The sequence below is a fragment of the Chlorocebus sabaeus genome, chromosome 14 (genome assembly GCF_047675955.1).
Source record: "Chlorocebus sabaeus isolate Y175 chromosome 14, mChlSab1.0.hap1, whole genome shotgun sequence".
Classification (NCBI taxonomy): domain Eukaryota; kingdom Metazoa; phylum Chordata; class Mammalia; order Primates; family Cercopithecidae; genus Chlorocebus; species Chlorocebus sabaeus.
Genome location: NC_132917.1, coordinates 64798852 through 64859799, shown reverse-complemented (window position 1 = coordinate 64859799; position 60948 = coordinate 64798852). Strand labels below are relative to the sequence as shown.

At 44.2% G+C, this 60948-nt stretch overlaps 1 protein-coding gene and 1 pseudogene across 1 annotated transcript; both read right to left on the bottom strand.

Annotated features, from left to right (window-relative positions):
- Nucleotides 1-710: 710 nt before the first annotated feature.
- SLC1A4 (solute carrier family 1 member 4) lies at nucleotides 711-33879 on the bottom strand. Its single transcript, XM_007970438.3, has 8 exons — nucleotides 33050-33879; nucleotides 21883-21925; nucleotides 19649-19711; nucleotides 13470-13636; nucleotides 7854-8087; nucleotides 6278-6472; nucleotides 5865-5999; nucleotides 711-3637 (listed from the first exon to the last, which is right to left on the bottom strand). Exons 1-8 carry the CDS (start codon nucleotides 33574-33576, stop codon nucleotides 3403-3405), a joined length of 1599 nt encoding a protein of 532 aa, XP_007968629.1. The 5' UTR covers nucleotides 33577-33879; the 3' UTR covers nucleotides 711-3402.
- On the bottom strand, nucleotides 28675-28791 carry LOC119627379 (U6 spliceosomal RNA; annotated as a pseudogene).
- Nucleotides 33880-60948: the final 27069 nt, after the last annotated feature.

The following is a 60948-nucleotide window of genomic DNA, read 5'->3' as shown; positions in this document are numbered from 1 at the left end:
CCATCAGGCCCCTGATTGGTGTGAACTCCTCATCCTTTGGGGCTTGCCCAGAAATGAAAACTGGTTCCTGTATTATATGAAGAGCTGGAAATGTTCAGGTCAGAGAGGGGATCTGTTTCTTCAGAGGCTTCCATTCTGTTTGCAGGATAATCCTATTATAAGAGGTATCTAGATTCCCTAATGTTGCTGGAATGTGGTGTCATTGAAAACAAGATTATATAAAAGCATGGGTTAGGTGTGGTGGTGCCATAGTAGAGGCATGGGCAACTGCTCTCTTTCAAGGACTTTCCCAGAATCCTAGGGCCTGGGGCAAATTCTTCCTGTTGTTCCTACTTGATGCTTGCCTTAGGGCAGATGCTCAGTTAAGGCTTGTTGACAGAGTTGTTCTGACAAGACATAACTTTATGGAAGTATGTAGCAAAACCACACACTTTTTGCGAGAGCCCTGCTGGTGTGGTCTGGGAAGCCCCTGAGCAGCTTGACACTTCCCAGTTGCAAGCTGGTGGCCGCAGAAGGATCAGGGACAGCAGCTCCAGCAGTAGCGCTGCCCCCTGAGCATGCCTGCCCTGCCTCAGGGGCTCGTGCCTGATGAAAGGAGCAAGGAAAACAAATCCCTTTAGTCACCCAAAGCCCATCTCCTAGAAGAGCAACAGCTCCTCCATCAGCAAGTGCCGCTTCAACACACAAGAAGGGAATAAAGGAACTGCAGATTCCGGTGGAAACACTGTATTCATTTCTGAGGACTGTGCTATGTTTTAAGGCAATTGTCACACATACAAAACAGTCAGATAAACAGTATCTGAACAGATTTTTGACAACATGTTAGAAAGAGAACAGCAGGGAAAACGTTTTCGGACGAGGAGATGTGAGATTTTCCCCAGTCAGGTAACCCTTGGTCTACCGACTCTGTGGACTGAAAACCAGGACGATACAAGGCACATTCTTTCTTCTCACCTCCAAGGGGAAGGGCCACCTGCACACTCCTCGAAAGCACCCTTCTCCAGACTGAGACACGCTTCTTACTGCAGGGCCAGGCCACGACACAGGATGGTCAGCCAGTGAGTCTTAAGTCCAGCTCTAATTTCATGCTTTATGGCTTTGTGAAATTCATCTTTAGAAATGGGAAAATCAAGATACCAAAGACGTTCAACTTGTAGTTAATAGTTAAGTTCACCTCTATCCAAACACAAACTTGCTTGGCTTGGAGCTAAAACTATATATACACATACACATATATACAACACATACACATAACACACATATGTGTGTATAGATATACGTGTGTGTGTGTATATATATATGAAAGAAGAAAAAAGATTTACTGAAGCCTGAAAAATAGTGAGTGTTCATTTGCCATTTGGAATCAAACAATGTGATTGTTTCCCTTGAAAACAGAAGAGTATCAGCAACATGCTCTACCCAGCGGAGAAAAGTTTCCAGTTTCCTCTGCATGGTTCCTGGTCCCTCCTGGCTTCACAGGAGACTGGAATGGCTTAGCTGGTTTAAAGAGAGCTGGGTTTTCCCCCTGGCTGGGTCAACTCTGTGTCCCATGGCTCTTCTTCACCCCTTCTGCTCAGGCTCATGTCCCCAGTTTTAAGAAGGGGGTGTGGCTCGATGGTCTCCATTCCATCTGCCCATTCTCATCTCAATGGTACACACATCCATAAGCGTGTGCCCCTGCTGTAGGGCCCAGGTGACACATAGCAACAGGGAAAACAAGGGAATGAAGGAGGCTGAACACTGGGGAGCGTTAATGGCCTGTTACAGGGTGGCAGAAACAGTGCCTGGGTCTGGGGTTCACAGCAAAATCAGGTGCCCAGAACCGTGGTGGAAGGTGGGGTCGCTAGTTCATGAAAACTTGAAGGACATTAGGAAGAGGCTGTGTCTGATGCTATCAAGTAACTACACATAGAACGAGGGCATGATAAAAGTCCTAACGCACATAGAGAACAAAGCCCTGCTCAGAAACGCTATCCTGACCAGCAGAAGGACTCCATGGAGAAAGCTGTCCCTTACATAAAAAAGAAGAGCATACTGGGTTAGCACTTGATATCCAAGACGTGAAATGGTCGTCTTCACAGATTAACAGTTTGCCTCACCAAATCCCTCTGAGGTAGGTAAGAGGCAGGTGACATTAGCCCCATTTTACAAATGGGGTAAAGTGAGGCCCCAGGACCTGTTACATCACGACTATGTGTCAACAGCCACAAACAGCAGGCTCTCAGATCTTCCCCCTCACTTAGCTTAGAACCATGTCAGCAGATAATTGGAAAAACATGGACCATTTTGCTGATAATTTTAAACTTGGATGTACTGGCAAGAAAGGGATCTATATTTTGAAGTCAGCCAAAGCCAGGGGACCTGGGAACCTGCAAATTGGGGTACCCCACTCCAATTAGTACATGGTTTTCTCTGGGGTGGTGGTCGTTTTGTATTTGCTGCAGTGCAGCATTTTACAGAGTGTCCAGTTGAATTCAAATAATAGATGAGAAATCAACAAGCATCCTGAATGTGATGACTACATCACACCTCCCCAGTGAAGGAGGCCCCTCTCTGGCCTGTTGCCAAATCACAGTGAATGGAGAAAAAGCTACAGTGTTGTCAGAGGCCCAGGCCTCCAGAAGGAAGCAGAAAAGTGCCCCAGGGTTGGGATGAGAACTGGGACAATTGTGTGTGAAACCTGTCCTGTCCTGATTAGATTAGAGAACGCTGTGCCCCTCTTCACCCCCTCTCCTTTTTCCTTTGACCTCAGAATCTAAGTTGTTTACCTAAGGCTGTGGACCAGAGACACCCACAGTGCTAACACCCACCTGGAATTTCTAACTTGACATTGTGGAGCACCTACAGTCTCCCAGAACCCAGGGATCAGAAGCTACCCACACCTCACTATAGCACAGACTCTTTAAACACCTGAGTCCCAGCTCAGCAAAGTCCAGCCATGGCTAAGAATTTGAGCATTTTTTCAATGACTACAACTCGAGGCAATGCAACAGATGACCATAAACTCCCTTGGTTTGCTCAGAAAACATCTGATGCAGAGCTGACCGGGGACAGTGAAATACATCTACATTTTTCCCAGGCATAACCACAGGACCCTGTGAGTCCACGATTTCTTGAGCCTGGCAGCTCAAGGGGTTGTTTCCAAACAGATCCCTGGTGTACACACAGTTGCACCTGGACGTGGATCAAGCCGAATGTCAGAGTGTCCTTGTCCTTGGTAACCAGTTCCGGCTGGGGAGCCCGATGCCAGTGCTGAGAGGTAAGCCTCAGGCCAGCAACTGGGCCAAAGCATTGCTTGGGAGAGTAAAAGTTGGCAAGGGCAGTGCCCTGTGTCCATGACTGGCGGCTGGGTGAACAGGGTGGGACATCACTGCTGGCAGGCAAGCCCAAAGCCCAGCCCCATCACAGAACCGACTCCTTGGATTCCAGTTCTGGGGCATTGGCCACGGGGCCAGCAGGGTTCTGATGTGTCACCAGGGGCGACGTCTCCTCCTCAGACTTGCAGTTGGGGATGGCTTCCACTTTCACCTCAGTCAGTTCCTGCTCGCCTTTCTTCGTGGCCTTCTGATTCAGGTGGTGGAGAATGCCCGCACCCAGGGCATCCCCTTCCACATTCACCACCGTGGTGGTCCGGTCCCTGACGGGAAAAGAAGAGGCAGCTATTACATCTACTGCTGGGGGATCGGGTCCTGTCACAGGCAGCCTGGATGCCGAGGGAAAGTCATGATTGTGAGCGGCCCTGTTGCTCCCTGAAGAGCATGCTTCTAAGGCATAGGCTTTACCTTGTTCTAAACTGATTTTCTTTAAACACTTTTTATTTTTATAGAAAGAATAAAAAAGAGCATAAAGAAGCAAACAAGCCACTCACCCCTAGTCCACAACTGAGTGAATCTGTGTGCACATTTTAATCTATTTCCTTCCGGTCACCTTTCTATATACGTATTTTATATGTATTAGATACCATCATTAAAAATCACACATAAGCCAGACACAGTGGCTCATGCCTGTAATCCCAGCAATTTAGGAGGCTGAGGTGGGAGGACTGTTTAAGACCAGGAGTTTGAGACCAGCCTGGGCAACATAGTGAGATCCTGTCTCTACAAAAAATAAACAAATTAGCTGGGCATGGTAGTGTGTGCCTATAATCCTAGCTATTCAGGAGGCTGAGGTGGGGGGATTGCTTGAGTCCAGGAGTTCAAAGCTTCAGTGAGCTATGATGACACCATCGCACTCAGCCTGGACTACAGAGTAAGACCCTGTCTCTAATAAGTAAACAAATAAACATAATGGGATAATAGTGTAGATACAGTTTTGTGTCTAGCTTTTCTTCCACTGAATAATACACTGTGGGAGCTTCCCTTCTTTTTCTCATGTCAACGCTGCTTTACTGTGGATGTTAATCTTCATATGTGTTCCGCTCCCGTCGGCAAATATAAATACCACCTCAAAGAAAATATCACTGTCCTTTTTAGAAGCTAGCTTGTTGTGCTATAGATTAGCCAATACCTTTTCCCTGTCCCTGGAGCTCAGAGGAAGTATTGTGCACATTTTGAAGAGAGGGGAAATGTGATCTTCCCTGAGGGCACTGGGGAGCTGACTCCCTGCAGAGTGTGGTCCTGCTGTCTGCAGAATCAGAGGGGATGGGGTGGCTGGCGGGCTGTGTGACTTCAGGTCTCTGCTGGGCAGCTGGCCTGGTGCCCTATTTCCCTGTTCCTGGCCAAGCACCTCTTGGATGCCTCTTCTCCATGCACAGGAGGTGGCTGGGTGAGGAAGGAGAGGGGGCCTCTGTCAGCTCTGGTCCTGTCCAGCTGGCCAGCTCAGGCACCAAGTTCCCTCTGATGAGGTGTCTGGGCAATGCAGGTCTCTTTTGCAGATTTCACCCTCATTGCCCTGAGAAGCCCCTTCAAGTTGGAAAACTACCATTCCCCCCTACAGCAGGCCAGTCCACGAGCCCAGTGCCAGGCCCTGCCTGTGACGAACCTCTGGAGTGTCTCTCCTTGCTGACATTAATTGAATGTTTTACCACATGCTCATTATTCTGTGTGCTGTTCCTGTGCTAACTCGCTCAATCTTCCCCACAACCCTGGTGTGGCTGCTATGATCATTCCCATTTTACAGATGAGCAGACCAAAGCATACACAGTGGACATTACACAACTATAGATAGCAAAGCTGGGATTTCAATCCAGGCACCTGGGCTCCAGGGCTCTTTTTCTTACCCACAGGCTCTTCTGTCTCAACGTTAGTACCTCAGCCAACCTTCCCTATAAAACAGATATTGTTCATGCCTGCAAAAGGTATCACGTGACTCAAGGAATCCATGCACAGAAACTGTTTTGTGTCTTCACAGCGGCCCCAAAGATGTGGTCTGGATCACACCTTCGTCCCTGCCTCCTCCTCTGCTGAGCCTGAGCCCGAGCCCAGGTCACTCACATCGGCATGGTTCATCCTCTCTCCCCTCACAGAAATCGCTCCTTGGAATTTTCCTGGCCAGGGACAATCATTCCCAAAGGATCACTGCTCCATCGACTTAATTACTCCTATGCAGTCAACAACTCCGTAGACCCTCGTGTCCCCTGGGCCTGTGCTGAGGGCCTCAGCTGTGGACCCCTACTTTACTGGATGCTATAAGCAAGTTCTTGGTAATGACATCTCATGGTCATTCCTGGATGTTCACGGGCATGTGACTCTCATATTGTTTAATTTTTCCTAGCTCTAAATCTTGCTGTGCCAGCTCCACTGCAGGCTCCTTCAGAAGGCTGGAGTGTATCTGAAGTTTCTCTGCATGCCCCAGGCCCAGCAGTGTCAAGCTCCCAGGGAACTCAGTGCAGACTCGTTTTGGTGTTCTTGGAACTTGTTACTTACACAATCCAGTCCACAGCCAGGATCAGAGACAGGTCATGAGTAGGCAGCCCAATGGCCTCCAGGATAATGGCAATGGTGAGGACCCCTCCAGCTGGCACGCCTGCTGCTCCAACACTGGACGCTGTGGCGGTCACTCTAAGGGACAGCAGAGCAGGGCCAGCCTTTAACATAGAGCATGGAGTGGACACAGAGAAATGCAGACCATGCAGCTGCAATGTGACTGGAAACTAAAAATCATCCCACCATAGGCGCTGCTGGCTATGCCCTTAAGAGTCAACATACGCTCTTCAAGTAACGAATCCCCACTGTCCTCATTTTACTAGCGAGACACCAAGTCGTGGTGAGATTGGTTTTTCAAAGAAATCACAAGAAAAACCTTCAGTTTTGGACCAGGGAAAGAATGAGGAACTTACAGAATGGTGAAAATCTGTCCTGCGTTGAGCTCTACGTTGTTGAGTTGCGCAATGAACACCGCGGCCACACACTGGAAGATGGCTGCTCCGTCCATGTTGACGGTGGCCCCGATGGGGAGAATAAACCGGCTGATCCTCTTGTCCACACCATTGTTCTCTTCAATGCACTTCATCATCGAGGGAAGGGTCGCTGAGCTAGAAATGGGAAAAACAAACCACCAGACATGACAACAGTCCCCGGCAGGCTAACATGTGCCTTGTCTCAGGCCCCAGAACAGAACAATTAGCACCATCTTCGTTTCTGGCTTTCTTCTCATGAAATAAGGGGAAAAACAGAATCACTTTAAAACTTCTGTCACAACACGAGGCTTTGGCAACTCCCGAAATACTTAAAATATGACTGCCTTCATTTACCTGTTCTATTATTTACTTGGATTCACGTGTTCCAAGTTTCTTAAGTGCATGTTGCTTCCTGGTGTAAAATGTTCCCAAGAGAACAAACAACTATTTACATGTGCATCTCCTCTCTTGAGTGCTCCCCTCCCAAAAGTAAATGGTAAACTATCATTTTTTTTTTCTTTCAGGCCAAAAACCAGAAATGGCTCGGCGAGTTTGGAAAGAATAACTAAGTAGATAACCATAAGAACAGCACCTGCTCCCTCTAGCTGGCTCTGCAGGGTTAGTTGGTGCAGCTGAGAAAGAGGTTTTTTGTCTAGGCCAGAGGAACTTCCTTCCCTAATTTTTTTTTTTTTTTTTACTCCCACTTCCTTGTTACATAAATAGCCATCCAGATTGGGAGGAAATGAGCAGTAGAGGCAAAACTAAATGTGTGTATGAAATGACGTGCTGCCATCCTTTGAAAATTTTAACATATGTGGAAAAGCCAGTGTGTTTTTTTTTGAAGGTTTTCCGGTGAATGACAGGATGCATCTCTTATGCTAAATTAGATAATCCCACACTATTGTGGTCTCCTAGAGGGCTGAGCATGCATCCCTCACCACGGTGCCTCAAGACTCGTTTTCTAATTCATACATCCAGAAAGGGAGAATTGGGCAGGAACCCTTCTAGAAACTTCCCTGCAATGCATTTTGAGTTAGGTGGGCTGCCTTCTTTTACTCAGGCAAAGGTCTTCCTAATTAGGGTGAGGGAGCGGCAGCTGAGCTAACTAATGATCTGCTGACCTCTAAGGCATAAGAGGGAGAAGAGAATGAGGTCACTTCAGTAGAATAGTAAATGAAACAAAAACCCACCCCAGGGGAACACAGAAAAGCTGTGGGGCTGGTCATTTTAAGAAATCACGTGAGGCTCGGTGTGACTGTGCATGCCTGTAATCCCAGCTACTCGGGAGGCTGAGGTGGGAGGATCACTTGAGCCCAGGAGTTTGAGACCAACCTGGGCAATCATGGGAAGATATTGTCTCTTAAAAGAGAAATAAATAAATAAATAACAGAAGACCGATTTAGAGTTTTCCAGGAATTAAAGTATGTCAAGACACTGGTTGTGCATCTACCACTGGGCTCACCTGGTTCCATGTTAATATGGCTGAGAGCAGTGAAGAGACCCAAAACCCACTCACCTGGAGCAGGTAGCAAATGCTGTCGCAAATGGGGCCAGGAGGCCCAGGAGGAATCTGAATGGGTTTTTTCGTGTGAAAACAAAATAAATAAGTGGCAGAACAATTCCTCCGTGAATAACGTGGCCCAATATAGATGCGAAGATGTATTTCCCCAGGCTGGTCACCAGCATGATGATGTCTTTCATTTCCACAATCTTGCTTCCAACAAGGAACATGATGCCCACAGGTACGTACCTAGGGCACAAGCACAGGGTACTCATCAGTAGGGGATAAGGCTGGGGTGAGAGATGCAGGCCCTTCCTGATGCAGAAGACAGGGACTTTCAACCAGGCCATCTTCATCTCTCCCTAGAATAATCCCGAGGAACTGAAATGGTCAGGGTTATACCATTCCCATTTTACAGGCCGTGAGACTGGGTAAAATGAGGATGACCACTTATCAAGGGTAACGGAGTCAGGACCAGAACCCAGACATCTTTCCCCTTGGATACAGTAGGATGCTACCAGTCACAGGGATTCCCAGGAGGAAAGGCAAGGAAGCCTCCAGGATTGTGAGCCTGACTTTTGGCTTTGCTCAGGCTTGTTCTGAGAACTTAGAAACACAAAAGACTAACACCTGTTTCACAGAGTGGCTCTGATACAAAATTGAGCCAAAGCTAGGACTTCTGTGAAGTTTTAAAGTCTTTGTGGCTTAGACAACATGATTCCGTGGGAAAAAGTCATTAACAATGACACTCTGGGAACACGCCTGGAGCGTGAGAGTTTTTTAAAGGCAGGATAGGAAGGAATGGACTGTGGGAGCTACAAAGAACAAAAGTCAGTTGTTTTGAATTAATATAAATTCAGGAAGAACTTTCTAACTGCTGACTTTATTTGTAAATTTTAATTGTGTAGGTAATAATGTCACATAGTTCAAATTTCAAGGGGTACAAAAGAGTGAATAGAGTGAAATCTCCCTCTCATCTGTCTCCCAAGCACCCAGATTTCCCCTCCCTGGAGACAATGTCACTGGTTTCTTGAGTTTTCTTTCTAGAGATATTCTAAGCAGTAATTATTAATTAAAACCCCAATAGTAATACATGAATACATTCTCCTTTCAAAAAATTAAAACATAGATGACACCAAAATTCTCTTTAAGTACCATCCTCAATCAGGACCCTCCTCAAATAACCACTCCTACCTCCTATGCAATTAGATACATAGGTATGTATTTAGATCTGTGTGTTTATTTCTTTTTTACCCTATATTATATCTTTGAAATCTTTTCATATCAATACATAGAAATCTACCCCATTCATTTTTTATTGTGGTAAAATATACATAACATAAAATTTACCATCTTAACCATTTTTAAGTGTAGAGTTTAGCGGCATGAAGTTCATTCACATTCTTGTGCAACTATCATCACTATCCAAATCCAGAACTTTTCCATCATCCCAACTTTGAAATCATTAAACAAAATGGCCTATTTTCCCCTCCTCTCAGCTCCTGAGAATCACCGTTCTACTTCCTGTCTCTCTGAATTTGACTATTCTAGGTACACAAAGGTAGAATCATACAGTATTTGTCCTTTTGTGTCTGGGTTATTCCACTTAGTATGATGTCATTGGACTTCATCCACTTTGGAGCATGAGTTAGAATTGTACTCCTTTCTAAGGCTGAATAATATTCTATTGGATGTCTATATCTCATTTTGTTTATCCATTCATCCACTAATGGACACTTGGGTTGTTTCCACCTTTACCTCATTGTCTTTAAATATTGTCTTCAGAATGGAAATACCATAGGTTAGTTTGTCATCATCCTGTTGGGGGACGTTTAAGTTGTTCCCAGGTTTGTCATTACAAATGACACTGCAAACATGCTTCGTGGTGCCCACATGCCTTTGTTCTCTAGGTAGAGATGCTAAGAAGTGAACTGCTGAGTTATGGGATGTGTACATTTTAAATTTCAGTAGATACTGCCCTATTGTTCTCCAAAGTGGTTATTCCATATCACATTCCCACCAGCAGTCCAGGAGAATAATCTTTCCTCTGCAACAGTGGTTCTTATGCAGGGATGATTTTGTTTGGAAGACAGTTTGGTTGTCACAACTCTCGGGGCATGGTGCTAGTGGCATCAAGCAGGTGGGGGCCAGGATGGTGCTAAACATCCTACAGTCACGAGACAGCCTCCCACAAAGACTGATCAGCCCAAAATGTCAATAGTGTCATGGTTGAGAAACCTCACCCTCACTGTTATCAATGCCCGATAAAACCAAATTTTCATTTCCCTGTTTCTAATGAGGTTGAGCATCCCTTAAAATGTTTACTGGTCATCAGGTTTCACATACTTTGTCCATTTTCTGATAGTTCGTTCAGTGATTTTTCTTTTTCAGTAATCAGAACTCTTTTTTTCTATATATACAGTATGCAAATATATATATCAGTTTTTAGAAATGAATGTCTTGACTTTTAACTTTGTTCGAATTATCTTTTGCATGCAGACTTTTTATATTTTGATGTGGTCAAGTTTAGTAGCTTTTTATGGCTTTTGCTTTTTATATCTTGTTTAGGAAGACTTTTCCTGCCTCTATATTTTCTTCTAATATTTTCAGAAGACTCCTCTCTTTCTTTCGTTCTTTTCTTCCTTCCTCCCTGGTTAGTTTAATCCAGGAGTTAGCAGTGTGAGTTTTTGTAAATAAAGTTTTATTGGAACATAGTCATGCTCTTTCATTTACGAATTGTGAATAGGTACTTCTCTCCTACAGTGGCAGAGTTGGGTAGTTGCAATAGAGAACATGTGGCTTGCAAAGTTGGCTGACTCTGGATTTAATACATCTGAAAGTTATTTCTGTGAATAGTGTAGGGTAGACAGGTACTAGGGTTTTGGAGTGGGTAATTAGTAAAGGAAAGACTTCATGAAGAAAGTGGTAATACTGACAATGTCTCCCACACTTGGTTGAGATCCCTTAACTAGTTAAGGCATTTTAAACTTCAATTCTGTGTAATACACATTTCTGAGCAACAGGTCTGTCGCTCTCTTGCTGCAGTTAGACATTCAGCAGGATCTGCCTTACTGAATACCTGCTTATGTGACTGGTACATCAAATTGAAGGAAAGACTAAATTGGTTTCCAGATTAAAAGCAAATGTCCGGCCGGGTGCGGTGGCTCACGCCTGTAATCCTAGCACTTTGGGAGGCTGAGGTGGGCAGATCACCTGAGGTCGGGAGTTTGAGACCAGCCTGACCAACATGGAGAAACCCTGTGTCTACTAAAAATACAACATTAGCCAGGCATGGTGGCACATGCCTATAATCCCAGTTACTTGGGAGGCTGAGGCAGGAGAATCGCTTGAACCTGGGAGGCGGAGGTTGCGGTGAGCTGAGATTGTGCCATTGCACTGCAGCATGGGCAACAAGAGTGAAACTCCGTCTCAAAAACAAACAAAACAAAACAAAACAAAAACGAAACAAAAAGCAAATGTCCTAACATAGGAGTATCAGTGATATGGTTTGGATTTGTGTCCTCACCCAAATCTCATATCGAATTGTAATCCCTCGACTTCCCCTGTCTTTCTTCCTCCTGCTCTGGCCATGTGAAGACATGCCTGCTTCCCCTTCACCTTCTGCCACGCTTGTAAGTTTCCTGAGGCCTCCCCAGCCATACTTTCTGTATAGCCTGTGGAACTGTGAGCCAATTAAACCTCTCTTCTTTATAAATTACCCAGTTTCAGGTATTTCTTTATAGCAGTGTGAGAAAGGACTAATAGTTTCTATTTTTACTTTTAAATTTAATTTAATTGTTTATATTTTGTAGAGATAGGGCCTCACTTTGTTGCCCAGGCTGGTCTTAAACTCCTGAGATCAAGCAATACTCCAGCCTTGGCCTCCCAAAGTGCTGGGATTACAGGCATGAGCCACTGCGCCTGCCCCAATTTCTTTTTTTTAGTCTAAACTTTGGAAAATATTAATATTTTAGACTTAAAAAAAACCAAGAAAAGAACTTGACATCTAAACACATTTTCTTTTCTGAAAATGTCAGTTCTCTCCCTAGAACAACAATCGCATAAAATGGCATTGGCAATGGTAGAGTCAGGCTCTGGAATTTTCAGATTGAACAAGAGAAACATCACTGGTAGGGAGTCTAAACTTAGCCTCCCATTCCATTTCAAACTTCTCCTAAAATCAGTCCAGCTGTCACCCAGCACTATCTGACAGAGAGAAGTTCTGGGATCTTTAAGGGTTGAAAATAAGGAAAATGCTTTGTGCATGGAAGGAGAAACTAGTTTTTAACAATTAAGTAGAAGCAGCTGGGTGCAGTGGCTCACGCCTGTAATCCCAGCACTTTGGGAGGCCAAGGCAGGCGGATCGCCTGAGGTCAGGAGTTAGAGACCAGCCTGGCCAATATGGTGAAACCCTGTCTCTACTAAAAATACAAAAATTAGCCAGGCTTGGTGGTGGGTGCCTGTAATCCCAGCTACTTGGGAGGCTGATACAGGAGAATCACTTGAACCCGGGAGGCGGAGGTTGCAGTCAACCGAGATCACATCACTGCACTCCAGCCAAGCAACAGAGAGAGGCTCTGTCTCAAAAAAAAAAAAAAAAAAAAAAAAAAAAGTAGAAGCCACAGAGGTGTAGTTGGGTAAAACAGCAGGATAAAGCTTATGAGAGATTGATACTGGAATTGGTGTGATTTCTGAGAAGCTGCTTTGAGGGAGCTGGTCAAATTTTTACCTTTTAGCCAAGAATCAATCTAAGAATTGTTACTTAACAATCATGCTTTCATTGATATCACACAAAGAAACACTTACAAATTAAAAGCCTACATAAAAGGGCCAGGCGCAGTGGCTCACACCTGTAATCCCAGCACTTTGGGAGGCCAAGGCGGGTGGATCACCTGAGGTCAGGAGTTTGAGACCAGCTTGGCCAACATGGTGAAACCCTGTCTCTACTAAAAATAAAAAAAATTAGCTGGGTGTGGTGGCAGATGCCTGTAATCGCAGCTTTTCGGGAGGCTGAGCCAGGAGAATCGCCTGAACCCAGAAGGAGGAGGTTGCAGGGAGCCGAGATCGTGCCACTGCACTCCAGCCTGGGCAACAAGAGCAAAACTCTGTTTCAAAAAAAAAGCCTGCATAAAAGAAGAGCATTCCAACTTATATATGCGTGGGGTGAAGATGGACTTGTCCTCATCCTCCATGCTGTGAACTACCATAGTAAAGAGTCCCTTTGAAGCTTGAAGTCTATCATTTTCAGATAAGTGAACCTTATTTCACGCAACAGATAGCAAACTAATGGAATTCACTGCCCCACAAGATGACATGGGCAACCCACATTAACTGGCTGGTGGTAGGAACCCATAAACAGATCCCGGTGATGGAAACACCAAGGGGTCAGTGTGGACACTGAGGAAATGACTGGTAACTGTGGTGCATGCCTGGCTCTCTGAGATCCTGGACAAGAGGAGAAACTGTCTCCACTTCCATCATCCCCTGTACCAAGCCTGGCCTGTGGTGCATCAACCACATACACAGCATTGTGCCAGGTGGCCCCACATAGGCACCTAGAACAGCAAGGTGGACTCTTTTCTGGATGGCACGAGGAAGGAGAGAGAGAGTAGATGGCAGGGCAGCACTCACCACATAATCCAGGACACCAGCACCATCGTCGCCTCATTGAGGGAATTGAAGAAACGGATGAGGTCTTCTCCTTCGGAGCCTAGTTTCTTTAAGGCCACTCCTAACACCAGAGCAAACAGGACCAATCCTAAAATGTTCATCCCTTCGATCTCAGTGCCTATGGGGATCTGCAGGATCAAAGAGGATAGAACAAGTTTACAACAGATGAGTGAGAATTAAAGATGTATTTGCTTGGTGTCCCCACCAGACCGAAACACTGTGCCCAGAATGAGAAAAGGCTCATATTTTATTTAACTGTTAGCAACTCTGCAAATAAAGGGGTAGGAAACTTAAGGGGAGATGTAGTCTGAGGACACAGAAAGCCAAGAAGCAAAAATTTCATCTAGTTGTTAACTCTGAAAGCTGCTCAAAAATGGCACAGGTTAAAGTGGAAGGTAGTGGGCTCCCTGTCATGGGGATATATTCAAGTAGGGTTGGACAGCCACTTCACAGGGCTGCTTTTAAAAGAAGAGCTGGTTAGTCAAAGGTTCCTTCAGGCCGGGCGCGACGGCTCACACCTGTAACCCCAGCACTTTGGAAGGCCAAGGCCAGCGGATCACCTGAGGTCAGGAGTTCAAGACCAGCCTGGCCAACATGGTGAAACCCTGTCTCTGCTAAAAACACAGAAATTAGCTGGGCATGGTGGCGGGTGCCTATAATCCCAGCTACTTGGGAGGCTGAGGCAGGAGAATCACTTGAACCCAGGAGGCAGAGGTTGCAGTGAGCTGAGATCATGCCATTGTACTCCAGCCTGGGCGACAGAGCGAGCCACTGCCCCCTCGCCAAAAAAAATTTCCTTCAGATAACAAATCAGTGACTGTAACTTTCACTCCTAAATGTCCAGTTTTGTTGTGAGGCTCTTACAGTGACCTCATAGCTGATAAACTTCACAGAAGGTTTTCATGATCAACATGGACTTTTTCAGGGTAGTCTTTCCTAAATCACTGACTTAAAATGCATAGACATACTGTGTTCTTAATTTTTTCAGGCAATGCTGAATCTCCTTACTGCAAGCATATATTAGACAAACATTTTATCCCACCAACACACGTTATGAAATAATTGTTGATGTTCCCTAGCTCTTACAGCTTGAGCGTAAAGGCTGGACCCTAGCCCAAGTGTCTGGCAAATGATAGGTACTCAAAATCATCACAAATTTCTCTCTAAATACTTTTCTAATTTCCAAATTAACTGGAGACACCTAGGTGGCTGGTGTGATTCACATGAAATGTACCAAAAGTCATGGGTTCATATATATCATGAAAATTGTGATGGGGTAGCTTTTCATTTTCTTCCAATCTTCCTTCCTTCCTTCCTTCCTTCCTTCCTTCCTTCCTTCCTTCCTTCCTTCCTTCCTTCCTTCCTTCCTTCCTTCCTTCCTTCCCTCCCTCCCTCCCTCCCTCCCTCCCTTCCTTCGACAGAGTTTTGGTCTTGTCTCCCAGGCTGGAGTGCAATGGGGTGATCTCGGCTCAACACAACCTCCGCCTCCTGGGTTCAAGCGATTCTCCTGCCTCAGCCTCCCGAGTAGCTGGGATTATAGGCATGCGCCACCACGCCCAGCTAATTTTATATTTTTAGTAGAGAAGGGGTTTCTCCATGTTGGTCAGGCTGGTCTCGATCTCCTGACCTCAGGTGATTTGCCTGCCTCAGCCTTCCAAAGTGCTGGGTTTATAGGCGTGAGCCACCACGCCCGGCCTTTCTTCCAACTTTTCATTGTGAGGACAATGTTCACCGTATAGGGCGCTTTTGTTTATGTTGATAGATATCACTTATAGAGGAGCAGCAGTAATAGTAATTAGGAAGCACTGGCTTTGGAGCCTGACTTTTACTACTTCCTAGTTGTGGGAGTCTAGGTAAGTTATTTAACCTAGGTAAGTTACTTAACCTCTTCGTGACTCAGTTCCTCGTTTATAAAATGGAGATAGTAACAGTAGCTAATATGTAAAGCTGCTATGAAGAATAAATATGTTAATGTATGTAAAGTACTTAGGCTGTGTCTGGCAAATGAAAACCAACAAGAACTATTATTATATTAATGGAATATCTTGTAGATCATTCTAGGCTCACTCTATCTGGAGTGTCTTCCTCTTAAAATGTTATTTTAATTCCACAGACAATAAGACGACTGTTTTTGTTTATTTTTTTGGAGACAGGGTCATCCAGGCTGAAGTGCAGTAGTGCAAACACGGCTCACTGCAGCCTTGATCTCCAGGGTCTAAGCAATCCTCTTCCCTCAGCCTCCTGAGTAGCTGGGACCACGGCATGCGCCACCATGCCAGGCTAGGTTTATTTATTGATTTTGTAGAGATGGGATCTCCCTGTATTGCCCAAACCAGTCTCGAACTCCTGGGCTCAAGTGATTCTCCCAACTCAGTCTCCCAAAGTGTTATTATTACAGGTGTGAGCCACTGCACCTGGCCAAGACTTCTGACTATCACTACTGTCTCCCGGGACTTGATTTATTGAAGCTGGGTGCAGTGGGTACAGCTGAAAGCTGGGGGAGAGAGACGATTTGGGGAATTTAGTGCTGGCTCTGCTACTGACCTACTAGGATTCTATGAGCCGGATGGCTAACACCTGGTGTTGACCTTGGAGCTGTCAACTCACGCTTTTTGATAATGTCCCAAGTCCTAATTGGAATTGGTCAAGATTCAATGAAACCAGAGAATTCAACTATTATTTGAAAGTTGGTTTTAATATCACATGTTCTCATATATGGGAGCTAAAAATGTGGATCTCATGAAGACAAAGAGTAGATTGGTGGTTACTAGAGGCCAGGAAGGGTAGGGGGGAAAGGGGACAAAGAGAAGTTGATTAATGGATACAAATGTACAGGTCGATAGAAGAAATAGACCTAGTGTTTGATAGTTCAGTAGGGTGACTATATTTTACAATAATTTACTGTACATTTCAAAATAGCTAGAATAATTATAATATTTCTATCACAAAGAAAGGACAAATGTTTAAGGTGATGGACATCACAAGTACGCTGATTTGACCTTTACAAATTATATGACTGTATTACATTATCACATGTACCCCCAAACTATGCACATTTATTATGTAATTTCTTACATCAGTAAGAAAATTGTTTTAACAATTAAAAAAGAGAGCTGGTTTTAGCAGGTCTGCAATTCTAAGTTGTGGCATTTGAGGTCAGGCAGTTCCAGATTTCGAACCAACTCTCAGATTTGAGAACAATTATAATAATTTTTCCAATGAAATGACTCCCTTTCTGTAGAGGAGGCTGGTGGCAGGTGGGTTTGGAGCAAGGTATGCTGGCTGTAACACACCTGGGCAAACTTAGCATTGGGTGGGGCGAGGGGACTACAAACAACCAGAGTTGCATCCCGGGCAGTCTCGCTGGTGCACCTTTGCAGATTCTGTTCCTGCTGCCTATATCACTGTTCCCCCACATCTCCCCATAGCTCCTCCCTCACCTGATCAGAAGACCTCCCTGACCACTCTGCTAAAATAGTACCCATCAACACACACACACACACACACACACACACACACACACACACTTCCTGTCTATCTGCCCTGCTTTAATGTTCTTCTTGGTGCCTATCACTGGCTGACATATACTTATTTATTACATGATTCCCTCCACTAGAACATGAGCTTTGTAAGAGCAGGGTTTTGACTGTATTGAGCACTACCGGAGTCCAGCACCTGGGAAGGGCACCTGGCTGTTGCCAGTAAATCACTGTTTAATGAATTAATGATTCAACTAAAGCCTAGGAGGAGTGTGTCTGTGGCAAGTTATTACATGGGATCAAAGTGGGCATGGAAGATAGAGCCACGGGTCAGAGGCACCCTTCCAAGTGTCCTTGAGCCTCTGGGTCCTTGATTAATTTAGTTCTTTTTAGAGACAAAGTCTCCCTCTGTTGCTGTCTAGAGTACAGGAATCTTAAACTCCTTGGCCCAAGGGATCCTCCTACTTCAGCCTCCCAAGTAGCTGGTACTACAGGCACACACCACCATACCTGGCTAGTATAGAAAATATATTTTTTTAGATACGGGGTCCCACTATGTTGCCCAAGCTGGTCTCAAATTTCTGGCTTCAAGCAATCCTCCCAGCTCAGCCTTCTGAGTCATTGACATTACAAGTGTGAGTCACCATGCCTGGCTAGGTCCTTGACTTTTCATTCTGTCACCAACATCCCATCCTTGGGGACAAGGCCTACACCTGCTATGCCTTTATACAGTCTTCTTGCCACAGGGTTTAGGAAAGCCTGGAACCAGCGAGGACACACTGCTCCTCCTCCTTTCGTTCTTTTTTTCTTTTATTTATTTTTTTGAGACAGAGTCTTGCTCTGTCGCCCAGGCTGGAGTGCAGTGGCACCATCTCAGCTCACTGCAACCTCTGCCTCCTGGGTTCAAATGATTCTCCTGCCTCAGCATCCCAAGTAGCTGAGATTACAGGTGCCCACCACCATGCCTGGCTAATTTTTATAATTTTAGTAGAGATGGGGTGTCACCATGTTGGCCAGGCTGGTCTGGAACTCCTGACTTCAGGTGATCTGCCTGCCTTGGCCTCCCAAAGTGCACCCAGCCTCTTTCTTAAAGCCTGACTCCTTAAATGCCTGGGTGAAATTTACAGTGGAGGCAAGTGTATGTCAGCTGAGGTGGATGCTCACAGGTAACCAGTATTTCCACTGGAGAAGTCACAGCAGCCATATTTGCCAAAACTTAAAGTTATTGCAGAGACAATTAGTGTTCTAGCATTTACTCATCACTCTTGGTTTCTTTCTATTTATTTATTTAGACATAGTTTTGCTCTGTTGCCCAGGCTGGAGTGCAGTGGCACAATCGTGACTGACTGCAGCATCGACCTCCCAGGGTCAAGTGATCCTCCTACCTTGGCCTCCCAAGTAGCTGAGACTATGGACATGTGCCACCATGCCTGGCTAATTTTTATTTATTTTTTATTTTTTGTAGAGATGGGGTCTCACTATGTTGCCCAGACTGGTCATGAACTCCTGGGCTCAAGCAGTCCTCCTTTCTTGGCCTCCCAAAGTGCTGGGATTATAGGCATAAGCCACTGCACCCGGCCAATAATTAGTTTTTTTTTAAAAAAAACTGGCCAAAGTGGCCTTGATCAACCTTGGAAGACCATAATTTCAAGTAATTTGTAGTGGGGATATGAAATCCTACCTGATCAGGTTGTCCTAAGGCTCAAATGAAATAACGTTGGAAAGTGTCTGTGCCAAGAAGGTGGCATGCAGAAGTGAGCCACTTATCTGGAAAGCAGGCCTAGCTGATACCCACATCCCAATGAGCCCAGCTGTGGAATCCAGGGCCTGTCAGAACGGGCCCAGCTGGACTTCCAGCCACGTCCTCTGGCCAGACAGAGGGAAGTGACCTCCATTTTTTAAAATCAAGAACCACTGATTGGATTCACATTTATGAACGGGGGGATATCATTCACTAGGGGACTTTTGGAATGTGTGTGGGCACTTTGGTTGTGATAATGATTGTGGTGTCTTAGTGGGAAATAGTAGGCAGGGTACTAAGAATGCCAACTGTTCTGAAATGTTCAGGCAACAAAATGCAGACTTTCCTACATCCCCCAGGCCTCAGAGCATCCTATCAGACAGTCATATAGGGAGAAAAAGCTGTTTAAAATGCACTGAGCCACTTTGGGAGGCTGATCACGAGGTCAGGAGATCGAGACCATCCTGGCTAACATGGTGAAACCCCGTCTCTACTAAAAAATACAAAAAACTAGCCGGGCGAGGTGGCGGGCGCCTGTAGTCCCAGCTGCTCAGGGGGCTGAGGCAGGAGAATGAGTTGAGGCCAGGAGTTCAGTGCAGTGAGCCATGATCACACCACTGCACTCCAGCCTGGGCAACAGAGCGAGACCCTGTTTCAAACAAACAAACAATGAATAAATCAACAAACAAAATGTTTTACAGATCCTCTGAGGATTGCAGTGCTTTGAGAGCAACACGGTGTTTGGCCGTGTTGGTAAATAACCAAAGGAGCAAACCTAACCTGTTCGCTCCAAATAGCCCATTCAAACCCCAAAGTTTTCAGCCCAGCTGGGAAAAAGACACATCCTGTATGCTCCTTCAATTAAGAAATAAGATTTGCTTTAGACATATTTTTACAAGTGACCTTATAAAAAGCTTTACCTTTTCATGGGTTACATTTCCAGAGCTGCTGTTGTGGGTCACGCCTTTATAATCGGTTGCATACTGTGATCAAGAGGAAAAAAAAAAGTCCACTGTTAGTGCACAGGTGAAGACCGACCTAGAGGAACCAAGGGCACTGCTGTGCTCTCGCTACTTCTGTCACTAATCACACTGAGTGTCCTGGGCATTCCTCACTTGGCTGGCCTGACAAGAGCCTCTGAGAACTGTACAAAAGCTACATTAGGACCAAGCCAGCAGATACTTCAAGACATCTCTGGGTTGCTTAGTGTCCCACGGAAACAGGGAGAATTTGCTTATGTTCTTTGGGCAATGGTTTGGAGAAGAAAGGCTGCACAATTTTATGCTGATAGTTTGATATTTCCTTAGCCTTATATGATAACCTTGGCATTAACTCCATAATGCCAAAGTTCATTTTTCATTGTATCATTTTATTTTCATTCATTTATTTATGCCCCACTTTGTTCTAGAACTTATTTGAGCATGACTGCTTCTACTCTCTGTTTCTAATCTGGTTTGAGCCTCCACTCTTGAAAGTCAGGGACGTGAGGCAAGATGGCATCGTTTAGCTGAGTCTTCAGGGGGACTCAGTTAACAGAAGTGAGGCGTCTCTCTAGCTTTGGTCCCCTGGTTGATTTCACATGCTTCTGCACATAGGTGTCTCCCTGTGGCAGCATGTACTAACAAGTGGAATCTGTTAGGACAGTCCTTCCCGGACCCTTCGAAGGGCACCTGGTCCCTGAACTGTCAGGAGGAGGCAATTAGGAAGTATGACTCAAAGGCCTGCTTTCTGCCTGCTTTTGCTGGGCTCTGGTTTCTCTCAGCTTTATCAGTGTTACAGAAAAGCAGAGGTGCTCAAACAAACCCACCCACCTCCTCTGTGACAGGTACTTTAAAAAAGTCCCATACACCTATATTTTGTTCGTACCTCACATTATATATACAAGTCACTCCTGTGCTTATATGCAGATCAAAAAACAAAACAAAACAAAAATGAGAGGTTTAAGTCGAAACAGAAAAGTGTTTGCTTGTAAGATTAGACCATATAATCTAGGCCTTTATATTCCTTCTCTGTATAAAGAATTGTCACAGGGATGTTACTTGCAGCATTGCCAAAAAATAGAGGAAAACCAGAAACAACCTGAACATCCATCAGTGGGGAACCAGTAGAGGAGAATTATGTTATGCTCTTATAGTGGAATACTCTACGGCCATGGCATCATGCAGAAGGGTAGCTACCGACATGATAAAATATTCACAATATACTGCCTTTAAAAAACAGCAGGCTATGAAGCGACACGTGTAGTGTGTGTATATACTATGTATGCTTTTATTTAATTAATTAATTAATTTATTTATTTAGAGATAGAGTCTCACTCTGTTTCTAGTCTGGTTTGAGCCTCCACTCTTGAAAGCCAGGGACGTGAGGCAAGATGGCATCGTTTAGCTGTTGCCCAGGCTGGAGTACAGTGGTGTGATCTCAGCTCACTGCAACCTCCACTTCCCAGGTTCAAGCAATTCTCCTGTCTCAGCTTCCTGGGTGGCTGAGATTACAGGTGCATGCCACCACACCTGGCTGATTTTTGTGTCTTTCATGGAGATGGCTTTTCACCATGTTGGCCAGGCTGGTCTCGAACTCCTGACCTCAAGTGATCTGCCCGCCTTGGCCTCCCGAAGTGCTGGGATTACAGGCATGAGCCACCGCACCCGGACTGTATGCTTATTTTTAAAATGTATGTGTATACACTCATAGAAAATACACATCTGAAAGAGGTATACCAAAAGAATGGGTAGCTCTAGACAGTGTCTATGGATAATTTTTGTTTTCTTACACTTCTTTGTATTTTAATTTTTTTTTTGCAATGAGCACATATTATCTTCATAATCAGAAAAAAAGATAAAAGTGTATTTTTTTTAAAAAGTCTATAATATTTAAGACATCCCCAAAATGTGATTTGAGGGTATTTCTTAGGTGATGTAAAAAAATTTTGGAACCAGTGGGACATTTTGGAAAGTTTTGTTTGTTCAATCTTTATTTATTTATTTTGTTGTTGTTTTTTAACTCTAGGTACCCATTTATAAAAGCTTAGGCCAATCTTACCAAGTTTTGTTAACACCACCATCTCTCCCTGTTCTACCTTACCTAACTCTAATAGCAGTAATTTATATATTTCTTCCAACAAGGTTTCATATTTTAGCAAAGTATCAAGCCTTACCGTACGGAAAGCTGCAACCACAAGATTTGAGGGAAACAGGTTTCTGTTGGAAAAGAAAGCATTCTGTCAGTATTCTTTCAAAACAACTTTTTAGAGATGAGGTCCCTGTTGCCCAGGCTGGAGTGCAGTGGTGTGATTGCAGCTCACTGCAGACTTGAACTTTTGGGCTCAAGTGATCCTCCCCAAAGTGCTGGGACTACAGGCACGAGCCATGGTACCTGGCTTCATCAGTATTCTGAAAATTCAGTGTATAAAGTATCTGCTTTGAGATGTCCACTTCTAAAACCCTAACACGGTGTTCTCTCTCCACCCCCAGCTGACACTGCATCTTTTGCTTGATTTAAGCACCCTAACTGTGCCTGCAGTGCTGGGCCACAGTAGATACTTTGAAGCCACTGATTTTCATTTTCGTCTCTCTCATGGTACTCCTTGATATCTGAGCTTAACTGTGTCCAACCAAGTCTATAACTGCATTGCTTTCCTCTCACCTAGAGGTTAGGTACCATTGCAGTGGTTTGCAGTGTCAAGTGGTGCTGCCCACTAGTGAAATCCAAGCGCGTTTTTGTTGTTACAAAATTGAGGCATTCCTGAATTGGGGGGATTGTATGAGGAGAAATGCCAGGTCCCACACATTTGTCCTGTTCAGTGCAGTAGAGTCCTGTATAATGAATTGTCTCAAGGCCTTCCCATGTCCTTCATGACATACCTGTAGATAAGAACCTTATCTATAATTACTGAAGACTAAACTAATTCCAAAACAAGGTTCCTTTTTTCACAATTTGAACATACACTGAATTTTCCAGAAATGTAATGACTTGCAAATTATGGGATGATTTTTGTTTTGTTTTGTTCAGAATGTTTCCAAATGTTATTCGTCTTCCTGGAAAATCACACCCCCAGGGCAAACTGTAGAATCTGAGTCCCTAATTCCACACCCAGTGTCAAGTAACAGTCTGCATTTAGAATTATCTCATTAGCAGTGATTCTGAGTTCAGGAGCAAGCATTCAACCAGTTTATTTTAGAGCATGTATATATTGAAACACATTGTTTTATTATAATTATTTTCCTTTTGTTTTGTATATTACAGTTACATCATATTGATATTTTGAAATTATGTGGGCAGGGACATTTTATTTATGGATTTCATCTTAGAATTAAGGATATTATAAACATTTGTTATAAAAGGAGGGCAATCCACCTGATGGAGCCCAAAATCTGTTCATGCAAATAGTTTTACTGAGGGCTCTGTGTAGGATGCTGGTCTTGATATACAAGAAATTCTATTCCAGCTGACAGTCCATTTGTTCTCATTTCCTGCAAGAAGAGTAAGTCTAGAAGAGTAAAAGACTCTGGATCATTCTTAACAATTTGTGTCAAACTTATCCACTAATTCTTACTTGTATAAGAAGCTGGGTTGCTCACCCGGATCTCCAGGTAACTATTTGCAGTGCATTGGGTTTCAGAGGTAGGCAGGTCTGGCTGCAACCCAGCTGTGGCAGGCAGAGTCTAAGATGGCCTCCTGGTATTCACACCTTTGGGTAATCCCTTTAGTGTGGGTGGACCTATGACTTGCTTCTAATGAACAAATGCAGCAAAGGTGATGGGATGTCCCATCCATGATTTGGTTACATAAGGTTGTAGCTTCCATTGTGCTAGCTGACTCTTCTTATTGTCTTCTGCTTGCATGCTTTGATAAAGCAAGCTGCTATGTTGGAAAGGCCCATGAGACTAGAAACTGCAGGTGGTCTGCAGCCAAGAGCCAACTGAGGCTCCCAGTCCCAACTTCAAGGAACTGAGTTCTGCCAACAACAACATGACCATAGAGGTGAATCTCTCCCCAGGTGGACCTGTGGATAAGAACCTAGCCCTGACCAACACCTTAATTGCAGCCTTGTAAGAGACTCTGAAGCAGAGGACCCAACTAAACTGTGCCAAGATTCCTGACCCCAGAGAGACTGTAGGATAGTAAATATGTGAGATTTTAAGCTGTTTAAGCTGTTAAATGTGTAGTAGTTTGTTATGCAGCAATAAAGCAGCCAATAAAGTTAATAAGATGCAAAAATCACTGCATTAGAACACTTAGGGTGCTCTCGCAGGACGGCCAGCATATATAGCCTGCAAAACAGCATTTCCCAAACTTGTCCACAGAACCTGAATTGCTTTTAGTATACTTAGAGAATACCAGAGTACATGCTTGCATTTAAGCAGAAAAAATTAATCTTTAGCTGAATTAAGTTGTTGCAAAACTGTGACCAGAAGTTTGATTCTTATCACAGCTAGATTTACTTTTTAAAAAGTAGAAACAGACTGGCAACTTATATTGGCTAGTTTTCAGAGTATAGATGAATAACAACTTACATTTATTATTATTTCCATTACAAAGCAACTTTCTTACATATTTCAGTCTTGGGGGCTACGTTTGGCATCTCATTTCCATTTTCTGCCCTAGTCAGAAGCAGCAAGGGGCCCTGTGCCAACGTCTCTCTGTTCTGTATCCACCACACAACAATCCTCAGTTGTTGACAGACTGAGCTGCTCTAAGGTTCTCTCTCCATGAGGACCGGGAAGTTCAGAAAAGAGTTGGGTTAGAAGCCCTCCACTTTCCTCATGGGAAACAATTTCCCCGGCAAATACCTCACATCATTCAGGGATTAGCTGTTTCCTCAATTGGTGCAAGCACAGCCTTTCCCACAGCCTTGAAATGCATTCTCTTCTAAAGAGCACAACACTGTTTGTTTAATTCCGTCTATCTGTCCTGCCCAATCTCTTCTTACAAGCAATAACCCAGTACCATCTTACCCAGAACGGGCCCTGTCCTTAACCCAGAACATCTACACTTAACAGCCACTAGCACACCCACCTGTTTTCAGACTGTCTACAGTATCTAGTCTACAAAATCCAATGGGAACAGAGGGGTCCAGAAGCAAAAGAGCAACTTCTGTCCCCCAAAAATCAAGTTCCTCAGAAGAATGTGATGTGTTTTGACAGTTTCTGATAAAGTTAAACAGACACTTATCACAGGACTCACCAATTCCATTCCTAGTTTTTTTTTTTTTTTGCTTTTTTTTTTTTTGGAAACAGAGTCTCACTCCGTTGCCCAGGCTGGAGTGCAGTGGCAGATCTCGGCTCACTGCAGCCTCTGCCTCCCGGGTTCAAATGATTCTCTTGCCTCAGCCTCCCGAGTAGTTGGGACTACAGGTGTGCACCACCACGCCTGGCTAATCTTTTTTTTTTTTTTTCCTGAGATGGAGTCTCGCTCTGTTTCCCAGGCTGGAGTGCAGTGGTGTGATCTCGGCTCACTGCAAGCTCTGCCTCCCGGGTTCACACCATTCTCATGCCTCAGCCTCCCGAGTAGCTGGGACTAAAGCACCCGCCACCATGCCTGGCTAATTTTGTTTTTGTATTTTTAGTAGAGATGGGGTTTCACTGTGTTAGCTGGGATGGTCTCGATCTCCTAATCTCGTGATCTGCCCTCCTCGGCCTCCCAAAGTGCTGGGATTACAGGCATGAGCCACCGCGCCCAGTCAATTTTTGTATTTTTAATGCAGACAGGGTTTCACCATGTTGACCAGGCTGGTCTCAAACTCCTGACCTGAAGTGATCTGCCCGCCTTGGCCTCCCAAAGTGCTAGGATTATAGGCGCGAGCCACCATGCCTGGCCCACTGCTAGATATTTACCCAAGAAATATAAAAACATATGCCTGCAAAAAGGACCTGTATGCATAAAAGCATTATTCATAATAGTCAAAAACCCAAATGTCCATCAACAGATGAAGGGATACACAGATTATGAAATATTCATACAACGAAATACCACTTGGCAATAAAAGGAATCCAAGTGATATACGCAACAACATGGATAATCTCAGCAACTCTGTGCTGAGCAAAACAAGACTGATAAAGAAGAGTATATACTGAATAATTCTGTTGATATAAAACTCTAGAAAAAGCCAAACTAATTTATAGTGATAAAAAGCAGGTCAGTTGCCCGAGGCCAGGGGTGGAGAATGGGGATTGCTGAGAAGAGTTATAGGTGATGGAAAAGTTCAGTATCTTGATTGTGGTGGTGGTCACATGAGTTATCCATTTGTTAAAACTCATGGAACTGTACATTTAAAGTGGGTGCATTTATTGTATATAAATCATGCCTTGAAATTGTTTAAAAACTTAACATAAAAATATGGTAATAACTGATAGAGATTTTCCAACTAAAAAATACATACATTCAATGGGTGGGCTGAACTTTTTTTTAGATTATACAGCTCATTTCTCAGATAACAGTCTCTGGGAAGGACTCTCCTGGTGGCAGTGAGCTGAAGCACGATAGAAAGCATCTTCCTTCACTTTCATCATCTGCTTGCCACAGACCAGGAGCAGGAGCAGTGCCCTCCTGCTGTCACCAAGGGCAAGGAGACAAGGCTGCCAGAGTAAAGCAACATGTTTCTCTGTCCTCTGCTTTCCCTCTCTCCTTTGGCTTTCAGACACGGATGCTGCGGTAAACTCTGGCTCTTACTCTTGAGCTCTCTTCTAATCCAGGATCAGTTGCCTCTCCCGCAAACAATTTTTCTTCCCAGAGCTCTGTCTTCAGGCACTTTCCCAACTCCTCACATTCACACAGTAGCTTCATGGGCTTTTGAAATCAGAGACATGGAGCTGGAAGGGATTTTAGAGGTGATCCAGTTCTATCCCCTCATTTAGCACATAGAGACACCAATGCCCAGTCACTGAGCATCTCCCATTTCTGCTCCATCTAGGCCAGCACCATCCAACTGAAATGTCTGCATTTGTGCAGTCCAACATGGCAGCCTTGCGGCTATAGAGCACTTGAAATGTGGCCAGTGCTACCAAGGCACTGATTTTTAAGTTTTATTTACACTTGACGTAATTTTAAGTAGCCACATGTGGCTAGTGTCTATTGTATTAGATAGCCCAGATGTACAGTACTGAAATCCAGAGTTCAGAAGTCAGGAGGACCAAATGGTCATCCTGGGTTCACCTCTGCACATCACCCACTTTCAGTGGGTTTAGGATGCTTCTAAGCACTGAGCTCCTCATCTTATTCAAGTTTGCAAATATTTCCTTTTTCCATTGTTTGATCCTGAGAGATCTACTTGAATTACATATGTATTAGGCCAAAGTTTCTCAAATATCACTAGACCATTAAATCAATGTATTGGCTTTAACCAGTATTTTATAAAAGATGAAATACATTAGACAAAAATATCAGCATGTATCACACTTAAAATATTGTTTACTGGAGCCTATGTTTTGGTTTGAGTATGTGAGAGTTGGGGGGAGGGTATAGTGTGGATGCCATAATCTAAAATGTATTTCTTATGGTAGGTCAAAATTTAAAACGTGTGAAACCTCTAAGATACACTACTTAAATCTAAAATCTAGAGGCCCAAGTCAGTCCAAACTAGGAGATAATGAATGAACAAGCTTTTCCAGTGCTATCTTTGAATACATTACTTAAAACAAACAGAAAAGCTAGTATGAAATGAGGTTGAACTGGCCAGTGTAGAACCACTGTGGGAGGTGCTATGCAGACCCATGCAATTCACACAGTGAAAAACTTCAAAGACATTCTTTCTGTAACATCTGATACTGTTTGTTCTTCTGATCCTATTGTCAAGGGTGGTATACATTTCTCTGTTCTATATGAAAAGAATGTGAAACAATTTACTTTTGCTTGGGCATATTTTGTTCCAGAATTATTTCCTTTTATTTAAGTTCAAAAATTCTTTACCAAATCTATTAAAATTTCAAAGACTCTTCAGAACAGGATATGGCACAGTATGTACACCTGATGAATATTTATTATCCCTAGTATTTATTGTTACAGAGCCAGTTAACAGGGATGTGCCCCTTCAGATCTTGGTACCCCCTACAAGGCTGAGCTGAGGAAGGGCTGGGACTGGTGGACTTGCACTCTGATGATGGGGGTGTGAATCTATCCTCTCTTTAAGGCCTCCGTCCAGTTTTAGATTCCAGCTGGAAAGGGTAGGGCTGAACCCCTGGAGTGGGGAACTTTTGGGGGAAATTAGATTAAGAGCAGCACTCATGCTCAGTATCAAATAGCCCTCAGCTGTCCCTGAGAAGCTGGGACACACTAGAATATTAGCAAAGCACTCATATATTAACTCATTTAATCCTCACAACCATTCTAGATAGTAGATCTCATTAGCCTCATTTTACAGATAAGGACACTCAGGCACAGAGAGGACAAACAACTTGTGCATGTACAGCGAGTACGTCATAGAGCTGGGCTTCAAATCCAGGTGGTTTGCTTTAGTGTCTGCTCTTCAGCACTACCCACCTCCCTAGACTGATGCTTTTTTCTGTCTCTAAACTATTCAGGTGTCCTCCTGGGTGGTAAAAGAGATGGTCAAGAGTTAAAATCTTTCTTTTAAAAAAAATTACAAGCTGCTATTATTTTCCTTTCGTCACTAGATAGCGCTGGAAAAGCTTGTTCATTCATTATCTCCTAGTTTGGACTGACTTGGGCCTCTAGATTTAAGTAGTGTATCTTAGAGGTTTCACACGTTGTTAATTTTGACCTACCATAAGAAATACATTTTACATTATGGCATCCACACTATACCCGCCCCCCGACTCTCACATACTCAATTAATTTGGATCCTTGTTAGATGTGCTAAGTCTTCATCTTGCCTATAGAAGAGAGAGACACGGGCATAGTTACAACAACCCACCACAGTCAATAATGAAAAGAAATTGTTCACAACTCACTCCTCAACTTTGCTGGCTAATATTACCATTTTTTTAATTAAAAAAATATGGAATGCTTCACGCTGGAACATCTCGTTGTGTGTCATCCTTGCACAGAGGCCATGCTTGTCTTCTCTGTATTGTTCCAGTTTTAGTATATGTGCTGCCAAGGCAAGCACAGGGGGCTAATATTAAATCTCAGTCTCTGATAGTTTTTTTTTTTTTTTTGCACCTATTCAAGAAATGTGTTCTTTGCAGCTTGAGAAGCACCATACCTATTCACACCCATCCTTGAGAAGGATGTAAGTCCAGCACACCTCCCTCTGTGAAGGGAAAGGCTCAGAGCATGGTTTGCTATTAAGAAAATTAGCATGAGCGGAGAAAAAAACCCTAGAAAACTGGGCAACAGATAAAATCCTAATTGTATTTACTATATACACGGCCACAGCCTACTATGCTACTGCAAGATGGTGGCCCTTGGCCATTCTTCTGGCTGCCAGCACAGACCAGAGCCCTGGGCCTAGGCTCTGTCCCTACCTGCCTCCTTGGCAGTTATGCCCTGGTTCTCCATTCGAAAACTACAAACTTTAGAGCCCAAAGGAATGTTAGAAACCAGTTGCCTCAATCCCTTCAATCTACAGCAGAGGTGAACTGGAGATCATAAGCATGTAAGGCAGGGGAGAAAGAAACCGGAATGTCAGTGAGGATCTGTGGGGACTTCTGTCCCATTTCAGAACAGAAGGCTCTTCCATGTTTAGTTTTGACTTTTCTCCACTTTCCAAATTTTCCATAGTGTGAATCTATTAATTAGTAGTCTAAAATATAGTCAGTTACTGTTCACTTCTCCTCCAGATGCCATGTGGTTCCCAATATACCTAAAGACTACATTAGCTTCAAGTCATCTGAGTTCCCCTAAACATTCCTTTTCTTCCCATCTAGCCTCCTTTATTTCAGGTTATGGAAAGAGGGCCATCCCCATTAGCTCAGATGAACTGGAAAACCCAATCACTCTAGTTATAACAAGAGCACATGTGTATTGGGCCAGCACTATTCTAACAGCTTCAGAACCCAGAGGAGCTTTAGAGCTCTTAGACACAACCCAGCTAACCCTCAGAACAATCCTGCGAGGTAGGTACCATCATAATTCCCATGATAAAGATGAGGAAACCAAGGAATGGAAAAGTTATGGACATATCCCACAACCAGTAAGCATTGTTAGGGACCAAGAAGTTCCACAATGGCTAGTTTCCTGTTTCTGTCTCTTTGATGCCCAACTATTTCATTTTGGATGAAAAGCCACAAGTCAACCACTTAGGTCACACATGGTTCTGAAAGTCCTATACTGTTCTGGATTCCCAGGCGCAGAACTCTGGGCTGCTCAGGAAGAGACTATGATTCTTCCACCTGCCAGCTACTGTTGGCCATCCCTTCTCAGTGCTTCTAGCGCCAGCCTTCTCATCCCAATTCTCTATTCCGCATTGTTATTTATAATCCATTGTGTGCTGGGAGATCAAACCACTCAGCAATGACATTCTGAATTAAAAAATATATATACACATGTAAGGAACACCTACTAGCTTCATCTCTTTCTGACTTGTAGTTCCAGCTTTAAAAACCAAATTAGAAATCATGACAGAGAGACCCTGGGGAATTTTGGGGCACTTTACCATCAGGAAAGGGTATGGACTTCAGCACAAAGCCTTGGCAGCAGCTATGCTGACTCATCAGAGGCCTTTCCCACTCTTCCAGGTGTTTAAGTTCTGAGCAGCTACCTGGAGAGGGCCTGCTGGATAACTGAGGTGTTTACTGGCAGAGTCTCACTTCATTCATGTGCCCCTAGGAAGAAAGGAATGGGCACTGCATTTCCAAAGAAGATGCCCAGAGTCACATGAAATCCACATCCATGAGGTTTCCTTGAAGGAAGCAATTTTTAAAATTTGACGTTAGAGACTCTCCAGACTCAGGAAGCATTTCCGGGTGGCTTAGGACTTAGTTTCCTTTCACAAGCTGCTCAGCCTAAGACCAAACCTCAGCAGGTGCACACATACTTTCCTTCACCCGAGGAGCTCAGCCTCCATGCTGGCTGGAGGAAAGGGGCATTTGTCTTGACCCAGTCATATGCCTACCAGGTTCCTCTCTGGACCCAGAGAAAGCATTTCCGAGATAGCCGCACTAGACTAGGCAGGTGACATTACTAAGGCATGTTGACTTAGAGGAAGAGGGATTAGGAGAAATAGAGAGAATCCTGCACTGTGGGGTAGGAGACCCACAGTCCTTCTAATCTCTTCTTTGTAAGCCACTCCATGACCTTGAGCAAATCGCTTAATCTCTGTCTCAGTTTCCTCAGTCGCAAAATAGGATATACCACCTGTCCTACCTTTATCCGTGAGCTGCTGGATTAGATGCAGTTGGCTGTTGGAAGAATTGTGAAACACTACCTATCCCCAACAAGCCACAACAAAGCCTCTCTTAGCCCTTCAAGCAGGTGCGGCCCAAGTCATTGAAAAGTTGCACCCACACTACTAAGCTATGATGCTGGGTACACCATTCGTGTCAGAAGCAGGAGCTGAAGGGGCTTGGGTCTAAAACTAGAAAACGATGATCAGGAAACAAGAAGTCCCTTCTGGAGCTGGAGGTAATGAGGTACCCCCCTAACACCACTGCCCTCTCTTCTGGAGATAAAAGATCCTATTGAGGCTCCCGGTGCGGGACCACTAGCAGGGCAGGGCTGAACATCCATTCTCCCTCCCTGGGTCACAGATCCCTGCAAAGAATAATCCTTTAACCCCAGAATTGCCTTCCCTCCCTGAGAGAGCTGACTGACATCCTGCAGGTAATAAGCTAAAGGTGCTCTCAACTTCAGGAGGCTTCCTTTCAGCACTCACCTAAAAGTTAGTTCCCAAACTTAAAGTGTCTGGACTGCAATATCAAGCCGCCAGTCACAGAACAAAGGCTGTGATCTAGACCAGCCTGGGCAGCATAGTGAAACCCCATCTCTAAACTAGCTGGGTGTGGTGGTGTGCACCTGTAATCTCAGCTACTCTGGAGACTGCGGCAGGAGGATCGCTGAAGCCTAGGAGTTTGGGGATGCAGTGAGCTAGGATCCCAATACTGCACTCCAGTCTGGGCAACAGAGCAAGATCCAGACTCTAAAAAAAAAAAAAAAAAAGATGTGATCCACTTAAAGTCCTAAGAGGCCACCACTATCTGCCCTTTTGTCAAGAACTTTTGGTCTCCCTCATGAGTGTTTTTTTGTCTTCTTTCTTTCTTTTTTCTTTCTCTCTCTCTCTCTCTCTTTTTTTTAAATACAGATGTCCTAGATTTTTGTTGTTGATTTAAATGAACAATCTCTCTCTTAAGTGCAGACAGCCATCACATTTTCCAGAAGGAGAAATGGAAACAGTGGAAAGGCAAGTCACTTTGCCCAGGGTTTGCTGTTTTTCACAACCTCAGCAATGAGGAGCTTTGCCTCAATAACTCAAGACAAAATATATTAATAACTCCAAGGCTCAGAATCCAAAATCATCAGAAACCTGGAGAGGGAGCCAGCTGGACTCCTCACTCAACTGAACCTGGTTAGATCAGTAAATGCCTCCAGGCTGCAGTTTTCCCATTTGTGAACTTTGGGCTAATGGAGAAACCAGGAGAGACCAAGGTTTTGGGTAAGTCACAGAAAGGATACTACATCATCTCAAAGGACGAAATGCAACTTCTAAGAATTACAAACAGCAGGCAAAGCTAAGTGAAGATGCTTCTCTCCCTCCCCTCTAGAACTCACACTTTGGCACAAAGAAAGGCCTTTGAAACACAACACTCTGCAGTGGTCTTTACTGCGGTGGACAGCAACCTGTCCCAAGCCCCAAGCCCTCAGGAGAGGCATATTTCTGGGCAATACGCCTCACTCAACTAACCTCAGTCCTACTATCTGTGGGTCCACTGATAACTGCAGAAAATTGTCAGCTTCCTTCGCAGCCAAGGACTGTAACAGAGAAGGCCAAAGATTGCAAGCCGGATGACCCAACAGGCAAAACTTAACCAATGCTCCCAGAAGCTTTTAGGCACCATGTAAGAGAAAATGAGGGGAAGCCACTGGGGCGTGGTCGGAACATTTTTACCAGGGAGAGCAGCGCGAGAGTATGAGTAAAGAACAGGTGGGGCTCTTCCCTAACACACGCCCACTTAACAGTGGGGACTGGTTCTTGCTCAAAGATGCGGCCCTGCTCTTTCGATTGTGCGGTGCGTCCCAGCTGTTTGCAAAGGTGTGGTCAGCACGCAAAGACTCCAGACGTCATTTTGATATTTTTAAAACGTTAAACGCCACCAGCAGCCAACTAAGAATTAACTCTTAGGAGTGTATGTGCATATGTGTGTATGAACTGGAGGGCATCCGAGAGCTGGCGTCTCCCACTGGGCCCTGGGCGAGGTGGAGAGTGTTACCTGGCCAGGTCGAGGAAAGAGTCCACCGTCTCTTTGGGGACAGGAGGAGGCCCCGAGTCCTCCAGCCCCAAGTCGCTGGACTGAAGGGTCTGTGCACCGGATCCCGGTTTGATGATGAACGCCAAGGCCACGGCGAGCGCCGAGGCGCTGAGCGTGGTGAGGCCAAAGTAGGCGACAGCGATGCCGCCCAGACGTCCGAGGGAGCTGGCATCGAGGGAGGCGGCGCCCGACACCAGGCTGCAGACCACCAGCGGCAGGATGATCATGCGCAGCATGCGGAGCAGCATCTCGCCGGGGAAGGCCAGGTAGGTGACCTGCGTGCGGCTCAGGCTGAGCCCGCGCAACGCCGCGCCCAGGCCCGCGCCCGCCAGCACCCCGGACACGGTGAGCAGCACCAGCGCTTGGCGCCGCAGGAAGCCCGCGCAACGCCGCGCGCGTCCCGCCGTGGTCCCCGGAGCTCCGGGCCCGGCCGCAGGCCCCGCCTGGGCGCTGTCAAGGTAGCCGTTGGTCTCGTTGTTCTTCTCCATGGCGCTGCACGCCGCTCCGAGCTAGAGGTGGCAGGGGACGTGGGCTCTGGCAAAAGACGGGGCTCCCAATGAATGGTCAGTTGGCGATGGTGAGGTCGGCCAGCTGTGCTTCGCAGGTTCTGGGAAGCCGCCCCGGGGGTCTCCCGGCCTGGCGCAGGAACAGGTGCGAGAAAGGCGAGGAGAAGCGCGGAGTGTGGGTTGGAGCCGCGGACGGAGAGGATCGCGCCGCGCCCAGCCTCCCCGGTGCAGCGGCCGTCTGGAGATGATGCAAGCGGGAGCCGCAAGCGAGGACGCAGACAGGGAAGGAGGAGGGAGCAGGAGCGGGAGCGGCCCCAGCCCGCCCACTTCACGCCCGCCGTCCCGCCCCCTGCGGCGCTGGCCAATCACAGCCCGGGAGCCGCCGCCGGGAGCCTCTGGTCCCCACCCGGGTCTAGGGTGCCGCGGGGGGCGGCCGGGCAGGAGGCTCCACCCGAGGCCACGGGGGCGCGGGCGGCCCCGGGCAATCCTGGCGCCAAAAGCCGCCTCCTCACCCGGCTAACGGAGGCCGGCTCCGGGCGACCGCGGGGAAGTGCGGGCTGAAGGCCCGCCCGGGCTCGTTGGCACCTGCCGGGCCCTCTCCCGCGGCCGGGATCTGAGTCTTAGGGGCCAGAGGGCCCGGGAGAACTTGGAACGCAGCGGCGTTCCTCCTCCTGAGGACTGTGGGAGGGAAGGGGAGGGTTTCTCCCTCCCAGGTGGTGCTTTCGCTTCCGCGCCGCCCGCGCTCCTCTCCAGAGCTCGCGGCCACTCCCGCCAGGGGGCCGCGCGCGGTGAGGGGACCCAGGGCGGTCCTGCCGCCGCGTCCCCTCCTGCGGAAGATCCCTTCTTCCAGGGGTCCTCAGGGGCTCGTGCGGTAAAGTACGCCATGGTGTCCAGCAAGGCCCGGCTCTGAGACAAAGGATTGACCGGAGGATGGATGAATGAGGGGAGCCTTCGCACGCGCTCATTAGGGCTGTAACGCAGCCGTACCGCGACAGAAAGGGGGCTCGAGGTGCCACCAAACCCAGCGCGCCTGGGCCGCGCCACCCCGCGCACTGGGGCGCTCCTGGGCGTGTGGCCTGGAGCTACCAGGATGGGGCTGGGTTGCCCGCCTGGCAGCTGTCTGCAGTATGGGCGTTTAAGTCGCAAAACTCTTCTAGAAGAAACAGAGCTCTCACACCACCTCTTCCAGTTGGTTTCTGCCACGTAACCCAAGCTGAAACACAAGCCACTGGATTTTAACCTCTTCCATTACCAGGCCTGAGTCCTGGCGCGAAAACAGCCAGACGGCGGTTTGGCCATCCTGAGTGGTTTCTCATTGTTCATGTTCTGTGGATTTCCTGTTTATTTCATCTTTTATTTGATATCTGCTTTGGCCACGCGAGTTACAAGGGAAACTTCTGCTGAGTCTTTTTACTGTGTCACAGTTATTGTATTTTTATATTTTCTTATTCTGCTTGTGAATTGTTCTTTAAAGACTTCCGTGAGTGAAGTCTTTTTTTTCTTCCTTCCTTCCTTCCTTCCGTCCTTCCTTCCTTCCTTCCTTCCCTTTCTTCCCTTTCTTTCCTTTCTTTCCTCTCTTTCTGGGACAAGGTCTCGCTGTGTTGCCTAGGCTGGTTTTCCAATTCCTGGGCTTATGGGATCCTCCTTGGTAGCTGGCACCACCCACTGTGCCAGGCAAGGGAAGACTTAATTGTGGCTAACCTCAATTAAGGAGGAAGGCAATTTACTATAGATTTCTTGCTTAAAAGGAGTCATCTTAAAACATGTCGTGACATATTTGTGCAAATCAAAATGCCTTCATAAGGAACTTTAAGGAGCTGTCCAAATTTTGAGACAGTGAGTATTTTATTGCTTGAAGCCAGCCAGCTATTGGCTAGAACTTGTAGGGATTTTGTGTGTGTGTGTGTGTGGTGGCGGGGAGGAGGGAATGTCAGATGAAGAGCTGCATATATTTGTATCTGGCTTTCCAGAATGCAGTTCATTTCTCTATGTGCACTGAAGAAAGAGTAATTCCTGCAGACACACACTGTGTTTTGCCAATCAGCCCTTCCCTTTGTTTTGACTACCACGTTTATGCAAAAGACTCTCAAATAATGCATCAGAAATGAGTCTCCAGCTGCCTGTTTTACATCTCCACCTGAATATCCAGCAGTCATCCCAACTCGAAATGTTGAAAACTAGACCCATGGTTGCCTTTCTCAAGTCTGCTCATCCTTTCTGTTAAAACATAATTGACGACCTAGTCACCTCTGTGTGAAACTTCAAAGTGAACTTTGATTCTTCCTTCTGTGGCGCCTTCTCTCATCTAATCAATTGCCAAGTCCCACAGAGACTCCTTTCACAATATTTATCACATCTGTACATCCCATCTATTCCCACTGCTACCACCCTGGCTCAGTTCTTATTTCCTCACTTCTTTTTATTTTTTTTTATTTTTTATTTTTTGAGACGGAGTCTTGCTCTGCTGCCCAGGCTGGAATGCAGTGGTGCGATCTGGGCTCACTGCAAGGTCCGCCACCTGGATTCACGCCATTCTCCTGCCTCAGGCTCTCCAGCCCCAGGCCCTTATTTCCTCACTTCTTATCAGGGCTATTAAAATGTTCTCCTAATTAGTCTTCCCACCTCCAATGCTCCTCTTGTTCCAACCACCCTTATTTTGCCTTGCCCCAGGCTAATCTTCCTAATGAGTAACATACATGTTAGGATAAAGTTCAGCTTTCACCCAGCAGAGAAAAAGGAGAAATGAGTGCATGCCTTCTCCCTTTAAAAACACTTCCTGAAAGTCACACACATTATTTCTCTTATATTTCATCGATAAGAATTGAGTCAAATGACCATACCTTGTTGCAAGAAAAGTTAGGGAATGTAATTTTTGTTTTACACAGGCATGCACCCAGTTAAAAAATTGGAGTTTCTGTTACTAAAGAAACACAGAAAAATGATATTGGAGGACAACTCCTTCGTATCACTTCTTGTTCAAAAGCTTTCAGTGGCTCCCACTGAATTAAGAATGTGTTCCTCATCCTGGCATTCGAGGCCTGCCATGACCTCGCCTCAGCCTGCTCTCTAGCCTTGTGCCCTCTATGCCTCCTGCAAAAGGGGCACTGTGTGCTGCTTCCACATTGTTTTGCCTCTCCATCCAGTCCCAGTTCAGATATCACATTCCTCCCATAGGTTTTCTGAATCCCCTTTGCACCAACTCTGCTTGCTGCCTGCAGCTTTTTGTGCTGTACCTGTGCACTCCAAAGCTGCAATAATAGTCAGTTAACCCTCAACTAGGAGTGGGGAACTCCCTGAACTATCGTGTGGTGCTGAGTGTGAGAGCACTGTTTGGGGGTGCCTTATACTATGCCACATATATCTGTCATTGAATTAGCAAAAACTCTCCTTAGGAAAGAGTTGGTCTCTTGGGGCATTTTATCTCCAGAGGGCTGCCCTGTAACCACTTTGCCTACTTGTGAGGCAAACCAAGAAATAGGTGTCCTCTTCTGGCCTCAGCAACATTTGGTGGTATTACTATATCTCTCTATGAAAGGGTTTCACTTTCTGCCACCTTTTTCCCTCTTTCTTCCTCTCCTTTTACATTTTTTGGTCTTTTGATAATGTTACATGCCTCATGTTTGTAGGTATTTTGTGCAAAAAACAAAAAAAACAAAGTTGATTCCTGTGTTAGACCCTTCCCCCACAGTACTTATATGTGTTTTCCCTGGTTTCTAGATGCGTAAATACTGAATTATAGCAACGCTTTACAAGTGATCCAGCCTGACAGCATTACTACTACCATCATCTGATCCCGTGATAGGCTAAAGTATTGTTCAGCCAAAATTTCTTCCCTTGTTTCTCCCACTTAGATAAGAGTTTGCATTCCCCATTGCCTTTGAGCTTTGCCATTTAGCTCCTTGGCTAGTGGACTAAGTGGATCTGCTGCAAGCGGAGGCATCAAAATGTTTTCACACAAATGTGTGTGGACTCCTGCATACATGTGACCCAGCATGCCTTGGGTAGATGCTGCCCCTTCAGCCTGGCACCAGAACAAAGACAGGAGTGTGCCTGAATTTAGCCAGCAGCCCTGACCAAACCCAACTGCCTCACAGCCTAAAGAAGAACACCCCAGTCAACCCACAGACCCATGTATGAGAAAAATAAATGCTTATTGAAACCCACTGAGTTCTGGAGTCATGTATTATACTGCATTATTGTAGCAATAACTGAGTATAAATGATAACTTCAGCATCTGTTCCAGTTATCTATTGCTACATAACAAACCAGCCTAAACTACGCTGGCATAAAACAACAACCACTCAAAAAGAAGTGGCATAAAACAACCACCAATTTTTTATGCTCATGATTTTATAGGCCAGAAATTCAGATGGGGCATAACAGAAGGTCTTGTTTCTGTCTCACAATGACTGAAATCCCAAGCTGGGGTGGCTTAATGGCTAGAGATGGCTGGGACAGCTCACTTGGGGTCGTCTGCTTGTGGCCTAGGTTGTGGCTATCTATTAGGATCATCAGTTCTTTCCCACATTGCATCTATTGAGTCTGGAATGTCCAAGATGTCTCATTCATTCACGCGACTGGCACCTTGGCTAGTGGGTTTGGATCTGCTGGGGCTAGCTGGCCATCTCTTGTTCTCTCAGTGTGGGTAGCTTGGGTTTCCTCACAGTATGGCAATCTTGGTGAAGTCAAATCTCTTATGTAGTGATTGACTTCCCCCAAAGTGAGTGTCTAAGAAACGTAGGTAGAAGCTGCAAGACTTCTTCTGACCTAGCCTCAGAAGTCCCAGAACATTACTTCTTTCTCATTCTGTCAGTCAGGCAAATCATTAAGGCCAGCCCAAATTCAAAGGAGGAGAATTAGACCCCACCACTTAATGGTGGGAATAACCAAGAATTTGCAGCCATCTTCAATCCACAGTAATATTCCTGCTTAAATACTCATGTTTTGTGGGCCAGAGCAGCACACATAAGTCACTACTTGCCCTAGCTCTGGTGTCTCTTTGGACAACTCTATTAGAAATTTGCTTTGTACAGTCTCTCAATAAATGGTGCTGGGAAAACTGGATAAAACCCTCATCTCACACTATATACAAAAATCAACTCAAAATGGATTAAAAACTTAAATTTAAGACCTGAAACTGTTAAACTACTAGAAGAAAATATGAGAAATATGAGAAAAGCATCATGGCATTGGTATGGGAAATGATTTTTTAAAAATACGACCCCGAAGCACAGGCAACAAAAGGAAAAACAGACAAATGGGATTACATCACACTAAAAAGCTCTGCAGAGCAAACAATCAACAGAAGAGACAACCAACAGAGTGGGAGAGTATATTTGCAAACCAGACATCTGATAAGGAAGGGGTTAATATCCAAAATATATGAGGAACTCAAACAATTCAACAGAAAGAAAACAAATAACCCAGTTAAAAAATGGGCAAAGGACTTGAATAGACATATCTCCAAAGAAAGCCTACAAATGGCCAATAAGTATATAAAAAATGCTCAGCATCACTAATTATCAGGGAAATGCAAATTAAAACCACAATGAGATATCACCTGACACCTATCAGAGTGGCCATTAACAAAAAGAAGAAAGATAACAAATGTTGGAGAGGATGTGGAGAAAGGAGAACACTTGCACACTGTTGGTGGGAATGTAAATTAGTATAGCCATTATGGACAACAGTGTGGAAGTTCCTCAGAAACTTAGAAATGAAAACAGCCATCCCTGGATGTATATCCAAAGAATATGAAATCAGTATGTTGAAGAGATATCTGCACTCCCATGTTCGTTGCTGCACTATTCACAATAGCCGAGATATGGAAACAACCTAACTGTCTATCACAGGATGAATGGATAAAGAAAATGTGGTACATAAACACAATGGAATACTATTCAGCCTTTAAAAGAAGGAAATCCTGTCATTTACAACCACATGGATCAATCTGAAGGATATTTTGTTAAGGCAGGCACAGAAAGACAAACCATATGATCTAATTTATACGTGGAATTTATTGTACAAAGTAGAACTCATTGAAACGGAAAGTAGAAAGATAGTTACTGGAGGCTGGTGATTGGGGGGATTGGAGATATATTGGTCAAAGGAAATAAAATTTCAATTAGATAGGAGGAATAAGTTCATGAGATCTATTGTACATGATGGTGACTGTAGATAGTAACAATATATTGTATACTTGAAAGTTGCTAAGAGAGTAGTTTTAAAGAGTTCTCACCGCAAAAAATAAGTCTTTGCAGCAATGTACGTGTTAAATAGTTTAGCCATTCCACAATGTATACATATATCAAAACATCATGTCTTACACCATAAATACATACAATTTATAAAAGAAAAGAAAGTTCTTTTGGCATGGTTTAGTCATGTTCTTAAAACCATGACTGCATCATCCATCATGACGGAGACTCAATTTCCCTCATTAAAGAATGGCTATAGATTTTTTACTTACAGAGTGATAACAATAGTTTTATTCCTTTCTTGTCAAAGTGACTGCCACTCCCAATATACTTATGTATCCACAAATAGTATATTGTACTCACACACTGGCTTCTGCTAGCAAAAAGGTTGTCTCAGCTCTATCCTCACATCTGATGACCATTACATATTTTTCACACTATTTCACTAGAGTCAGCAGGAACATCATTAAAATCATAAAGCAGGAGTTATTTTTCTGCCATGAATGGACTGAAAAAAGAAAATTGTATCCTTCATCACAGGCAAATTTGGATTCTGGAGTACTTTTTACTTTTCCTAAGAGATACCAGAGAGTTTAAGTAACAATTATATTAAAAAGGTTAAATGCCAGTTTAGTTCTTTCCATATCAGCAAAACACAACTTTGTAGGAAGTACAATGTGATTTTTAAAAAAGAATATTTGCTCTCCAAATAGATCTGAGTACTTAGCAAACAGAGCAAGCAAAGAAAAAATCCGAAGTAATAAATAAATTCTTTTTCTCCTGTGGTGAACAACTTAGTATACAGTGGCATACTGGCATCAAAGTACTGATGACTTTGTAATCAGCAATCCTTTTTCTAGGCTCCCCTCAGTATAATCCCTACCAACCAAAAAGAAAAAAAAAAAAAAAAGAGAGAGAGAGAGAGAAAAAAGGGGTCATAGAAATGACCCTAGAACCAAAAGGTCAGGCGCAGACTCAGATAAACAATTTGAGTCAATACTAAAAAAGGAATTTGGTCAGAATGGGAGTAAAAGTCAGAATGAAACTGAAGTAAGGTGTCTGTCTCTATGGTTTTAGAGACTAGCTAAAGATATAATAACTGACACTTTCTTTGTGGAAGGGTCTGGTGAAATAAGAGCACCAAAGAAGACAAGTTAGAAGATGGGAACACCAGTTAGGTTGGTGTCTGGGTTTTGTGGGTGGCAGTTCTAAGGCTAGGGATTTAATTCAACAACACAACCAGATGTTTATGTAGTTTCCTACTAAGAATAAATCACTCTGCAAGGCTCATAGAATGAATACAAAACTGGGGAGTAAGAATTACTAGAGCAGCTGATAAAATGCATATTCCTGAGCCTGGAGCAGGGCCTTGGAACCTGCATTTCAACAAGCCAATCCCTCCCCCACCGTATTATTCAATCAAGAAGAATTTTTAAGGGCATTGAATTAACAGAGTTCAGCTTTAGAAAAGAACAAAATAAGATCTAGAGCGAGGTCTTTAAAGCCTGCCAATCAAGTCCTTCCAACTAAGTGCAATGCTAAGAGGAAGTCTTTTCCTGCTTAGAGAGCCTCATGTGAATAATTCTGAGTCTTTTGGTAAATACACAGTGGTTTAGACTTCCTCTCTATCAAGTGACTCTACAATGATGTGATTATAGAAAGTTGTAAGGACAGTTACAATTTTTTAAAAATTGAGAAAGAAGAGTGCTTCACTTGTAAGACAAATGCATGGATATTGTGATAGATTATGAAAATAGTCCCATTTTTCACCTCTCCCTGTGTCCTGACCCTTTGTCATGTTGCTTTTCAAGGCCCTCCAATTCTGAATCTGGGCTCAGTTATATGCTTCCCTTTGGCCAGTGGATATGGCTGACTGAGACAAGCAGAGATTTGAAATGGACTTACACATTGAGCTTTTCTCTTGTGCCTGTGCCATTGCCATAAGACCATGCCTGGACTAGCCTGATAGAGGATGAGAGTCACCTGGAGCATGACTGAGTCCTCCAGCTATCATAGTAGAGGTCATTCCAGACCAATGACCAACCAGTTAGCCCGCGGATATGGGAGCAAGTCCAGCCAGGATCAGGAGAGCTGTCTAGTTCCTGCCCCCCACCCCACCTCCTGACACATGAGCAAGAGACACTTATTATATGCCACAGAGGTTTCATGGTTTTTTGTTGTTTTTTTTTTAACTGTATTGGTCCAAGTTCTCCAAGAAGCAGATGCCAGCTGGGTGCAGTGGTTCATGCCTGCCTATAATTTCAGCACTTTGATGGGCTGAGGCTGGAGGATCACTTGAGCTCAGGAGTTCGAGACCAGCCTGGGCAACACAGGGAGACCTTGTCTCTCCCAGAAAAAAAAAAAAAAAAAAGATAGAATAAAATGTACAAGGGATTTTATTAGGGACTTTCTTATGTAAGAAAATAGAGAGGGAGCTGTGGGCTAGGAATGCTGTCAGAAGGCAATGCAAGTCTGACCCCGGGTGAAGGAAACAGGGAAGGAAGGTTGAATGGAAATGTCCTAGACTGTCCTGCAATAGCAGGAAGGTGTAGCAAAGCTATTGGGGAACCTCAAGTGAAAGCCAGCTGTCAGAGGAGTTTTGAGCCTCCTAGGAACAGCTGAATCCCCACTGCATTCAGCCATTGGCTGGGAGCTGCTTGTGGGAGGCATGGCCTTGACACAAACATTGCAGTGGATTTCAGAGCACACTAATTGGTGAATTAGGCTAATTAGTCTGCAGGGTCTTTCTCATGGCTGCCACAGTGGCACTGCATTATTATGGGAAGACAACTGATATAGGCAGAGACTACTTACTGTAGAAGATTCTTAATATGAGCAGTACTGCCTCCTAAAGGACATTTTGGAAGTGTCTGGGGGAGTCTCTCAGCTGTCATAACGTTTGAAGGCCAGGGATGTTAGATGTCCTGCAATGCAGTGGACCATCCTGCACAGCAAATCTTTCTGTGTCCTTCGCGGGTTTCCAATGTCCTGTATGAAATCCACAAGGGAAATAATCTGTTGAAAATTATCTGAGACAATAATCTGATTCTGTTTTATATAGAAACATCAAATATTTCTTGCTTAATATGAATATGCACTGAATTTCTAAGATTGCAATTGCTGTGCATATTGAAAAATGCTTTGTTTGAAACTTTATTAAGTGTTAGTTACCTATTTTAGGAAATCGTGCCAGAAAGCATCACTACTTGTGGTGTATGAGTCACCAATGCAGTGCTTCCGGGACAGTCTGCATTTGTGACAGTGGCTGCCATGTGCAATGTGGAGCATCTGGCTCTGTTTTTGTTTATTTGTTTGTTTGTTTTTTGAGACAGAGTCTTGCTCAGGCTGGAGTGCAGTGGCACGATCTTGGCTCACTGCAACCTCTGCCTCCCTGGTTCAAGCAATTCTCCTGCTTCAGCCTCCCAAGTAGCTGGGATTACAGGCACTCACCACCACACCTGGCTAATTTTTATATATTTTTAATAGAGACGGGGCTTCGTCATGTTGGTCAGGCTGGTCTTGAACTCCTGACCTCAGGTGATCCACCTGCCTCAGCCTCCCAAAGTGATGGGATTACAAGCATGAGCCACCATGCCTGGCCTGGCTCTTTTGTTAAATTGCCCTCTATGATCATTCCTGGGCACTGATGATGAAACAAATTTTATTATATTGATTTTCTTGAAATTATGTGGTTGGTAGGCTGTTCTACTTAAGTACTTCATTTTAGGATGAAAGAAGATGCTAGGTCTCCCACAGAGCAGAACTACTCTTGTAGAATGGGGGTTAAAAAGCTATATAAAGATTATAAAAGAGAAGAGAAATGTACACACATGTTCATAGCAGCATTAGTCACAATAGCCAAAAAGTGGAGGCAATCCAGGTGTCTGCTGACAGATGAATGGATAAACAAAACAATCTATACACACTCCTTCCTCAGCAGCCCAAGATCACACTGAGCTTCACCCTTCGTTGGAAAACTGAGCACCAGATGTATGGGGAGGTGTCCGAACATCAGCCCTGCGGAGCCTGTCCTCTGAAGTCCTGGTTTCTATAACACCACCACTTCCCTTTCGCTCCCCAGTCCTAGAGGTGGTAGCTTCTCCCTTCAGTTATTAATCTCCGGTTTGCCTCAGCATTCTCTTTTTGCTTTTTTTCCCCGATACCCTAACACCATTGTAATCAATTACCTATATTATAACTCTTCTGTTGGAAATTCCTAGTGTGATTTCTGTTTTCCTGACTGGACACTGACCAATGAAACCTCTTAAAAATACACATTTCTCTGTCAACAAAGTGGTGCAGTAGTGATGTTGCCTCTACCTGTACTCATAGGGCAGAATCTGGTATGGATCCCAATAGCAATTAGATTTCAGGCTCTATTTTCTACTAAAAGGAGCAAGAGCTCTTTGTTTTTGGGTTGTTTTGTTTGTTTGTTTCTTTATTTGAGACAGTCTTGCTCTGTCACCCAGGCTAGAGTGCAGTGGGAAGATGGCTTGAGCCCAGGAGTTTGAGGCTGCAGTGAGTCACGATCAAGCCACTGCACTACAATCTGGGTGGCAGAGTGAGACCATGTCAGAAGGGGAGGGAAGGGGAGGGGAGGGGAGGGAAGGGGAGGCCAGGGAAGGGGAGGGGAGGGGAGGGAAGGGGAGAGGAGGAGAGGGGAACGGGAAAGAAAGGAAGGAAGGGAGGGAGGGAGGGAGGAATTAGGTTTATAGATTTACAAGCTAATTTGATATTAATGAAAACATTAGTAACATCTAGCATTCTCCATACACAATAGCACTCCATGGGTGCTGAAAACCCACCCAACCAGCCTTCTCATGATGGGCTGGGGAAGGCACCTAGGTAATCCTGTGGTGATGCAGGCCTCTCGGGCACTGACTGCTTCATCTCTGGGGGCTGCCTCAGGACTAATGTTCAGCCCCTCCCCGTTGTCCATAGCTGTCACTGAAAGATTGTCTGGTCCTTCATCCTGGTGGATGGATGTCTTTTCTGATTGGTTGGAACCAAACTAATTACTAGACACTTTAAATATCACTGGTTATTTCGGATTGTGGTGATGTTCTGTGCCATTTCCTTTGGTCTCAAAGTCAACACATGCTGAAGTTCTTTATCCTGACTTGAGGACTCCTCTAGACAGCCAACTCTCCCACACCCCTGAGTATGCTCATGGTTGTATCAGAACTTCTGGATCCCCGGCCCTTCTGGGGATAACTGAACCAACAATGAGATCCTTTTTGCCCGGACGCTGTTTCATTTACCCTCCTATCCTCAGCACCTTGCAATTTGCTGGGGCATTGTAGACACTGCTGTATGATATAGAAGTCTGTTGAACAGTGGAGCAGTGGTGAAGTTGTTTTTTGAATGGTGTGGCAGTATAGAGTAGTGGTTTGCTGAATGAGACAGCAGTATGGAGTAGTGTGATTGGCATAGCAGTATGGTTTAGTGTTTTGTTGAATGATGTAACAGTATGGTGCAGAGGTTTGCCGAATGGTACAGCAGTATGATACAGGGGTTTTTTGAATGGCTTAGCAGTATGGCCAAGTTTGTTGAATGGTGCAGCAGAATGGTGTTGTGGTTTGTTGAATGATACATCAGTCTGATGTAGAGGTTTATTGAATGGTGTAGCAGTATGGCATGGCAGTTTTTCGAATGGCTCTGCAGTGTGAAGTGGGAAGTCTGACGTGTGTATATCTCTTTTTTGCCACTTAGGAGCCTTGTGATCTTGGGCAAGTTACTTAACCTTTCTGTGCCTCACTTTATATTCTGTAAAATGGGGGTAACGACGTCATAGTGTTGCTGAGAACCAAATGAATGTTGTGCACAAAATAATTAGCACAGTTCCTGATACATTATAAAATGCTTCATGAACATTAACTGAAACAACATTTATATAACAAAATTTGTTATTGTTGTGCATGGTTTAGTTTGCTACTTCAACTAGTTAATGTGTCAGAATAAAGAAAAACACACTCCAAGCTCTACTTCCATCTAAGGAAAAAGAATTTGAATTCTTGTTTACTATATGTTTGAATAATACAAAGAAGAATCCAAGCAAAACCTTGCTGTGTCATGGGGGAAGGTTAGGCATTTTCTGGTGAATTTTTCAGATCAAATTCTTGTTTTCTTTTTTCCTTTCTCTTGTACTGTGGCGCAGCTTTCCTGGATTCTTGCTGCTGTTGCTGAGTGCAGGGGAGTAAGTCACCATCTGCAAGAAGGCACGTGTAGATGAGATGGAATAAAAATCCAAGTGGCACTATGAAAGGTCATTGCTAGTTAACAGGAAAAGGAATGGGCATTCGTCCCTGCTTGGCAGCCAATCTTGGCCCTTGGCAAGCATCCATTGTGAGTTTGGCAAGTGGCAGAAGTGGGCGGGTCATCCTGACTCTTCTCCACCCCAAAACCCCCTCCCATGCCCAGGGCCAGTGTGAAGGTCACATGTCTTTCTTTTGAGTCATCCCCGTGTTTAGGCTGCCTGTGTCCAAGCTAACTAGGGAGACTGACTGTCAGAACTGGAACAAGATCCCCACCTTGATATGAAAGGCAAAGGACTTCATTCAGCAGGAATGAGGAATGGTGAAATCTGCATAGGAGGCAAGATCAGCATCAACAGTGACGCCATGTTGATGATATGTACCATGATAATGATGTGATGAGAATGGCACTTTCCTTCTGCGGTTTTTCTCCTCAAAACCCATCACCCTGTCTATTCATGAGAAAAACAGCAGACAAATCCCCATAGGGGGACATCCTACAAAATATACAGCCAGCACTCCTCAAAACTCTCAGGGCCATCAAAAGCAAGGGAAGTCTGAGAAACTGTCACAGCCAAGAGGAGCCTAAGGAGACATGATGGCGAATGTAGCACGGCTTCCTGGAGGGGATCCTAGAACAGAAAAGGACATTAGGCAAAAACTAAGGGAGTCTGAATAAAGCGTGGACTTTAGTTAATAATAATAATGTATTGGTTCATTAATTGTGACAAATGTACCATACTAACATAAGATGTTAATAATAGGGAAAAGTGGGTGTGGGAATGTGAGAGCTCTTTGTATTATTGCCATAAATTTTATGTAACTTTAAGATGAATCTAAAATTAAAATGTTTATTTTTAAAACTTTGCATAAGACAGGTCTACAATACACCTTAGCCTGTTAACCCAGGTTGTCTCCAGGAAGTGGAAAGGGGTGCAGGTGGGGAGCTGCCACTTTGAGCCCCTACTGTGTGCAGGGTTAGGGGCTGGAGAGATTGAGAAGAATGAAAGGCACACGCTTGCTCTCACAGTATTTAGAGTCCAGCAAGGAAGGGCTTTTGATACTTCTATATTATTTGAATTTTTCTCCCACGGACATGACCTACTTTCAAAATCTGATTTTTTTTATGAAAAAAAAAGTACAACATAAAGCTAAATAAAAGTGAGAAGGAGCAGAGTCTCCTTATAAATGTTAACATGGATTGGGTGTGGTGGCTTACACCTGTAATCCCAGCACTTTAGGAGGCTAAGGTGGGAGGATTGTTTCACCCCAGGAGTTTGAGACCAGCCTGGACAACTTAGGGAGATCTCATCTCTACACAAATAAAAAATTAGCCAGGCATGGTGGCACATGCCTATAGTCCCAGCTACTCAGTAGGTCGAGGTGGGAAGATGGCTTGAGCCCAGGAGTTTGAGGCTGCAGTGAGCCACGATCAAGCCACTGTACTACAGCCTGGGTGACAGAGTGAGACTATCAGAAGGAAATGGATGGAAAGGAAAGGTAAAGGAAAGGGAGGGGAGGGGAGAGGAGAGAAGCACAGGGCCCCAAAAAATTAAAATTAAAAAAAAATTAGCAGATTTCCTTGGACACGCTGCTACCTATTCTTGGACTATATTTTTAAATTTCTTTTTAGGTCTAGACTAGAGTTCTGTCAGTTTAGAATGATGTTTCCCAAACTTACTTAATCTTGACCATAGAATACATTAAAAATAATACAATATTGACAGAACAACAGCAGATATGCATATGCTATAATGCAAACTTGTATTAAAGAAGGCCAGGAAAAGGGCCACCTAGATGAATTTCCTTAAGGAAAAAAATTCAATCAGAACATCTGTTATTTCACATGTTCTTATAAAACTTTTAAAATGAGTTTTTAATCTATTTTGTGTCTTTTATATATTTCTTGAATATTTTCTTTTAGAAATCACTTATCTCCATGTTGGAAACAGCATCATTGTGACCAAGAGGTGTATGAGGCACAGCTTTGGATCTCTGCTTTCAGTGCAGTGTGTTGGGAAAAGTCCACTTTGCCCAGATACACTGCAGCCAAGGGACCAAGGATGCGAGCTGTATGCTGTGTGATATTTGTGCCCTCTTAAATTGGGCTACTTCAAATGCTGTTCATTGTTTCATTTGGGCAATTTACAACTAGATTTTGTTTTCCTTTTAGAAAGTTCAAGCTCAACTGCTCATCTCCACTTTAAAGTATTCTGTATTTGCATTTGGTTCAAATGTCATCTAGCACCTGAAGACCCTTCTTTTCATTTAAAGCTTTCTTATTTTAGCCGTGGATCTAAGGAGAACAAGTTAGTGTCATATATTTGTTTAGTGTTCAACATGCATTGCTCAGTATCACAGATATTAAAACAGATGCTAAAATTATGTGACAAGGTACATATACATTAGAATTGCATTTGGCTGCATGTAACAGGGGTCCGACACCAATGGTTTACCTAAATAGGGGTGTTTGTTTTCCTATGATAAAAAATTTGGAGGTGAGCAATGCAGGGCGGATGCAGTAACTCTATGATGTCATCAATGACCCCAGCTTCATCTGGATCCCTGGGTGACTATCCTTAACATGTGGCTTTTGTCCTCATGGTCACTAGTTGTCTATTGCACATCCAAGTGTCAAGTCTGCATCTCAAGCAGGAGGAAGGAGGACAAGGATAAGAGGCAAAACATGCCTTCTTATCCACCAGAAAAACAACATTTCCCTGAAAGCCAACTTGGTAGATGTCCCCTTATATCTCACTGACCTAAATGCTGTTACGTGACCACTACTAGCTGCAAAGGAGCTGAGAAAAAACAAGTCCTGTAGCTGGTCCCATGGGCACCTTGAACAAAATCGTGGTTCTATTGTAAAGGAAGGCAGAGAGAGTGAATGCTGTGTAGGTGTCTCTCAGGGCCGGCCGCCGTCAGCTTACAAGGCATTTGGTAAACACTGCTCCTTCCTTGGAGTACAGAGCAAACGTCCTGCAGGGATTGTTCCAGCTCTTTCTGGTAAAGGCAGACTACTACGTAATTAAAATAACAATATTTTTCACATACGTGCTTTTCTAGAATAAATTTGGTAGGAAAAACTAGCATTGGCATCTGTTATTTTCATGGAACATGTATTAAATTTCTTCAGAGTACAGATTAGGAAACTCCAGCCTAAGTCACAGAAATAACTTATTCCAAATGACAGCTGTATTTTATATTAAGAAAACCCAAAACTGGCCGGGCGCGGTGGCTCATGCCTGTAATCCCAGCACTTTGGGAGGCTGAGGCAGGTGGATCACGAGCTCAGGAGGTTGAGACCATCCTGGCTAACACGGTGAAACCCCGTCTCTACTAAAAACTAAAAAAAAATTAGCTGGGCTTGGTGAGCGGGCGTCTGTAGTCCCACCTACTTGGGAGGCTGAGGCAGGAGAATGGCGTGAACCCGGGAGGCGGAGCTTGCAGTGAGCCGAGATTGCGCCACTGCACTCCAGCCTGGGCGACAGAGCGAGATTCCCGCTCAAAAAAAAAAAAAAAAGAAAAAAAGAAAAGAAATAAAAAAAGAAAGAAAGAAAAGAAAAGAAAACCCCAAACTTACTTAAAGATTTCTTTAAATAAATCTCTTAAATTTAAAAATCTAATTTAACTTTAAATTTTAAAATCTATTTATAGGTTATATGCAGTGGCTCAATGCCTGTAATCGCAGAACTTTGGGAGGCCAAGGTAGGTGGATCACTTGAGGTGAGGAGTTTGAGATGCCTGGCCAACATGGTGAAACCCCGTCTCTACTAAAAATACAAAAATTAGCCAGGCGTGGTGGTGCACGCCTGTAGACCCAGCTACTCAGGAGTCTGAGGCAGGAGAATCACTTGATCCCAGGAGACAGACGTTGCAGTGAGCCGAGATTGTGTCACTGCTCTCCAGCCTGGGTGACAGAGCGAGTCTCCATCTCAAAAAAAAAAAAAAAAAAAAAAAAAAAAGAAAAGAAAAGAAAAGAAAAACCTATTTATGTATCTTGGAACCAAATCTGTTGTATCCTACTTAGGGCTACTAATTTTCATTTCCAAATTCCAAATGGATAAGTAGTAAAAAATTGTACATTTTCTGGATAACTCTTCTGAAAACAAAAATGATAATTTGTTCACCTGAATCCTTTTAGTATCCGCTTCACTGTTTTGGCATTCTCATATGGTTTCAACAGTGTGTGATTTGACCTGAGAACAAAAATGGCATCTTGGAGTGTTTTTCTTTACCTCAGTACTGACTTAGGTTTACAGATGGAGGCCTCTTCCTGCCACCGTCAGTTTTTATTCTATCTATCTACACTCATCCACATCTGGAGTGAAATTAATCCTCTTTCCTGCACTCAATTCTAAATGATGTTTGTGTGTTTTTTTTTTTTTTTTTTTTTTTTTTTTTTTTTTTAAGGAGAAAGTATCTCACTGTGCACAGGCCAGGCTGGAGTGCAGTGGTGAGATCATAGCTCACTGCAGCCTTGAACCTGGGCTCAAGCAATCTCTCCCCCAACCTCAGCCTCCCAAGTAGCTAGGGCTATAAGCAAGCAGCACAATGCCTGGCTAATTAAAAAAAAAATTTTTTTTTGTAAGACAGGGGTCTTGCTATATTGCCCAGGCTGGTCTTGAACTCCTGACCTCACGCAATCCTCCTGCCTCAGCTTCCCAAAGTGTTGGGATTATAGGCATGAGCTACCATGCCCAGTTGGCTTCATTTATAAATGTAAAAAAAAAATGCCTGTTACTTACCAAGATAATACAAGCTTATTGTAAAAAAAAAATCACAAACATTTATGTCTCAACTAGCACAAGTTCCTTCTCATAGTAATTACTAACATTATTTATATTCTTGCAGAATTTTTCAATGCATATATATGTGATATGTAAAAATGTATACATAAAAGACATTGTTGGCTGTCTATATAACACCTACGTTTGTTCTTTTCTAAACAACCCCATCTTGTTCAGGAAATCCAAGCTAATTCCTATGCCAAAGGCTGGTTTAACAGAGGGCCCACAATGCAATTCTGACCTCTCTTCCTCTGCTGGATGTCACCTTATTTGAACTGGACACTTAGAACCATGACAGCCATCTGTATCTATGAGGGAGTGAGCCAGAGAACCAAGCTGACATGTTGAATATGGACTTCTATAAGGGCATGATGGCAAACATCCTCATTGTTTAAGTTAAATAAGCCATGGTTTTCTGTGTTTTGCACCTGAAAAGAATCTTAATTGATAGACTATATTTGTCACCATTATAGAAGTGAAATGTCATTGTCTAGGTTGATCAGTTTGTCCCTGTTTGCATGGGGGTTTTCAGGTCTCAAAACTGAGAGTCCCATATCCCAGGAACCTTGTTAGTCCCTAGAAAACCTGAACCATTTATTGCCCTGACATTATAGATACTTCTGCAACTTTTATTTCACTTAATATATCTTGCATGTTTTTCCATATTAATATATAAAGACCCATAGTGTTACTTTGGGGCTTTATAGAATTCCTTTGGATGGATCATTTCACTAATATACTTTTTTTTTTTTTTTTTTGAGATGGAGTCTTACTCTGTCGCCCAACCTGGAGTGCAGTGGTGTGATCTCGGCTCACTGCAACCTCCACCTCCCGGGTTTAAGCAATTCTCCTGTCTTAGCCTCCACCACCACATCTACAGGTGCCCACCACCACATCTGGCTAATTTTTGTATTTTCAGTAGAGACAGAATTTCATTATATTGGTCAGGCTGGTCTCCAACTCCTGACCTCAGGTGATCCACCTGCCTCAGCCTCCCAAAGTGCTGGGATTACAGGCCTGGCCCTCCGTGCCCCGCCTCATTGATACACTTTTAAATTAAGCTAACCTATTCTTTTTGTCAGCAATATTGTTCCCTGCTGGTTTTAAAAGAAGAGTTAGTATAATCACTCAGATCTCAACTCTTTTCTCTTTGTATTCAATATTTTATAATAAAGTGATCTTTGAGTAGGCAAAAGAATACATAAAATGAACCAAGCCCTCAGAGGCTCTGTTTAGTGTTTTAACATACAGTGTCCTCCTCAGTCTCACTTAGCAGAGCTGTTCTGTGCCTTCCCTCCACCTTCGTTCCGGCTATCACTTTCTCTTTCATTTGTCCTGTCCTCAGGGACTTTGGGTTTGAAGGAAGAATTGGCCGATGCCACATTGGATACAGGGTATCCAGTTCTGCATCTCGCTCCAAATGATGAATGCTTTCAGTCTTTTAAACTTGAAATCAATTTGCTGGGATCTAGGTATTACCTAATTTTGAAGCATCAGGTATCAGAACAGACCGATTTTCTGAGTAATGATTGGTTCTAGAACATTTTGTTCTGTGTCAGAAAATTTTCAGAATTGCGCTTGAGAGACAACTTTGTTTTGGCAAGTTGAATAATGTATCAGTTAGGATTATTTTTACCATGAGAAATAGAAAACCCATTGCAAGCTGGCTTAAGATAAGAATTTTTACTGTCTCTCATTACAAGAAGTTTGGGGGTAAAGGTAGTCCTGGGCTTAGCTCAGAAGTTCAGTGATACTGTCAAGGACCTTGGTTCTCCCGATCTTTCTGCTCTGCCATGTTCAGCAATTGGTTCTTGGTTGTAAGATGGCTGCAGCATCACATACTCATAGAATGGCATCCCCACACAGAAAAAGGAACTGTGCCTATCATGTTCCCTTTTGAAAGTGAGGAAACTCTTCCCCAAAACCCTCTTGCAGACTTCCCTCATATCTTATTTGCTCCACTCACATTCAAGTCTTTGTCCAAACAATCACTCAGAAATTCAGGAATGAGATAGCTGTGATAGGCTCAAGTCAGTCAAGAACCACCCTCTGCTTCCCTTAAGGAACATCAGAACATGGTGCCTGGGAGGAGGAGGGGAACACCACCAAGTGGCCGGGAGGGAAGTGCCAGGTGAGAGCGAGGATGGGCTGTTGGACAAGCAACCAATAGTTTTTGCCAATGGGACAGCTCCCGAACTTTACCGGGTTATATAATTGCAAATTCTCTCAAGTCGTGTTTCAGTTATATTATGACTTATGGTCTTCATTTAAATGGGATAACTAGGAGGGTTTTTTTGTTTGTTTGTTTGTTTTTTGTTTTTTGTTTTTTGTTTTGAGACGGAGTCTCGCTCTGTCTCCCAGGCTGGAGTGCAGTGGCCGGATCTCAGCTCACTGCAAGCTCCGCCTCCCGGGTTCACGCCATTCTCCTGCCTCAGCCTACTGAGTAGCTGGGACTACAGGCGCCCGCCACCTCGCCCGGCTAGTTTTTTGTATTTTTTTTTTTTTAGTAGAGACGGGGTTTCACCGTGTTAGCCAGGATGGTCCTCGCCCGGCTAGTTTTTTGTATTTTTTTTTTTTAGTAGAGACGGGGTTTCACCGTGTTAGCCAGGATGGCCTGGATCGCCTGACCTCGTGATCCGCCCGTCTCGGCCTCCCAAAGTGCTGGGATTACAGGCTTGAGCCACCGCGCCCGGCCACTAGGAGGGTTTTTTAAAAAAATTATTTTGCCTTGATTGTTGATTCTTTAAAGGAAAACCACATGAATTAGCAGCAGCAGCAGCCAATCCAAGCCTTGGTTTCCTTATCTGTAAAAGGAGCTTAGCAAACCTTTACTCTGAAGGTTCTGAGAGGACTGGAATGATACACAAAACTCTTAGGACAGTTCCTGACACTTGGTGAGCATCGTGTAAATATTTGTTATGTGAATTTTTGATACAACTTTGAAATAAACGATCTGGTTTCCTAACCTGCACCATTCTGATAAAAATAGCAAATTACTGTATAATGGTTTACAGGTATCTCATTGTTATAAAGTTCATTCTGAAAGATGGCTGGCAAATACACCTCATGGAAATCAAAACTATTTCACAGAATGAGTGCAGCTGGGCTCTAACACAGGTCAAATTACTGTTCCCTTCCACTTTGCTTCACTTCCTTTAAAAAAAAATTATTTGTAGAGACAAGGCCTCCCTATGTTGCCCAGGATGGTCTTGAACCCCTGGGTTCAAGTGATCCTCCTGCCTTGGCCTCCCCGAGTCCTGGGATTACAGGCATGACCCACCATGCCTGGCCTGCTTCACAGTATTTTCTAGTTTGTTTTTTTTTTTAAATACACTTTAAGATGCTTATCATAAAAAGGGGACTATGGTAGGCTGCATAGTAGTCCCCCAAATATGTTTGAGTCCTAATCCCAAGAACCTGTGAATATGTTAACTCATATGACAAATGGGAATGAAGGCTGGAGATGAAACTAGGTTGCTAGACAGCTCACCTTAAAAGGGGGAGCATAGCCTGGGTCATCCAGGTGAGGTCAGTGCAATCACAAGGGCCTTAAATGAGGAAGAAGGAGGCAGAAGAGTGAGTGTCGGAGCGATGTGACGGAAGGAAGACTTGACTGGTCATTGCTGACTTTGAAGCTGGAAAGGGGCCACAGGCCAAGAAATGTGGGTGCCTCCAGAAGCTGCAAAAGATAAGCAGATGGATTCTTTCCTAGAGCCTCCAGAGGGAACACAGCCCTGCCCACACTTTGATTTTAGCTCAACGAGACCTGTTTTGGACTTCTGACCTCTAAAACTGTAAGATAATAAATTTGTGTTGTTTTAAGTCTGTAAGTTTAGTGTTAGTTTTTTACAGCAGCAATAGAAAACGAATGTAGGGAAGAATGTAATTTCAACTCAGTCAAAAATGACATTTAAGAACCCCAAATACCCTTTTGTGTCAAACCTTACCAAACAAAAAGGCAAATACTGAACAGCTGAAACACTTGTCACACTGCTGTGATTATGGGGGTGCGACTGGAATCAAACTTCCCTTCTGCATCAGGATGCAGGGTCTGTTGTGGTCCTGAAAATACATCTACAATGAAAAGGCATAAATAGGATGTCATGATTTTATTGAAATATGGCCACATGATGGGATAAAAGCCAGGGATATTGGCCAGTTTGCTTAAAAGAAGCAGAAAATATTAACTGGTGCATATCAGCAAAGGAGGAAACAGTAAAACGGCATGCAAAAACAAAGGAAAGAATGTCTGAACAAATGGTATTTTGGAGCCATTTAGTTTCAGGGAAAATAGGCTTACATTCTCACCTGCTGTATTTATGGCATGGACATTCAAAGTGATGATGCATCCACATCAAAAAGGAGCTGAATAGGTTTGTTTTCTTTTCTTTTCTTTTCTTTTCTCTTTTCTTCTTCTTCTTGTTTTTTTTTTTTTTGTTGTTGTTGTTGTTGTTTTGTTTTGTTTTTTTTTGTGTGTGTGTTTTTTTAATTTGAGATGGAATTTCGCTCTTGTTGCCCAGGCTGGAGTGCAATGGTGCCATCTCAGCTCACTGCAACCTCTGCCTCCCCAGTTCAAGTGATTCTCCTGTCTCAGTCTCCTGAGTAACTGGGATTACAGGTGCTCGCTACTACGCCTGGCTAATTTTTGGTATTTTTAGTAGTGACAGGGTTTCACCATGTTGGCCAGGCTGGTCTCGAACTTCTGATCTCAGGTGATCTGCCCGCCTCAGCCTCCCAAAGTGCTGGGTTTCTTATGGTATACTTAAGATGGCAGGAGAATAGGCAAGACATTCCTTGATTTAAGTTTATGTTTAAGCCTTAGGGCTTTAAAAGAAGCAAACTTCAGTTTTCCAAATTACATCTCACATCATATCCCCCCTCCAAGTAAGAGACAAGGGAGGCTTGTTTGCTAGGGTTGGGTTTGTGATCCCATGCATCAGTGGGTTCAGTCTAGTTTGGGGTTGAGGCTTAGTCAAGTTCTGGCTTCCGTCCCTGTGTTCTGTGCTCTGTGGGCTTTCCAGACACTTGTGTGGCTGCCTGGCCCAGGTCAATGGAGTCTGTCCAGTGGTGGAGGACTTAGTGCAGGAAGAGAGAGAAAGCCTCATGTTTTGTTCCTGTCATCTAATGTGTTACCATTAGTAATTTAGACTTTTCTGGTAATGGGATGTAATTCCAAGCAGAGCGTTATGTTGACCAGGCCTTATATTTCTTTACTTAGCAGTTGTAAATCTCAATGGGATTTTTAGCTGATAGGTTTGTTTGTTTGTTTGTTTGAGACAGGATCTCACTCTGTCACCCAGGCTGAAGTGCAGTGGTGAGACCTTGGTTCACTGCAACCTCCGCTCCCAGGTTCAAGCAATCCTCGCATCTCAGCCTCCCTGAGTAGCTGAGACTACAGGCACACACCATCATGCCTGGTTAATTTTTGTATTTTTTGGTAGAGACGGGGTTTCACCATGTTGGCCAGGTTGGTCTCAAACTTCTGACCTCAAGTGATCCACCTGCCTTAGCCTCCCAAAGTGCTGGGATTACAGGTGTGAGCCACCACGCCCGGCCTAGCTAATAGGTTTCTATATTCCATTGTTGATGTTTTGGTTCTTAGCTCCTCTGAGGAATCTCTATGAAACATCTTTTAAATTGTTTCAACTATTATCCCCTTATTATCAGTAATAATATAAGACGATTTGGATAAAGGTCCATCTTAACGTATTTTTTGTTAATTATCTTATCCCATTCCTTATTGCATGTCAACATCTAGAGTTCCCTAAAACAGCAAACTGTTAACCACTTTTTAAATATGTCCCACATATCAAAGCTAATAATAATAATGACTACCTTACACTGGGACCTTACACTGGTGCCTACCATGTGCAAGGCACCATGTTTTATATGACTTAATTTCCCCAGCAATTTTATGGGATAGACACCTTTAAGATCGTTCTATATGTGAGAAGAAAACTGAGTCTTGGAAAGAATCATCAGCTTGTGAAAATCACAAAGCTAGTAGATGTCAGAGCCAGGATTTAAATCTAGCCCATCTGACTCCAGATACAAACTCTTAAGCACTCCTGCTAATGTGCAGAACTTATCTGGGAGCTTATGAACACCTGCAAACTAAAGTGGATGGGGCAAATCCATTTCTACCACCATCTAGTGGAGGCTCCTAGAGCCCGACAGAATTGTGTTTCCCTCTGCCTCTGTTCCCTCTTCCGCTCTGAGTCTGCTTCCCTGGCCAGTGGCTGCTGCCTAGGGCCTGCTGATCACCACCTGCATCTTGGGGACTCAACTGTTGATAATTGCCGGGAACTGAGCTGTAGCATCTCAGTCCGGGAGCTGGTAACTCAGCAAGTCGCCTTACCTCCAGCAAAGTCCCCTGGGTCACAAGACCAGGCTTTCTGAGAGGCAGGAACCTGGGTGTCACTAGGGCAGAGTAAAACTGATGGGGTAGCTGCATGCATGCCCTTCCTACTGCCAGGCCCTTACCCCTTGAGTCAGCAACTCTTCCTCCTAGGAATGTCTATGTTGAACTGGCAAATGAACGCAAAATTGCCCATCCCAAGCAAACCAGGAGTGGTGAAGCAAGAAATTTCTGTCCTGTTGTGATGGCTAATACCGAATGTCAACTTGATTGGATTAAAGGATGCAAAGTATTGTTCCCGGGTGTGTCTGTGAGGGTGTTGCCAAAGGAGATTAACATTTGAGTCAGTGGACTGGGAAAGGCAGATTCACCTTCAGTCTTGGTGGGTGCCATCTAATCAGCTGCCAGTGTGGCCAGGATATAAACATGAAAAGGCTAGACTGGCTTAGTCTCCCAGCCTATATCTTTCTCCCACACTGGATGCTTCCTGCCCTCAAACATCGGATTCCAAGTTCTTCAGCTTTGGGACTCAGACTGGCTTCCTTGCTCCTCAGCTTGCAGATGGCCTATTGTGGGGACCTTGTGATCATGTGGGTGTGAGCCACCACGCCCGGCCTAGCTAATAGGTTTCTATATTCCACTGAATAAACTCCCCTTTATATATATCTATCCTATTAGTTCTGTCCCTCTAGAGAACTCTAATACACCTGCCATATGAATACCTATATAATATCCTCAATTTTGCCTCTTCACCCTAAAGCCTAAATTATTTGCTATCTGGTCCTTTATAAAAAAAAAAGTTTACCTACTCCTGCTTTACATGATATCATGGAAGTTCTGGCATTTCAATTTCGCGTCATGTAGGCCATACTTTGATCCACAGGTCAGCCAACCTAGTGAATGGTTAAAGCCGTTCCTACCAAGCCCCTCAAACTAACATTGACTCTGGAATCTCTGTTTACTGAACTCATATCAATAAATTTAATCTGATCCAATTTTATACTCCTTCCACCCTGATCCCCACACCTTTAAGATCCATTTCCATATATCCCAGGTTTCTGTTGATGTGAATTAATAAGATTATGTAATTCTCTTGGTGTGTATTATACTTTCTGAGTGGGGTCCAGAACAGGAGAAAGCTCTGCAACAGGTCCAGGCTGCTGTGCAAACTGCTCTGCCACTTGGGCCGTATGACCCAGCAGATCCAATGGTGCTTGAGGTGTCAGTGGCAGATAAAAATGCTGTTTGGAGCCTTGGGCAGGCCCCTGTAGGTGAATCATAATAGAGGCCTCTAGGATTTTGGAGCAAGGCCCTGCTATCTTCTGCAGATAACTACTTTCGCTTTGCGAGACAACTTTTGGCGTGTTACTGGGCTTTGGTAGAAACTGAACGTTTGCTATGGGTCATCAAGTCACCATGCGACCTGAACTTCCTATCATGAACTGGGTGCTTTCTAACGCACCTAGCCATAAAGTTGGGTGTGCACAGCAGCATTCCATCATCAAATGGAAGTGGTATATATGTGATCGGGCTCAAGCCCCCTGAAGGCACAAGTAAGTTACATAAGGAAGTGGCTCATATGCCCGTGGTCCCCACTCCTGCCACCTTGTCTTCTCTCCCCAAGCCTGCACCAGTGGCCTCATGGGGAGTTCCCTATGATCAGTTGACAGAGGAAGAGAAGACTAGGGCCTAGTTTACAGAGGGTTCTGCATGATATGCAGGCACCACCCAAAAGTGGACAACTACAGCACAACAGCCCTTTTCTAGGACATCCCTGAAGGACAGTGGCAAAGGGAAATCTTCCCGGTGCCAGAACTTTGAGCAGTACACCTGGTTGTATACTTTGCTTGGAATGAGAAATAGCCAGACATGTGATTATATATTGATTCAGGGACTGTAGCCAGTGGTTTGGCTAGATGTCAGGAACTTGTAAGAAGCATGATAGGAAAATTGGTGACAAAGAAATTAGGGGAAGAAGTATGTGGATGGACCTCTCTGAGTGATCAAAAACTGTGAAGATACTTGTATCCCATGTGAATGCTCACCAAAGGGTGACCTCAGCAGAGGAGGATTTTAATAATCAAGTGCTTAGGATGATTCATTCTGTGGACACCAGTCAGCCTCTTTCCCCAGCCACCCCTGTCATCGCCCAATGGGCCCATGAACAAAGTGGCCATGGTGGCAGGATGGAGGTTACCCATGGGCTCAGCAACATGGACTTCCACTCACCAAGGCTGACCTGGCTATGGCCACTGCTGAGTGCCCAATTCGTCAGCAGCAGAGACCAGCACTGAGCCCTCAATATGGCACCATTCCTCTGGGTGATCAGCCAGCTACTTGGTGGCAGGTTGATTATATTGAACCTCTTCCATCATGGAAAGGGCCACAGTTTGTCGTCACTGGAATAGATGCTTCCTCTGGATATGGGTTTGCCTATCCTGCATGCAATACTTCTGCCAAGACTAACATCTGTGGACTCACAGAATACCTTATCCACTGTCATGGTATTCCACACAGCATTGCCTCTGACCACGGCACTCACTTTAGAGCTAAAGAGGTACAGCAGTGGGCTCGTGCTCATGGAATTCACTGGTCTTACCATGTTCCCCATCATCCTGAAGTAGCTAGATTGATAGAACAATGGAATGGCCTTTTGAAATCACATTTACAATGCCAACTAGGTGACAATACTTTGCAGGCCTGGGGCAAAGTTCCCCAGAAGGTTGTGTATGCTCTGAATCGGCATCCAATATGTGGTACTGTTTCTCCCATAGCCAGGATTGATGGGTCCAGGAATCAAGGCATGGAAGTGGAACTGGCACCACTCACCATCACCTCCTAGTGACCCACTAGCAAAATTTTTGCTTCCTGTCCTTGTGACGTTATATTCTGCTGGCCTAGAAGTCTTAGTTCCAGAGGGAGGAATGCTGCCACCTAGAGACACAACAATGATTCCATTAAACTGGAAATTAAGATTGCCACCTGGCCACTTTGGGCTCCTCCTACCTCTAAGTTAACAGGCTAGGAAAGGAGTTATAGTGTTTGCTGGGGTGAGTGACCCAGACTATCAAGATAAAATCAGTCTACTACTCCACAATGGAGGTAAGCACGAGTATGTGTGGAATAAAGGATATCTTTAGGGTACCTCTTAGTATTACCATGCTCTGTAATCAAGGTCAATGGGAAACAACAGCAATCCAATCCAAACAGGACTACAAATGACCCAGACCCTTCAGGAATGAAAGTTTGGGTCAGTCCACTAGGTAAAAATCCACAACCCACTGAAGTGCTTGCTGAAGGCAAAGGAAATACAGAATGGGTAGTAGAAGAAGGTAGTTATCAATACCAGCCACGACCACATGACCAGTTGCAGAAACGAGAACTGTAATTGTCATGAGTATTTCTTCCTTATTTTGTTAAGAATGTGTTTGTGCATGTATACACTTGTACTAAGAAAATATCTTCATTTTATTTCCTTTCTTTTTCTTTTATCATGTGACATAAAATTTATTGACTTCGTATTTGCATTTAAGTGTTGTTAACTTTATGTAATAGCATTTAAGGATTAGTGTATTTCCAGTTGTAAAAGAATAGCTGTATTATGTTAGATGTAATTATGACCTTATTATTGTCTTTATTTGGAGGATAAGTATGATTTCAGGTGTTTATGGGTTCAAGTTGACAAGGGGTGGACTCATGATGGTTAATATTGTCAACTTGATTGGATTGAAGGATGTAAATTATTGTTTCTGGGT

Coding starts and splice junctions, on each gene's coding strand:
- SLC1A4 (XM_007970438.3), bottom strand. CDS start 33,576: ATGGAGAAGAACAACGAGACCAACGGCTACCTTGACAGCGCCCAGGCG. Junction 19,712..21,882: donor TGGTTGCAGCTTTCCGTACG/GTAAGGCTTGAT, acceptor TCTTGATCACAG/TATGCAACCGATTATAAAGG. Junction 6,000..6,277: donor GGACAGATTTTCACCATTCT/GTAAGTTCCTCA, acceptor GCTGTCCCTTAG/AGTGACCGCCACAGCGTCCA.